The sequence below is a fragment of the Podarcis melisellensis genome (genome assembly GCF_964234715.1).
Source record: "Podarcis melisellensis genome assembly, chromosome: 9".
Classification (NCBI taxonomy): Eukaryota; Metazoa; Chordata; class Lepidosauria; order Squamata; family Lacertidae; genus Podarcis; species Podarcis melisellensis.
Genome location: NC_138541.1, coordinates 71,509,948 through 71,582,036, shown reverse-complemented (window position 1 = coordinate 71,582,036; position 72,089 = coordinate 71,509,948). Strand labels below are relative to the sequence as shown.

General features: G+C 43.5%; 1 protein-coding gene across 1 annotated transcript; it reads right to left on the bottom strand.

Moving 5' to 3' along the window:
• Positions 1 to 58,404: 58,404 nt before the first annotated feature.
• Positions 58,405 to 70,281, bottom strand: QDPR (quinoid dihydropteridine reductase). Its single transcript, XM_081925796.1, has 7 exons — positions 70,114 to 70,281; positions 69,105 to 69,197; positions 67,985 to 68,081; positions 65,066 to 65,206; positions 62,880 to 62,988; positions 61,504 to 61,587; positions 58,405 to 59,596 (listed from the first exon to the last, which is right to left on the bottom strand). The coding sequence occupies exons 1-7, from the start codon at positions 70,204 to 70,206 to the stop codon at positions 59,491 to 59,493; spliced, it is 723 nt and encodes a 240-aa protein (XP_081781922.1). The 5' UTR covers positions 70,207 to 70,281; the 3' UTR covers positions 58,405 to 59,490.
• Between the last annotated feature and the right edge of the window lie 1,808 nt (positions 70,282 to 72,089).

Sequence of the window (72,089 nt, the reverse complement as noted above, 5' to 3'; positions counted from 1 at the left end):
CACTTGCTCCTCCTTTGGCTGCCTCTATCCAATCAGCCTAGTTGAAATTCCTATTGGCTGTTTGCTAGAACCAATCATAAAAGATACACCCATTTCCTATTACCTTTTATGGGAGACAAAGAGCTATATTTCCTTCTGTCCATAAATGGCAGACAAGTATTTTTTTTTTTATAAAATTTTTATTGGGTTTTCACATTTTATATAGACATACACACACATAGAAAGACAAAGACAAAACATGTATAATTTCATACCCTTACTTTCTTTACCTTCTTTCCTTGACTTCCCCCCACCCCCCCTTCCTACATCCCAATTTCATTAATTAACTCAGCAAGTTCTTTTCCCTCATCCTTAAAATATTGTTATAATTTTTAAGCTTAACTCTTTTTACTAGGCCAAATTTTACTTATCCAGTTTTCTTATACACATTAAATCCTTTTTCTAAGGTCGACCTAAGTTCTCTTCCACGAATTTCTCCCTTTTTATATTAAACCAAAAATCATAATAACCAAATACAAAAGTCATAAATTTTTACAATTCTGCTCTCCCCCTCCCTCTCTACCCCGGTTTCTGTCCCTTCCCAAACCAATGTCCTCAAAAAACAATTCCTAGCCCGGATTCCTCACATCCGAGGCCCTCAAGTCTCTGTTAGCCTCTCTCCGTCGGTTTTGTTGGTAATCCTTTTTGTTGGCCCTCAAGTTTCAAAGAAGTTCTATCACAAGCACCTCATATTTTCTTCCCTCCAAATCAGTTAGAAACAGTTGCTGCCAAGGATCAGCTGGTCTCCCATGCTCAAACTTGAAGAAGAAGTCCCAGTCATATTTATTTGTTCCTTTAAATTCCAGTATTCCAGATACTCCAGGGGCTTCTTCCTTTATCTTTCTCTCCTTTCGCAGATTTGTAATCCAATGATCTTCTTCTTTGTTTCCTGACAATATAGGCTTCTGATTGATGTTTTCCACCTGAACTTCCTCTCCTCCTTCTTCTTTTTCCCCCCATTCCAAAGTTGTCTCTTCTGATTCAGCTGCAGATTTTTTTTCCGTCCAGTCCTTTGTGCCTTCAGCAGAGTTGCTTATTTTAGAGTTCAAGGTCGTAAGTTGTTTGTTCATAGCCATGCTCTGCTCTTGTAGAATTCCCACGAGAAAAAACATTCTTTCTATCTCTGCCAGTAATTTTCCTTCTGCAGCCATTGTAATGTCTCTAGTTCCCTCCAGGGGGATTCAAACTCCAATAGTTCTTTTCCAACAATCCGTTACTTTGTTATTCACAATCACTTTGTTTCCAACCAATTCAGTTCAAATGTAACACCTTTAATCCAGAGAGATATTAAATAGCACAGTTCTAAACTTTAACCGCCCGTTTGACAGCTCCTTTGACAGCTGTCAAACTCTTTATTCTTTTTCCTCGGGCTCACACACAGGACGCTCCCGGGTCCAGGGGGGGGGGGAGTTACACAAAAGCTTCTAAAATTCCTCTCTTTTCCTCTCTAGCACAAAAGCTCCACACTGCCCAAACGGTCTGCCCGCTGCCTCCCCCCCAGCTGTAGGGCAGCTGAGTGGGAGGAGGCAGGCAGACTCCAGAGGCCCTGTGGTGCACCCCACCCCTATGGGCGGCTCATCCCACCGTCGCCCTGCCCCTATGGGCAGTTCACCCTGACCCTGGGCACGCCACCCCAGGCACCCAAGCGGCTTCCTCTGCGGCTGCTTCCTGCCCATGTGCACCCAGGTGCATTGCTCTGCAGGGTCATGCAGTTTTTGTAGTCTTTGCACACGTAATCAGACACATACGAACCAAGAGAGTGCAAGGCGCGCATACACACACATGCACATACATGGAGGCTGGAGACACCAGTTAAGCAGGTGCATGGAAGCATCCACCCCCCAAGCACTGGTTTACCAGGGCTGTCTTACCCATAGGCACTAGGGGTTTGGGGCACGCAGGTGCCAGGCTCTCAAGATCTTTGCACCCCAGCACCGCATATGCTTAAGACAGCCCTGTGCCTGACCAAGCTTAAAATACCACCCCCCCCCGAACTCGGCTTGCTGCAATGCCCCCTTATTATAGACTGGCACAGTCATTTTCCTCCTCCACACTTCTCAGTGAGTTTCTGCATTTTTTCCCTAGGAGTAAAAAAAGTACCGAGTAAAAGGGGGGGGAACTATTCTGTTGCTGGAGAAAGGAAGGTATATGTTCAAGACATCCAAAGGGCAGACACAGCTTGGGAAGAACACTTTTATGTTCACGCTAAATTTGTGAGAACAAGTAGTGGGGATCTAGCAGGATATTATGAAAACCTTGTTGTGCTTGAGAGAATATTTTTATTTCATTTTGTTGTTTAAATTTAAGAACATTGCTACTAGCAATATATCACAGCCGGCCGGCTCTTTTTAAGCAGCAGTTGTTGGTTAGTGTTTGCAAAAAGGACTGGAAGATACCCAGGACCCCAGTTGGCAGGAAGAAACATTTTTAAGGGGAACACATCAAGTAGGATAGTGATGAATAGTTTGGCTACGTATTTAGGCTACATGTTTAGGGAAGCTTTTAATGTTTGATGTATTACTGTATTTTAATATTTGGTTGGAAGCCGCCCAGAGTGGCTGGGGAAGCCCAGCCAGATGGGCAGGGCAATAATAATAATAATAATAATAATAATAATAATAATAATAATAACAACCTCCACCCACATGACTAATATTCATGTACCATGAAATAACAGACTGTTATTTCACAGTGGGGGGGGGGTCTGCGAATGTCCTCTTTTTTGCTCTTTGAAATATGGCAGCCCAACTTTGTGTCACTCGGGGGATTGTACACACATAAATTTGATGGATGGCTGGTGAAGGACCCTGAGTGAGAGGCAAGGAAGGGAAGATCTCCCAGGGCTGGAGGGTGGGAGAAGAAGGAAGATCCCAGGTAAGAGCTGGGAGAGTTCATGCCTTTCTGTGTGAGACAGCCATTAAGGGAGGGGTTTGTTGTAGTTGTTTTTGCACTATTTCTCTCTTCTTCTTCTTCTTCTTCTTCTTCTTCTTCTTCTTCTTCTTCTTCTTCTTCTTCTTCGCTTTTATTGTAAAAGGTAAAGGATCCCTGGATGGTTAAGTCCAGTCAAAGGCGACTATGGGGTTGCGGTGCTCATCTTCCTTTTAGGCTGAGGGAGCCGGCGTTTGTCCACAGACAGCTTTCCAGGTCATGTGGCCAGCATGACCAAACCGCTTCTGGTGCAACAGGACACCGTGACGGAAACCAGAGCGCACAGAAATGCCATTTACCTTCCCACTGCAGCAGTTCCTATTTATCTGCTGGCACTTGCATGCTTCCAAACTGCTAGGTTGGCATGAGAGGGAACAGAGCAATGGGAGCTCACCCCGTTGCAGGGATTCGAACTGCAGACCTTCTGATCAGCAAGCCCAAGAGCTCAGTGGTTTAGACCACAGCGCCACCCACGTTTTATTGCATTCTGTGATGAAAAAGCTTCAATAAAAATGTATTGGGAGGGGCAGGAATGCTTATGTAAGAAATCTACCATGCAATTCAGAAGTCTACTCAGAAGCTCCACTGAGTTCAGTGGAACTTACTCCCCTGCTAAGAGTATGTAGGACTGCACTCCTAATTGTCATGCTATGAGCTAGAATCGTTTTCATATACCGTATTGGCCAGAATATAAGCCGCACCCGAATATAAGCCGCACCTTTAAAATTCAAAGGGGAGAGGTGGAGGGGAAAAGCCAATACCTGAATATATGCTGCTCTCTTAAAATTCCACAGGCACTCACACCCATTCCGTTTTGCCGTATGTCTGTTTCAGCAGGGATATCGTAAAAGCCAATTGCGTAAGGTTGCGAATTTAAGCCGCACTAACTTTTCACGGTCAGAATTTGGGGGGGGGGGAGTGAGGCTTGTATTCAGGCCAATACAGTAATTTACCCACACTCACACAAACTCACTAGTTTGTCAGGACCGTAGGCAGGGGTTTTAGAAATTAATGTTTCAGTAAAGAGCCAGTTGGAATGAATCTCCAGGAGTGAGCTGCGTACCCGGAAACACAAAGATTTGATAGCCATTTACAAGAAGAGAGAATCCTCTGGAAAAGAGAGGCAGAAGAACGACACAGCTGGGGGAGACTGAGAAACTATTTGGGTGACCAGTGGTTGCATTGCTATGGTACAAATCACACACAGAGAGAGATGTGTGTACGGTAGTACCTTGGTTCTCAAACTTAATCCGTTCCAGAAGTCTTTTTTCTTACCTGCACTGATTATAGTCATTGTTTGGATGGGAGGCTTTTATCCATTTCCGCAGTCAATCAATCAATCAATCAATCAATCAGTAGCTGAACTGCGATCCATCCAGTAACAAAAGCAAATTAACTGAAAAAGCCTCAAAACAAAAACCGCAAAATAAATAGCAAAAACAAAAGCACCGAATATAAGCTCCAAATATCGCCTCAGAACACTGCAATGGGAAACGGAAGGCTTGAATTACAATGGGGGGAATGACGCAAATTAGCAGTGCAACAGAAAACACAGGGGGACTCAAAACAGAGCATGTTCGGCTTCTGAAAGAGTTCGAAAAACGGTTTTGTAGTGTTCGGGTTCCGAGTTATTCGTGAAACATTTTTAAACCAAGGTACCACTGTATTATGGGACGCAGGTGGCGCTGTGGGTTAAACCACAGAGCCTAGGACTTGCTGATCAGAAGGTCGGCGACGGGGTGAGCTCCCGTTGCTCGGTCCCAGCTCCTGCCAACCTAGCAGTTCAAAAGCACAAAGTGCAAGTAGATAAATAGGTACCGCTCCAGCGGGAAGGTAAACAGCGTTTCCATGTGCTGCTCCGTTCGCCAGAAGTGGCTTAGTCATGCTGGCCACATGACCCGGAAGCTGTCTGCGGACAAATGCCAGCTCCCTCAGCCAATAAAGCGAGATGAGCGCCGCAACCCCAGAGTCGGTCACAACTGGACCTAATGGTCAGGGATCCCTTTACCTTTACCTTTACCACTGTACTATGAATCAAAGCCCCGGCTGTGTGTGAACCAAGTCTCTGAGTCTGACAGCAAACGTAGCATAATGGAGGGGCTGAGACTGCAGTTTCTTTGCACACTAACCTGCTCACAAACCCCGGTGAACGCAATGGGAGGCATCTGGGAGTAAACATTGTTAGGGTTGTGCTGAATGAACCAGGGCCAAAAACGAAGCCATTTCAACGAGACCCCTCTGTTTTATGCAGGCAGGATGGGAGGAGCTTTTATTGAATGAGTCGATCTGATCTCTACCACCCATTAGAATTCTTGTCAGCAGCAGAACAATGCATGCCAAGGCTGGTTAAATAATAATTCAGTTGCATATGTTCACTCTTGTCCCAGCCTCTTTGCTAGGCAAATGGAAATTTCGTTTTTGAAACCTCTTCTAGGAACCGTCATGACAGAAAAATCATTACCATTACTAGGAGATGATTCACACATGCAAATAACATCATTTACCGACCATGGAGTACTAGTAGCTGCATGTGTGAAAAGAGTCCAATGAAAAGCTTGCTTTTTTTAGTTCCTCGGAAATACTTTAAATTATTGTTGTTGTTACTGTTCACCTGTCGGAGAAATTCAAGGAGTCGGTCTCTAAGTGAAAAGATAGGCCTTTATTGAAATACAAATGCATTTAGGGATAACCTCAAAAATAAGGAGGCTGAGAAAAGCCACACCCAAAGCCATGCTTCTTATACACTTCCAGATTATGCACTTGATTGCATTTCACCAGTCAAATTATCACAGCAATCTTAGCCATTGCAACTCAATGTCACCACCCTGAACCTATCAAAATCATTTAGCTCTCCAAATCAGACCTTAACGTCTTTCTTTATTAAGACTTTGACTAATTTTCCTATTCATTAAATGTCTACCAATGGCCTCTTACATTATTATTATTATTATTATTATTATTATATTATTATTATTATTATTTTCAGTTTTAGCCATTTCAATCATTTTACAATCATTTTAACATTTGAAAACTCAACATCCTCCCCCCTCTTTCTGTGGTTCCTTAATTTTGTTTTTAATATTTTCTGCATATTCCAAATTAACTTAATTTACTCATTTATTCCTCTTCTTTAAATATACTCTTATAGAACTGCAGGTTGTTACAATAATCCTGCCAATGTTCTTATCTGTTTGCAGTTTATTTGTAAATATTCACTAAACCATTTCCATTCCTTTATAAAAAGTTTGTTATCTTGATTTCTTATTTTTCTGGTAAGTTTCATCCATTTCTGTGCAGTCCATAAGTTTTGGTATCCATTCTTCTTTCACTGCAACTTCTTCTTCCTTCCATTTTTGGGCAAGTAACATTCTTGCCGCTGTAATCGCTTACATGAATAAATTTCTATACAGTTTGGGTAGTTCTGTCCCTATAATTTCCAAAAGGAAGGCTTCTGGGGTGTTTTTTTTTACAAACGTTATTTTAAACACCTTTTTCAATTCATTATATATCATTTCCCAGTAAGCTTTAACCTTACTGCAAGACCAATTCTTACATCTACCTACAAACCAATTCAAGGTTAATCAGAATTGCCAGACCTAGCTGATTCTTTTCTGATGCATATAATTGCAGATCCCTATTTTCCAGGGACATCCCTGATTTAGAGAAGCTGTCCTGGTTTCTGATTTGATTCCAGAATGTCCCACTTTTCCTTTAGATGTCCCTATTTTCAATGGAGAAATATTGGTGAGTATGGAGTTATCTGACCCCTGAGCCATCTGAAGGCAATCCTGTATAGGAAAGTGTTGTGACGTGGGGTTTGTGATTTCAGCTCTCTTGACATAATATGCTGGAGATAGTTCTCTAGTAACACTTCTTTATTAAAGCAAACAAGACTGAGACTTGAGGAGGGGAGAGCTACATTTATAGGGACAGGGAACAAGCTAGAAAGGATACATTTTGGAGGGAACAATCTCAGGCAATCACAGTCCTGCCTTTTGGAGGAAACCAATAAGAGAGAGGATCCAAATACAGCAGCTTAAATGAACCAATAGTAGCTGTACCCTCTGGAACCAAAAGGCAGTTACTTTACCCTAATGCAATACAGACAATAATAATACAGATATAAAATCCTTTGACTCAATACACAACACCCCTCCCCCCCTAGTGAGCACAGCAGACGTAATCTCTCAGGTACTGTGGGGTCCTACAACTTCTACTTGATCTCCTGACAACAGGTGTTGCCGGTTCTGGATTGGGTGGCTGCTATAGGGGTTTCGTCAGGAACAGATGGAGTCCCAGACATCTCAGGGTCCCCTACCTGTACCTCGTCATCATGAGGACCAGCAGACCCTGGTTCATTTGCTGAGGCCCCTGGTGACTACACCTCTGAGCCATTTTCACCCTGGTCTTGCAGCTCTGCGTCGTTAGCCAGAGATGAATTATCAGACTCCTCTCTGCTGAGCGCCCGGCGCCTCAGCTGATCTATATGTCTCTTCCAAACTTGCCCATTTTCCAAGGTCACATAATAGGACACAGGTCCACTAGCCCGGGTGACCACACCAGCCACCCACCGCGAACCTCGTGAATAGTTCCTCACCCAGACCAGATCTTCAGGGGCGAGATACCTTGTTGTGTCAGTCTCAGCTTGGGGGGTTGCTCTTGAATTACGATTTGGCATTTTATCCGGGTGGACATAATCCAGCACCGTTACCAGTCTTCTACCCAAGAGCAGCTCAGCTGGCGACTTGCCCGTTGCAGTACATGCTGCAAAAATAACATTCGCGCGATGCGAGCTGACCAGTTACCCTCCATTAAGCGTGCAATGGATTCTTTGGCTGTTCTTACCATGCGCTCCGCCTGCCCATTGGAGGATGGGTGAAAGGGCGCGGATGTGACCCCTCTTATGAAGTTATCAGCCAAGAATGCCCTGAATTCTTGGGATACAAAAGCTGCCCCATTATCTGATACAATGGTCTCAGGTAACCCGTGGGTTGCAAACAGCTGCCTCAACACCTTGATTACGGCAGCTGATGCCATGCTAGGGACCATCACCACTTCTAACCATTTGGAATATGCATCGACGATAACAAAAAATACCTTCCCCTGGAATGGCCCAGCAAAATCTAAGTGCAGCCGGCTCCAGGGAGCTCTGGACTGCTCCCACCAGTGAACTGGTGCTCTGGCCACTTCTGGCCGCACCTCTTGGCATGCCTTGCATGTCTGTACCCATTGTTCTATGTTCTGGTCCATTCCAGGCCACCACACATAACATCGGGCTAGCGACTTCATCCTGACCATTCCCGGGTGTCCCATGTGAAGCGTCTCAAGAACCCTGTTTCTCAGTGGTGCTGGGATGATCACCCTATCTCCCCACAGGAGACAACCCTTATGCATGGACAACTTGTGCTGCCTTGTCGCATAAGGCCTCAATTTGTCTTCATGCGGACCACCTGGCCACCCCCTCCCCACCCAAGTGAGCACACAAGAGAGAACAGCATCTTTCCTTGTTTTCTCAGCTATATCAGTAGCCGTTACAGGAGCCCCCAGAAGTGTTTCCAGCATCATTATGTGCTCCGCTGGAGCAGGATCCTCATTGCTCCCGCCAGGAAGGGGCAATCGACTCAGCGCATCAGCGTGGCACAACCACTTCCCCGGCACATGGGTCAAGGTATACTGGAACCCGTTCAGGAATATAGACCAACGCAACATTCTGGGGGAGAGAATTTGTGGCGTTTGTTTGTTTGGGTTGAACAACCCTAACAGTGGTTTGTGGTCCGTTTCAATGGAGAAATGGCGACCGTACACATAATCATGGAACTTTTTGATTCCTGCCACAATTGCAAGCGCCTCTTTGTCAATTTGAGCATAGTTGCGCTCCGTGGCCGACAACGTACGGGAATAGAAAGAGATGGGCTTTTCCGACCCATCCGGTTCCCTATGACTCAGCACCGCCCCCAGACCGTATTGAGAGGCATCACATGCCAGGACCAGCGGCTTCGACTCATCATAATGAGCAAGGACGCTCCTGCTACTCAGCATTCCTCACAAGGAGTCAAAAGCCTTCTGCTGCTCCTGCCCCCATCGCCACACATTCTTTTTCTGCAACAGTCTATGTAATGGTTCAGCTACCGAAGCTTTCTGGGGTAAGAACGAATGATAAAAGTTAATAAGTCCCAGGAATGACTTTAACTCCGTCTTGTTCTGTGGTCGTGGTGCCTCGATGATGGCCTTAACCTTAGCATCTGTGGGGTGGATGCCTGATGCATCAATTTTAAACCCCAAGAAATCCACAGTTGGCACCCCAAAACTGCATTTTTCCTTTTTTAGTTGCAACCCCACCTCCTTGAACTTGAGCAACACTGCACGGACACGCGCAACCAGTTCCTGTGGGTCTTTTCCAGCAATCAAAACGTCATCAAAAAATGGCAAGACCACCGGCAGACCTCTTAACAGGCGTTCCATGAGCCCTTGAAAAATCCCTGTGGCCACACAAACTCCAAATTGTAATCTGTTAACTCTGAACGCCCCTTTATGTGTGACAATAGTGTGTGCTTCCGCTGATTGTGGGGTTACTGGCAGCTGTTGGCAAGCTTGTGCCAGGTCAATTTTGGCGAACACCTTGCCCCCAGCCAGTTTAGCCAACAGATGTGATACGACTGGAATGGGGTATGAGTTTCCCCTGAGTGCCTTATTGATAGTACATTTGTAATCAGCACAGATCCTGACTTCCCCATTTGCTTTAAGGGGCGTGACGATTGGAGTCTCCCACTTAGCGGAGTCCACGGGTGAGAGAACTCCCTGCTTGACCAATTTATCCAGCTCTGCTTCGATCTTGGGTTGCAGTGCAAATGGCACTCGCCTTGGTTTGAGTCGGATTGGGGCCACCCCAGGGTCCAATTCGAAGTCAACTGGGGACCCTTTATAACAACCCAGTTTTCCGTTAAAGAGACCAGCAAATTCTTTGCATAATGCCTCGCTCATCTCAGGGCAGGTTTGGATTGAATTAAGCCCTGATATACTCAGTCCCAGGGCGGGGAACCAGTCAGTGCCCAGGAGACTGGGGCGACTGCCCTTCGCAATCACCAGTTTGAGTACCGCCTGTTTGTCCCGGAACTATACTCTCACGGCACACATTCCCATGACATGGATGCGGCCCGCTGAGTATGACTGCAAAGTTGCTGGGAAGGGCTCCAGAGGGGGCAACTTACCCCTGGGGAAGAATGTCCTCGCGGTCTGGTCCAAAACGATAGTGAATCCAGATCCGGAGTCCACCTCCATGTCGCACAGCTGACCCTCAATCTTCACCTTGACGTGTGCCTTGCCTTGCGCTGGAAACTGCACGACCCTCCCGTTGATCTCCGTTACGTAGTGGCAGTCCTGTAGAATGTGGGTTGCTGTGGGCGGTCTGCGATGCTCCAGTCTAGGTGCTCCTGTCACTCCCAACGCCGCCGATCTACAGACCCTGGCAATGTGACCTGTCTTCCCGCACGTCCGGCACATAGCATCCCGGAAACGACAACTCTTCCGCTCATGGTTTCCGCCACAACCAGGGCACCTGCCTCGGTGATCTTTGTGCACTGTGCAGGCCTGACGCACTGACTCGACCCCACGGACTGGGCTCTGGCTCGAAGTAGCCTCTAGCTCGTCCATGGCATGCACAACTTCTATCTGTGGCTTAGGGGCCCTGCGACTGGCATCAAGCTCCTCTCTTTCATAATTCTCCGTGGCGGTGGCCTCCTTCAAAGCTGAAGCAAGGGTAACCTCTTCTTTAGCCACAATGCGTCTTCTGGCTTTCTTGCTGCTCAGACCACCGATAAAACGATCCAGGAGAGTCTCTTCCAGATCTTGGAAGTCGCAGTGCTGAGCGAGCTTCCGCAGTTCAGCTAGAAATGCAGATACAGACTCCCCAGCACGCTGCTGCCTCTTATGAAACTCCATCCGCCAGGCCATCTTGGTCTCAGTAGGCGCCAAATGGCTTGTTAGGCAGGCAAGAATATCTTTGAGAGATGTCTCACTTATCTTCGCTGGAGCAAGCAATGCCTTGGCCAGCGTGAAGATCTCAGGCCCACAGTAGCTCAGGAATGTGGCCCTTCTTTTGCTGGCATCGGTGATCCCTTGAGCCACCGCGAAGAACTCGAAGCGTTCGACGTAGTCTTCCCACGTGTGGGGCTCTGATGGCTGGAAGGGCTCCAATACCCTTGGACTCTCCATTGTCCTGTGGGCAGGGTCGTCTTCTCAGCTGGCCAGTGAGTCTTGTTTTAGCTACAATCCGGACTCTGAGGCAGGGCTGCGTTAACCGCTCCTCAGCATTCCGAATCCCATCCTCGTCGCCAGTTGTGGTGACGTGGGGTTTGTGATTTCAGCTCTCTTGACATAATATGCTGGAGATAGTTCTCTAGTAACACTTCTTTATTAAAACAAACAAGACTAAGACTTGAGGAGGGGAGAGCTACATTTATAGGGACAGGGAACAAGCTAGAAAGGATACATTTTGGAGGGAACAATCTTAGGCAATCACAGTCCTGCCTTTTGGAGGAAACCAATAAGACAGAGGATCCAAATACAGCAGCTTAAATGAACCAATAGTAGCTGTACCCTCTGGAACCAAAAGGCAGTTACTTTACCCTAATGCAATACAGACAATAATAATACAGATATAAAATCCTTTGACTCAATACACAACAGAAAGTGTGGTTCTTTCAAAGTTTAATGTTTTATTATGTTTTTATATACAGTCATACCTCAGGCTACAGACAATTCAGGTTGCGTTTTTTTGGGTTACAGACCTGCCAGAACCCAGAAGTACCGGAACGGGTTACTTCCGGGTTTTGTGGGTTGCACATGCGCAGAAGCACTGAATTGCAACCCGCGCATGCACAGATGCGCCACTGCAGGTTGCAAACACTTCAGGTTGCAAACATGCATCCCGCAGAGATCACGTTTGCAACCTGAGCATCCACTGTATGCTGGAAACTGCCCAGAGTGGTTGGGGCAACCCAGTAAGATATGTGGGGGTATACACAGTAACATTACAGTGGTACCTCAGGTTACAGACGCTTCCGGTTACAGATGCTTCAGGTTACAGACTTCGCTAACCCAGAAATAGTACCTCGGGTTAAGAACTTTGCTTCAGGATGAGAACAGAAATCGTGTGGCAGCGGTGCAGCGGGAGGCCCCATTAGCTAAAGTGGTGCTTCAGGTTAAGAACAGTTTCAGGTTAAGAACGGACCTCCAGAACAAATTAAGTTATTAACCTAAGGTAAGGCAAAGGTAAAGAGAGCCCTGACCATTAGGTCCAGTCGTGACTGACTCTGGGGTTGCGGCGCTCATCTTGCTTTATTGTCCGAGGGAGCCGACGTACAGCTTCCGGGTCATGTGGCCAGCATGACTAAGCGGCTTCTGGCGAACCAGAGCAGCACATGGAAACGCCGTTTACCTTCTCGCCGGAGCGGTACCTATTTATCTACTTGCACTTTGATGTGCTTTCGAACTGCTAGGTTGGCAGGAGCAGAGACTGAGCAACGGGAGCTCACCCTGTCGTGGGGATTTGAACCGCAGACCTTCTGATCAGCAAGTCCTAGGCTCTGTGGTTTAACCCACAGCGCCACCCAAGGTACCACTGTATTATTATGAAAATGTTGGAGGGTGTATATGCAATGGCCACCATAGAGACTAACAGTTTTGGGTTTTTTCAGCCTATCTACAACAAAAGCAGATTCTCCTGTCATTGCAGCACTTCCATGGGGAAAAATGTGCATCTTCCAAAATTCTCCCTTCTTCAACCTCAGTTCCCATCTCCCAAGAGTGCCAAAAAAATAAGCACAGCAAAATTATCTTAATAAATAATAAATACGTTCAGCTCATATTCCCTCATGTATGTGATAAAAAAAGGGAAAAAATCAAGGCAGTTCAGAATTTTCCATATTTGAAAGTTTAAAAAGTAGATAGGACTGACATTATTTTTATTGTGATCTCTACATTGCAATAGTTGGTAATGCGTATCTTGGTTGTGCTAATTAATGCATGTTAATTAACCTGCTGAGGAACGGGGCTTTGATCTACCAGTTGAGCCCTTGCAAATCATATCTTACTTAACCTAAATGTCAACAACATTGTTTAGAAAAGCCTCCGTTTAAAAATAATTACCTTTAAAGCACTAATCAGTATAAATTCAGACTACAAAGAAGTAAATGTGAGATTCAAATAAAGAAGGGGATAGAAAGAAGTTTTTGTCAAGATGGTTTGCAACATTTGGAGGTGGTGGCAGCAATTCAACAGGTGCAGCTTTTGCCGGTGCATAAATGAGATCTAATGCTCAGCAATGCTGGAGACTAAAAAGAAAAGATTTTAGTTTTGAAAGAATTTGACATTTGATATTTCAGCAAAGCATCAAAGTAGTCGTAATGGATAAAATCAGTACTTTGGTAGATTTCCTTCCCACACACACACACCTTTTTTCTGTTCTTGTTTTTTTTTACTTTTCTGCATCTAAACCTGGGAGCATTCTATAAAGATAGATTGAAATAACGTGGGGAAATCAGACCCTGTTGTGTGCCCTGGTAAATCTGAGTTCTTGAGTCATTTTTTATTTCATATACACAAAAGAGTAATGTAGTCATGTTGTTCTTTAAACCACATATTGGGGCACTATAATCTTTTCAGTGCTTAGACCTCGAAAGTTCTTAAGCCAACTCTGATGATCAGGGAAAGCTGTGGCCTGTCAGTTTCTGGTTGTCATAAGCTGTTAAATGCTTACAGGTTCTGCTGGGGAAAAGGTGTCAATGGTAGCAGGTTGGTTTATTCACTTCAAATCTTCTAGACTGGATATCCATCGTTATTTAATCCAGGGCCGTCTTTAGCATATGCGCCGTCTGTGTGCAAAAATCCGCCCAGCGCCCCCCAATTTTTTGGGAGGGGGCAGGTCAAAGTTGTTGAGCTTTTAAGGACAGGAATAGCGGGGACCACTGACATGGAAGAAGAAGAAGAAGAAGAAGAAGAAGAAGAAGAAGAAGAAGAAGAAGAAGAAGAAGAAGAAGAAGAATAGTAGTAGTAGTAGTAGTAGTAGTAGTAGTAGTAGTTTGGATTTGATATCCCACTTTATCAAAGCAGCTAACATTCTCCTTTCCCTTCCTCCCCCACAACAAACACTCTGTGAGGTGAGTGGGACTGAGAGACTTCAGAGAAGTGTGACTGGCCCAAGGTCACCCAGCAGCTGCATGTGGAGGAGCGGAGACGCGAACCCAGTTCACCAGATTACGAGTCCACTGCTCTTAACCACTACACCACACTGGGGGGGGGGGGAGGCTGCAGCGATAACTCCATCTTCCGTTTTTGCGATCATGCGAAAATGAAAGACAATACTAGGGGGCACCGCTGGATTCATTGATTCTGCAGCTCTTCCGCAAAAGAGAACGGAAATGACCCATTTGCAATCGACCGGTTGGGCAGACCTGAGGGTAGATAGTTAAGAGCTTAGGCAGCTTCAGCACCCAGCACCCCCCGGAATTCAGCATGGTAAAAATGGCCCTGGCAAGACAGGAAGCCCTTTTAATACACCTAAGAACAGATTTGTAAGATTTAACTCGGGTTTCCGTTGGCGAGGCTCAACTAAGTCTCATGAAATCAATGGACTTTGGTTACTAGGACTGCTGTTGGACATCTGCCCATGTCTTTATAACTTGAACTGATACGAAAAAGTGAAATCTGCTAGATTTCACCCACTGCCTGCATTTATCCATGCTAAGCTGCTGTTAAATGCACATGAAAGGAACCATTGAAAGAAGTTGGAACCTTATTTAGAATGACTTCAATGTATGCAATGAAAGTGAAGTGAAATGTGGCTATTAAAAATATGTATTTCTTTTAAAATTCCTGCTTTTATAAAAGATTTGGTGGAGTTTCTATCGATAGAGCAGTTGTAACTAGACACACTTCAGTTATTTTTTAAAATGTACTATTCTGTATTTTTTTAAATGTACTATTTTTAAACTTACTGTTCTGATCAATAGACTGAGCTTTGTTATTCAAAAGCAATAATAAGTGCTAAGATGGAAGCCAACTCCATGCCAATTGTTTTCACTCCTTTAAAAGCAGTGGTTCTCAAACATTTTCCTCTGGGCCACAGTTTCTGAATAAAAATTTGCTTGTGCCACACTGATTTTATAAAAAAAATAAGAAATACATTGGGAAACATTGGGGAAAGAATCAACTTCTCGCAGTGCTTGACTTATAACACAAAACACAACTACTTTATAATATGATCATGGGACACCCAGAAAGATGATAACGATGATGATTTTTAAACTTACTATTCTTTTTTAATTTTTAAACTTGCACCCATCAGGCTTACAACATATCTAAAAATATAATAAAAACATCAGTCCTTAAAAAACTTTCCGATACAGGTCTGCCTTCAGATGTCTTCTAAAAGTTGTGCATCTGATGGGAGGGTGTTCCACAGGGATGGAGCCACTACCGAAAAGGCCCTCTGTCTGGTTCCCTGTAACGTCGTTTCTCACAATGAGGGGACCAGAAGAAGAACCTGGGAGGAGGACCTCAGTGTCCAGGTTGAACAATGGGGGTGGAGACACCCCTTCAGGTACACTGGGCCAAGGCTTTAAATTTAGGGCTTTAAAGGTCAGCACCAACACTTTGAATTGTGCTCGGAAACTTCGCAACGTTGCCGTTAAAAATGCAAACATGCAAAAAGAATGAAGAGCAAAAGGATTTGCCTTAAAATTGTCCAAATATATTCTGGCAGAAAACATTTATAAACCCACACTATAAAACTTGTGTGTGTGTGTGTGTGTGTGTGTGTGTGTACATACACACACACTTCTTAAGTTTCCATTTCAATATATATCCAGACACAGAAGGACAAAGTCTTTGATAGATTCCTATTTCACCAAGAGAGTGAGGACTTACTTTCTAAAGCTTAAAAGCATGTTCTGAAGTAAAGCCAGCCAACATCTACCCGTATTTTTTTTTTTTTTTTGCTGCTACGCGGCTAGGCCTCCGTCAGCTCAGAATCCCAGAAAAAAACAGCTTGACCTTTGATTTCCTGCCATAAAGGAGAGAATGAAATGAAAGGCCCCTTCCGTGCTGTCTCACCTGGTTGTGTCTTTAATTATCAACTCTCTGCACCTGCGGTGAGCAAGAGAAGAGAACTTCTAACAGAACCTTCTGTAGTGTTTCAGCAACCCCATATCAAACGACTGAGTACTTTTCTCTGTTGGTTTGAAACACAAAGGATGATCTGTAGGTGCACAGATTTGGGTTGGCACCGTTTCCCCCATGTTTATAGCTTTATGTCTGTCTTGTTCCAGGGTATGACCCATCATAAAATCATAGAATCAAAGAAATGTTGAGTTGGAAGGGATCTCCAAGGTTCATCTAGTCCAACCCTCTGCAATGCAGGAATCATTTGTCCCATGTGGGACTCGAACCCACAACAGAAGCCTTAAAACCAGCACTCTATACTGGCGCAGCATAGCCTCCAACATTTCTCCGATGAAAATAGGGGTGTCCCAAGAATAATAATAAAAATTTTGTATGCCACAACGGCCGCCCGAATATTACTTGCTAAAAATTGGAAAACACAAGAACTACCAACAGTGCAAGATTGGCAGATGAAGATGACGGACTTTTCGGAGCTAGCTGACCTGACTGGAAGAATCCGTGACCAGAAAGAAGAGGAGTTTCAAGAGGACTGGAGGAAATTTAAGGACTATTTGAATAAATATTGTAATATTAAAAATTAGAAATTACTTGAAAGAAACAAATAGGCCTAGGATTAAACTAGGTTATAATTAAATAAATGGGATTTGGAATATTAAGAAATGTGAATAAGATGGACTATAATTGGAAATTGTTTTAGTTTAATAATGATATTGGAAAGCTGTTACTTTCAACTACAAGGAAACTCAGAAGGGAGGGACTAGAGGAAGTCAACCAAGATGTTTAAAAGGTTGGATTTGTAAAGAATTAAGTTTGTTGTTATTGTTTATCTGTTTATTGTTCCTTTTTTCTTCTTTTGTTCATTGATGTATTTTTCTTTTTTTCTGTTTTTGTGTGTCATTCTGCTTTGTGGTTTTTGTTATTATTGTGGAAAATCTAATAATTTTTTTTATATATATAAAAGAATAATAATAAAAAGGGACGCGTTGGCGCTGTGGTCTAAACCACAGAGCCTAGGGCTTGCTGATCAGAATGTCGGCGGTTCAAATCCACGCGACAGGGTGAGCTCCTGTTGCTCTGTCCCAGCTCCTGCCAACCTAACAGTTTGAAAGCACATCAAAGTGCAAGTAGATAAATAGGTACCGCTCCGGCGGGAAGGTAAACATCATTTCCGTGCACTGCTCTGGTTCGCCAGAAGTAGCTTAGTCATGCTGGCTACATGACCTGGAAAAACTGTCTGCGGACAAACGCCGGCTCCCTTGGCCAGTAAAGCGAGATGAGCGCCACAACCCCAGAGTCGTCTGCGACTGAACCTAACAGTCAGGGGTCCCTTTACCAAGAAGAAGAGGAGGAGGAGGAGGAGGAGGAAGAAGAAGAAGAAGAAGAAGAAGAAGAAGAAGAAGAAGAAGAAGAAGACGACTTTTAATAATAATAATTTTATTATTTATAACCCGCTCATCTGACTGGGTTGCCTAGCCACCCTGGGCAGCTTTCAACCTATATAAAAATATAGTAAACATTAAACATTAAAAACTTCCCCATACAGGGCTGCCTTCAGCTGTCTTCTAAAAGTTGTATAGTTAGTTATTTCCTTGGTTTGGTGGTTGCCTAACTCCACACCCCGCAACAGTTCTCCAATGAAAATAAGGACAACCTAAGGAAATAGAGATGTCCTATTTTAGGATAAAATAGGGACGTCCTAAGGAAAAGTAGGACATTCTGGGATTAAATCAGAAACCGGTAAATCCAGGACTGTCCCTGGAAAATAGGGACACTTGGAGGGTCTGGTGTAGCCCCAGTCTGGTCTCTGCTGATAATTCCAACTGCCTAATTAACAGACAGCAGGGGCATTAGATAACTAAACCCAGCTTCTGCACTTTCTCTTCTTGAACAGATTGTTGAAGCTATTGCCACCGGTTTCATCAGGTCAATTGCAATTCCAGTTTGTTTTTTTCATTGAGCTGAGAAAACATGCCTACTTCTATGATGTACATCCTAGCTGAGGTTAGGGTCAGGTATCTGTAGTGTTCCAGTTGTTGCTGGACTCCAGTTCCCATCAGCTGGACTCCAGTTCCCATCAGCCCCAGCTAGGATGGCCAATAGTAAGACATGACAGGAGGTTCCAGTTCCATAACACATGGAGGATAAAAGATTCATCACTCAGGGGTAACCAACATGGTGTCCCCAAGATGGGAACCTTTGGCCCTCCAAATGTTGCTGGACTGCTGGGATAGCTAAGCTAGGAGAGCTCAGTCGTTCATGGGTTCAAACCCCACATTGGGCAAAAGAGCCCTCCATTGCAGGAATGACCTCTGAGGTCCCTTCTAACTCTACAGTTCTATGATTCTCTTCTATGCTACTTCCATCATGTTGCCAACCCAAATCCGTACACAACTCAGGACCTCAATACCTTGAGGACCGCCTCTCCCCATACAATGACCCTGCGCTTGTCGTCTGAAGCCCTTCTCTGTGTCCTCCTTCCCTGAGAGGTTTGGAGAATGACAACATGAGAATGGGCCTTTTCTGTGTTGGCTCCCCATTTGTGGAATGCTCTCCCCAGAGAGGCTCGCCTGACACCATCATTGCATGCCTTTAGGCACCAGGCGTAAAACAATCTATGGCCTTTTAAAAGTGGGGGGGGGGACTTATTATGATTTTTCTTTTGATTGTTTTATTTTTATTTTGCTATGTACAGTGGACGCTCAGTTTGCGAACATGATCCATGCCGGAAGCACATTCGCAACCCACAGCATTCGCAACCCGCAGCACTGCATGTGCACATGTGTGGGTCGCAATTTGGCGCTTCTGCACATGCGCAAGGTGCAATTTAGTGCTTCTGTGCATGTGCAAGCGTTGAAACCTGGAAGTAACCTGTTCCGGTACTTCCAGGTTCGGCACGGTTCGCAACCCAAAATCATGTAACCTGAAGCGTCTGTAACCCGAGGTATTACTTTTTATATTATATTATTATTATTTTTAATGTTGCACACCACCCTGAGATCTTTGGTTAAAGAGTGATATATAAAATAATAACAACAATAAAATAATAATAATAACAATAATACTGTAACAATAAATGCTTTACTATTGATCTCCCTGTTTGGGTCCGATGGGGGCACACCCTTGACCTCTCTGCTGTACTCCTGTTTGGACATGACCTTCGTTCAGAAACATGGAACATTGTGTGGACAGGCGGAGTCCCCAGATCCCGCGCGGTCCTCCCGTCATGTGGAATATCGACTCAAGACAACGTGCTATGGGATTAAATTGGCCACAACTTTATTAAATTTCAAATGTGGGTAGACCTTGGCTCAGGCATTGGGCGTTCTCCCTCCCTAGTCCCCAGCCGGGGACCTAGGGAGCATCAGGGTTATCCAGTGTGGGGGGGGGGATGGGCCTGCTCTGGAGAACATATGTTCAAGCAGAGATAGCCGCCCCCGTAACGCCGCCGCCGCAGGGGAGAGCAATGACGACCTTCCGGCGTGCGGTCAAAGCCTCCCTTCAGAAACCCCTTTAACGGGGAACCCTGGTATCGCCGCCGCAAAGAGGAAGATGGACTATAGGATTCCGCCCAAGGCCTGATACCGCCAAAGTTGTGACGTTTTGCTACAGGAAAGGCGAAACCTGCCAATGCAGGGAAATTCCTTTCCGGCCCTTTAACAGCGATCTTAACGTAGCAGCGCCCGCATACCTGTGAAGTTAACCTGCAAAACCTGTGAAGAAAAGTTAACCTGCAAAATAAGACATTCACTGAGGGTGGGTAGGGTGGGAGAAGCTCTGGAGCCAAGTGAGGATTCCCAGGTAAGATCCTCCCTCTATTGTGTGGGCAGGTAATCCCTCCCCTACCGGGCCTGGTCTCCTTGGCAACGCTTCCCCCAGGTGGGATTGGACAACTGACTGAGGTAGGCGGAGACCTCCAGGTATCCCACCTGAGGGAAGGCAAAACAAGCCTATGCTGATGGAGCCGCTCCAGATCTAGGGGCTGCACGCGTCCACGCAAAGGGCGCCCCCCGTTTTAAGCGGGGAGCAGTCATTCCTGCATTGCAGGGGGTTGGACTAGATGACCGTCACGGTACCTTCCAACTCTCCAATTCTATGATTCTGTGCCTCAGCTGCCATTGCATATAGTGCTGCAACATAGCAATAGGCAGGCAAAACCTGCCCAGGAGGGATTCCTGTACCAAACAATGGCTTACCTTTGTGTTTCCAGGTGCACAGGAATATTGGGGTGCGAATGGGTGTTTCATTCCTTTCCTGCCTCCAGCAACAATTTCTGGAAGTTCTATACTAGCAAAAGTGAGCTGCTGGATTGTGCATTCATGTGGGTGTGTTAACACAGCAGCTCAGCTCTCTGAAGCAGGCAACAGCGAAATAATTTAGGACTGAAGCATAAGTTTGCCATGGCTATTCCATCCCAAATAGCTCACCTCTGATGACTGATCCTTCTTCCCACGGTAACGTTTGAAATTATGTACCCAGTAGATCCGGGTGACTATCCTACGACTTGGCTACCTCATCCATGCAATCAGTTCTTCCGAACTGAACAGCAGGGAAGGGGTGATTAGTCACCGCAGAGAAGCTAGAAATTTAAACCAGTTTCAACCTGTTTTGACTCATGAACCCTGGGAATTTTAGTTCCATGAAAGGGCTGGAGATCGCAAAGAAGGAGGTGCCTGAATTTCCTCAAATAAGGTTCTTTGGGGAAAGCTGTGACGTATCAGACAAATTTGAAGTTGGTATCAGGGCTGGATACAAACATATTGGTCCCTGAAACCCAACTCAAATGACACCACCACCATTGCTATGCTAGGTCAACACTTTAGCATCTCTTAACGTTGCTGTTCAGATAACGCTTTCTGCCTTCATTGGCAAACACCCCCCCCCTTTTTATGGTGTTGTCTGAAGCAAGTCACTGCACTCTGCCCAGTGGCAGGGCCTGTCCGTTATGGTTTAGATTTGTTGTGATAAAAAGGAACATGTACTAATTGATTATAAATGTGATTATACATTTTATTGCTGTAAGCCACCTTACAAAAAGGCTTTGGTCTTTCAGTCTTGAAGGATGGCGCAGAACTGTCCGAAACAAAAATATTAATTATATGGCATTGCAAATCCCGACGATCTCTTTAGTGGGTTGTTTTCCTTTGTTCCTCTATCTTTGGGCTTTGATCAATTTCTGCCAAGATTACTTCATTCATTTTCAGGCTTGAGATAGCCCAGTTTATTGTCTCATTCATCATGCTGCCAGCACTTTAGGGTTTCCCTTTGAAATTTTGCTAAAGCAGATTCATTCAATCTACCCTGAGTAATGGGGCCATTGGCAGCTCTTACAGTGATTGGCTTGTGCCATATATTGGTTTGGACTTCAGTCGTTTTGTTCCCTCCGTTCCATTTGTTGAATTGTGGGCGCCTTTCTTTGCTTAAAGGACTTTGCTGCACAAGGGATGGACCAGAAGAGCAATTCAGATTTGTTTTGTAACAGTTTTGGTTTCCCTTTGATATTTAGTTTCAACAATCTAACTGCCCAGTTTATATACTATACAGGGGGATGCGGGTGGCGCTGTGGTCTAAACCACTGAGCCTCTTGGGTTTGCTGATCACAAAGTCAGTGGTTCGAATCCCCGCGGCGGGGTGAGCTCCCGTTGCTCTGTCCCAGCTCCTGCCAACCTAGCAATTCAAAAGCACGCCAGTGCAAGTAGATGATGATGATGATGATGATGATGATAATAATAATAATAATAATAATAATAATAATAATAATAATAATTTTATTTATATCCCGCCCTCCCCAGCCGAAGAGCAGTTAACAACAATAAAAGTAACACAGCATTCTAAAATCAATTCATTCTAAAATTAATTCAGAAACAAATTAATGGCAACCATTGGGCTGGAGTTCTATGAGGATTACCGAAGGAGGGGGTCAGACTGTGCCTTGGCCAAAGACCTGGTGGAACAGCTCCGTCTTGCAGGCCCTGTGGAAAGATGTCAAGTCCCGCAGGGCCCTAGTTTCTTGTGACAGAGCATTCCACCAGATCGGGGCTACAGCTGAAAAAGCCCTGGTTCTGGTTGAGGCCAGCCTAACCTCCCCGTGGCCCAGGACCTCCAAGATGTTTTTGTTTGAAGACTGTAAGGTCCTCCGTGGAACTTACCAGGAGACGCGGTCCCATAGGTAAATAGGTACCTCCTCAAATTGTGGGATGCTCCTCAAACGACAACAAAAACCAACCTCTTTGCGTGTAATAAAGAATTCTGCATGTAAGAAAGAATTGGACTACACAGAAACATTCTTCCTGATGTGCTAGTTTACTACATACAAAGAGTTTTTTAGGGGCGGAATAAGCAGGGACAGTGTCCACAATTCTACTCCAGCCCCCAGTCTTCCAGTTAATTCTCCTTGACTAGGGATAATTATGAAGGCAGACAGAGACACCTGAAGGGGATTGTTATCACTGCAAATATTATTTCTTCTTAGTAGCTAATCACTCCTTTCCTCCTCCTAATTCCTTCAAAATAAAATATCCACTAAAGGAAAGTGTAGCAGCAATAAACAAAAGATGGTCTAGGAATTCTCTCCAGCTAGAATTCTCTGCTTGTCTTCTGGGGACTTCAAAATTCAAAGCATGGCTTGGACAGGACTGCAGAATGAGTGTAGCACAGAGCCTAGCATCTAGATGCTTTGCCTCTTTGTCAAGCAACTTGCACTGTCCAGTTACTCAATCTCATCCTCCCATTACTTAATTACTCAACCCTCTCTTTCATCGTTTACAGCACAATATATTCTCAAACTAACGTTGGGTAAATAAATCGCAAAGCAATGAAGGAGCTTTGCATGACTGGTGCCCAACACAATGTCACTTCATGGCAAACTGAAAAGTTAGAGTCATAGTGACCAGATGGATTTGTTTTTAAATGAAATTATTCTACTGCATTTTGACGCAAATTGGCCACAATCTGAAAACTAAATACGTAAAATTGGCCATTAATCTTGCCATTAATTTTAGACAGGTCTTCTTGTTCTCCTGTAATCAGTTGCCGGGCACAGTAAATGTAGGTACTACACATTAAGCAGCAGAAATATCCTTCCCTCTTTTTATAACGAAAAACAGAATCGGCTTCCCGAGTCGAATTTCCAAAAAGAATTAATGGCTCCACAATATAGAACATTTCTTCTACTGCCTTGAAAACACATCCATTTGTTTAACAACATGTCCTTCATTTCTTAAAAAAACAGAAAACTTCAAGGCATCTTACAATAAGTTAAAACAAAAATAAATTACTAAAAGTAATTTAAAGCAGCTATTTTAAATATGGGCATTTTCTAGTGGTCAGAAACAAGTACAGGAGCTTAAAAACCATTTGTAGCACAAAAGCCCACCCCACTCAAAAAGAAGGGTCCAGCCATTTAGCAGAAATTTGGAAGGGGTAAGATGTGTCTCCTCTGTGAGTTCCAGAGCCTGGCCACAACCATTGAACAGGCTTTCTCCCTGGTCCAAACTCAGTGTACTTCTGGGGAATCTGGGACACCCAATAGGGTCTTTGATGAGGATCTTAGCAAATAGAAACAAAAATATTCGATAATTTTTAACCCTACAATCCTGTGCCCATTTACCTGAGTGGAAGACCAATGTGTGGGCTTGCAACCTTACTTTTTTATTATTACTTTTTTATTACTATTACTTGGCTGTGATTATGGTAGACCAGGGTAACGTAAATGGGTTTCTTCCCGTTTTATCCTCACACAACTGTGCAGTAACTTAGTCTCAAAGATGCCTGTGGCGTTTGCCCTCCTAGGTGTGTGACATCATACTGGGTCATAAGGAAAGGGTTAACTAAGTGTAAAATGACTAACCAATGGGAACCCAAGGGGAGGAGTTAGAGTTGTTAAGAAGTCTGTCTGGAGTTAAAGAAGGGAAGGAGAGAGGATAAGTCTGTGGGTTGGGCTGGTCTGATGTGAGAGAGTGAGAGAATCTGTTAAGAGGAGTCAGTCAAACAGTTGAGATAATCAGTCAGAAGGTATTAGGAAGGTATAGGCCGGTAAAGAAATTAAAGTTAAGATACTGACAGGAATATTATCTGAGAAACCATAAACTTGTTAATACTTATAAAATAAACTTGTTTATTTGGTTCAATTTAAACAACTATCTGGACTCAGTGTGTGCCCGAGAGTAATGGGTTGGTGGCAGCAGGGAAGCGAGCACAGTGGTGGCACAGGGATCAATAGACCGTTAAACATCCGGAGACCCTGTGTGATCGCCACAACACCCAATAAGTTTCAAGGCTCTGTGGGGAGTGAAGCTCCAGTTCGTATAGTTAAAGCTATGGTTTTCCCAGTAGAGATGTATGGAAGTGAGAGCTGGACCATAAAGAAGGCTGATCGCCGAAGAATTGATGCTTTTGAATTATGGTGCTGGAGGAGACTCTTGAGAGTCCCATGGACTGCAAGAAGATCAAACCTCTCCATTCTGAAGGAAATCAGCCCTGAGTGCTGACTGGAAGGACAGATTGTGAAGCTGAGGCTCCAATACTTTGGCCACCTCATTAAAAGAGAAGACTCCCTGGAAAAGACCCTGATGTTGGGAAAGATGGAGGGCACAAGGAGAAGGGGACAACAGAGGATGAGATGGTTGGACAGTGTTCTCGAAGCTACCAACATGAGTTTGACCAAACTGTGGGAGGCAGTGGAAGACAGGAGTGCCTGATGTGCTCTGGTCCATGGGGTCACGAAGAGTCGGACACAACTAAACAACAACAAAAAGTAGCTGCCTGCGACAATAGCTGGCATTTAATTTTTCCAGGTGGCGGCTGGTTACATGTGCAATGGTGGAAAATGCAAATGTGGAAATGCAAGAAGGCATCATTTTGTAATTTCATATGCTTTCATTTCCAGACTGTCTTCAAATGTATTCCCACAAAGAGCACATTCATTTTTTTCATTAAGGTAGAGCTGAAAAGGTGCTGAGACAAAATCCAAAACCTCATGTGTAAGGCTGAGTGAATAAGCACAATAAAACCCCAACTTCCACAAATAATCCTTTAAGGCAGGAAAGACAGCTATGTTTCTGTACTGAAAATCACATACAAGGGCACAGTTCTACATAACAACCACAAAAACATGCCGAAAGGCACATTGCTGGAAAAGCCGTGTATTGACAATACAAAGAAATAGACCAAATAGTGATACAATAAGCAAAGTTAAAAATTCCAGCAAGATTTTCAAAAAACCACGATTCGGTGATTCTGTATAGCACAAAGAATATATTGAATAATATATTGAATAATGCTCTCAGCAACTGAGAACAGACCGGCTTTCGGATAAATTCCTGTTCAAAGATCTTCCTCAGATGGTTCTTCCTCAAAATCCTTCAAGGGTTTGCAAATGATTGCAGCGTTTACAAATGGGAGGACTTCTCTTAAGAGGCTACTTAGATTCCAAAAGTTCTGCAAGTTTCCAGATATATAGGCAGGTGGGCAGAGGAGTACCAAGAGTCCCTTTCGCCCTTGGCAGGAGTATCGGCACCTGCAAAAAAAAAAAATCACTTTACCACAATAGCCGCATGGGAAATTACTACATTTTATGTGACCCAAGTACTTGAAGCATCTGAAAATGATGTATAAATGGTATATCACACCAGTGAAAATGGCAAAGATGTTTAGGAAAGAAAATAACAGATGTTGGAGACGTAAGGAAAAGGAAGGAACATTTTATCATATGTGGTGGGAATACAAATGTATTAAAAAATATTGGGAAATGATATACAATGAATTGGGGGGGGGGGAATGCTTAAAATGAATTTTGTTAAACACCCTGAAGCCTTTTTGTTCAGTATCTCAACTCAAAACCTACCAAAAGAAAAATGGACATTATTTATATATGCTACAACAGCAGCAAGAATCTTGATTGCACAATATTGGAAGACGGAAGAAATACCATCAAAGGAACAATGGCAAGAAAAGCTGATGATCTATGTAGAATTGACTAAGCTAACAGATAAACTACGAGAGAAGGACAAAAAGAATTCCAAAAGAGTCTGGGAGCCATTTACAGTTTATTTGCAGAAACAGCAGAATGGACTGGATTCACTGGCAGGGTTTGAATAAACTTTCACAATTTCATTTGAGTAACAGATATTTCGGATAAATGATAAGGGATTTTACTTTTGTGTAGGAAAAACAGGATACGATAAATAAAACTAAATAACTCAGCAGAGGGGGAGTTGTGGGAAGCCCAGAGGAGGGGAGGGAGAATAATTGTAAATAACATGATGAATGCGATTTGTATCATTATTTGTTATAAAATTCAAGAAATATTCAAAAAACAACAAGTACTTGAAGCATCTGGAGTGAGGGTGAGGTGAGGAGGAAGGGGAGAAAAAATGCACACTTTTAGCAAGAATACTCATTGCAAAGTATTGGAAGTCACAAGATCTACCCACTCTGGAAGAATGGCAGATGAAGGTGATGGACTATATGGGACTGGCAGAAATGACCGGCAGAATCCGAGACCAGGGAAAAGAGTCGGCGGAAGAAGATTGGAAGAAATTTAAAGACTACTTACAAAAATATTGTAAAATTAATGAATGTTAGAATGATGTTGGACGGAAATTAAGTGGTTTCCAGCTGTAATGCTTAAAAAATATGAAAAAAGGTTCATAAATAAGTAAAAATTAATGGTGAAGATTTGCTGAACTAATAATCTGAATTGGAATACAAAAAAGGGAGGTATGAGGAGGTCTGGGAAATAAGTGGGAAATAAGTTAAAGGAAAACAAGTAATTGAAACTTTATGTGTTTTTAATCATTTTTATTTTTTGCATTTTTGTTATTTTTTCTTTTTTTATTGTATTATTATTGAAAATCTTAATAAATATTATAATAAAAAAAAGAAAAAATGCACACTTTTGTGCCACTGTGCAAGAAGGACAGGAAGACTGATCTCGCCGCAACAGTGGTTCCGTATCACCACACACCTACTTGGCTAGAGAAGTGCATTGCAAAATTCAGAGAAGGGCAAATTCCGAAAGATGGCCATTTTCCCGATTCACATAATTTTGGGAAGTGTGACTGATGTAGGTTCATCTCTAAATGTGAAGCAAATCAGATTTATCCCACATGAGGAAGGAATTCTCTGCCTATTCTCCACCGCATCCTAAGTTGTGGCATATTCACTTTGTCCCACAAAATTCAGTGGGGGTCACTGTGAACCAAGCCAGTTCTGCATATTCTGCAGTTCTGTTTACATATAAACAGGATCCCTGTGTTTCAACCATTCCTATATGAATGAATGAATGAATGAACAAATGGAAATATATGCTTAAAAGCTCTGTGAGCCCTTCAGTATATCATCAGAATAAAATCTGCAAAGCATTTAAACTATTTCTGCTTTACAACTAACGATGGAGCTATAACCCAGATTTTCTCTGGTTATTGCATTAGGCAGAAAGAGTTATGAAACTTCACGCCTTTCTACATTCTGTCGAGCTTGCAATCTCGGTTGAAGGGGAGAGCAAATTCTCAGGTGCTAAACGTCAAATTGCTGATTGGAACAGATGTTGGAGCAAGCTGAGTAAGCAAGACTTTTGAGGGTGGCGTTCCCACCCACCCAGCCAGCTCCATCAGAGCTGGTCAAGAGCTAGATGCTTTTAAAAAGTATTATTGTTGAATGGACTTCTCTGGAGTCATGGTATGGTTGCTTCAACATATGTAGACGGACAGAAACCAGCAGCATGGTCTAACTAGCTCTGACCAGCATAGATGAGTAATTTCTTATCACATTCCAGGGTACCACAGGGTTCTTAGATAAGGTGACCATATACTCAGAAAGAACAGTCAAAAATTCTATACAGAATGGGAATGCATAGGTGAATACATGAAGAAATATGGTGTTAAAGCAGAGCTCTTAATAGGCAATTGTTAAGCGTGTAAGGACAAAAGGAGTAATTATAATTTATCAGTTTTCATGTTATTTTGTTTTGTTACAGCAACTAGAAAAAAATATTGTGTTGGGGAGATCTCACACAGGTGAAGGGAAGCAGTGGGGAAGAGGGGAGGGTTAGGTTGAATTTGGGGAATAAAATAATATATGGGACAGCAAAGGATATAATAGATTCTTATAGAATAGTAATATATTGTAACCAGAATAGAAGTTTAAAAGGGGAAGTAAATGTATTTTTAGTATTTTCATTATTGTAATAATTATTATTATTTCCTATCGGTAGAAGGCAATGTTAACTTAGACTTCTTCGTTTTGCTGTCTGTATAATTTTCTTAAGTCAATAAAAAAAACTCAGAAAGAACAGCATCTCTTGCTGTGCATGGATATTTGTGAAAAAGTCTTATTATTTTGAGAGAGGCAAAATGGATGGTGATGGCCCTACTGGAATAGAGCTCCACTGTCAGCTATGTACTACATGTTGTTTACCGTTTATTGATTGATTTATTTTTTTAAAGGATAGAAATGGTTGAACAACCTTCAGGGGAAAACAGTTTGCTCAGCATTTTGAACCTTCTGGTTCCAATGTAATGAAAAGCTATAGTTAATGTACGGGTGTGTTCTGGATCTCACTCTTCGTTCTAATGGCACAACATTGTGGTCCAACTAGCTGGGCCCTTGCTCCACATGAATTGAATGTGTGCTGTAAACTGTCCTAGAATCCTCTGCAATGATCTGGGATTCTGGGGCAGAGGTACAGGTGTTCCTCTTCAGATGAGTCCCTGTGGAAAAGGCTCCCTGGAAAGTTAGGCATTCTGAAAATCACTGGCATAGTTAGTTCTTCCAAGATGGAATTCAATCAATGTCACCTTGTGTCAGGGACTGGGAAGAGGAAGAATGGTGGAGACCGCCTCCCCCATCCTGACCCTTCCAGGGAGGAGGAAGAGGAAGACAGTATAGATTTACAACAGGGGTTTGCAGGAGGTCGTAGCTCAGAGGCAGATGAGGGGAAAAGTTGGAAGATCATGGGAGAGCCAGAGCAACACCCGGCTGACACGTTGTCATTAGAAAGCATCCCAGACCCTTCATCTCCCAGAACCCGGCGAGCCTTAAAAGTAGGAGAGCAAAGAGCTCAAAGACAGAGGGCACTTAGAAGCACCCATGTTGTTGTTGTTTAGTTATTTAGTCGTGTCCGACTCTTCATGCCCCATGGACCAGAGCACGCCAGGCACTCCTGTCTTTCACTGCCTCCCACAGTTTGGTCAAACTCATGCTGGTAGCTTCGAGAACACTACCCAACCATCCTGTTCTCTGTCGTCCCCTTCTCTTTGTGCCCTCCATCTTTCCCAACATCAGGGTCTTTTCCAGGGAGTCTTCTCTTCTCATGAGGTGGCCAAAGTATTGGAGCCTCAGCTTCAAGATCTGTCCTTCCAGTGAGCACTCAGGGCTGATTTCCTTAAGAATGGATAGGTTTGACCTTCTTGCAGTCCATGGGACTCTCAAGAGTCTCATCCCATCCATAGAGGAGATGATAAGAATGACGAATGAAGAAGTGAGAGAGACTGGGGGATGGAGAGTCGCTCAGGACAACACCATTATCCAAGAGGCTGTGTTCTATAGCCTCTCTCTGTAAAGATTGAAATAAAAAAGGGCGGTAAGAAACGTTTCCTTGTCTTTATACTTTCCTCGGCAACCAGCTGGGAGCTGCTGACAGCATCCTCACACCTTAGCTCCAGACAGTAGGCCATTGTATACAATTGTCATTGTATAATATTCAGAATGATGGCTTGACAACATTCAACACTGGTATGCCATTACAACAAAGCAAGCCTCGATTGCCTGCATAGGTGTCTCTGTGGGAGCTGCATGTAAGCCAATTCAGCCTTCCCTAAGGAAGAGTTTATATATAATGCTTAGAATAAGCAAATCAAAAACAGGCCATCTTAGTATACTTATTTGTTTGAGTATGCATTCTATGCAATCTAATGAATTCACGGTTTCTGAAACCATTTGCTAACCATAGCTAACCTTTGAAAGTCACACTCATTTGATTTTGCAATGCAGTTCTCCAAACAATGTTTCAAAAAATGCATGTATGGGTGAGAATAATACACAAAAATGCATTACATTAGGGGAAATCCCTTACAAAATGTGTATATTAGCCCAAACTGTGTTTATTGGGGGAAATTGCGCTGAAATCCAGAAGAATTTTCATGGTTATTTTTCTTAATCGCAAATCACTGCAAAATGTGGAGAGCTAAATTTAAGACTGGAAAAATGAGAAAACCAAAATTGGCAGGTCCTTCCATCCCTAGTTTTGACAAAGGAAAGTGAGTGTGTATTTCCCTTTTCAGCACAGGTTCTTGTTGCATTCATGTCCATAAATCCCAAACAGAAGGTAAAATATTTATTTGCCTTCTCAGGATAATGGACCACGTGATCCTATTTTCTTCCTTTGTATGTGAACCTCAATATAAAAGAAACTGAAGCAGCATGAAATCAAAACTTTATTACAGAAAATCTGTATAAAAGGTTGATTTATATAAAACTACCCTATGCGTTTGAGGTATACATGTTGACTCCAACTAAGGGGGAAAGTAGGCTTTGAACCCATGGCCCTTATGACACAATCTGAGGACATAATTGTGATTACACTACCAGAATTGGCACTTTTAAATTCCTGTATGGCCCGTGTGCCATTTTGTTTGTTTTCATCAATGCCAAAGGCAAACATTTCCAGAAGGTCTGCCACAGTCCCTGTTGAATTTGTTTGCGTCAGTGATGTGTTGGCCCATTAGCACTTTTCTTCACCTTTAACGTAATCTGTCAAAGAACGTGGCAAAATGCACTGTTGATCAGTCTCTCTGGTTTAATTTAGCAAGACAGGTCGTAATGACTGTGTTCCTTGGCCAGCAAAGTCAAAATGCTGTTTCCCCATATTTAATGTGACACAACTTGGATGGCTGTAATTTCTATGACAAGATAAAGAGAATTAGTTAAGACTTAATTAAAACCACATGACTTGCAACTCTGACACTGTACATATTTAGTAACTTCAATACTTTGTTTCTGGTTTACCGAGAGGGGAAAGGGTCCGTGTGAATTTTTCTTGGCATTAGTAGTGGATCAATTAAGGGAGAAAATTAAAACACTGATTCTGAATAACCAGATAAGAAGCAAAATTAAAATTAGGTATATGCTTTGGCTTATGGAGCAGTAATGAGCTTCCACAGGGATACTTGTTTGCTAAAGTAATGGTAAAGGTGGTCAAATATTTCATGTTATTTATTGCTTATCGCCCATTTTTTCTTCCTGAGGGAAGCCCATCACGACAAAACCATAGTCGTGCTACAACCCCTTTTTGTGGGATTTTTGGTATCAAGTGAAGCCTTTTTTGAGTCAGCTCAGACCTTTTATACTTATCTTTTGAAACAAGTTCCAGAGCCCTCACATTTTTAACGTGGCTTCAGATAAATCTTATGCTTTCATTCTTTTAGGGCCTGCCCCTATTGAATATTCTTTTGCTGTTAATCCACTCTCCCACCAAGGGCCGTCTTAAGCATATCTGGCGCCATGGTGCAAAGATCCCTCTGGTGCCCCCTCCCCCTTTTCCAGAGTTGTCGACCTTTTCTTAGGGCTGGAGAAGGTGGGCAGTGGCTGGAGGGTGGCTCCTCCAGTGGGGAAGAGGCAGAGGCTGGCATGGCGCCTCCCAGCTCAGCTGGCCGCTTCATGCCACGTGGCCACGGCAGGCAGCACACCAAGCTAGCGGGCCTACGCCAAGCTCAGCTCGGTTTTCCCCCTTTTAGCCTTCTGGCACCCCACAGAATTCGGTGCCTGCAGGCTAAAAGGGAAAAAACCGAGCCGGTGCTCAGCAGGAGAGGCGCATGCACCCTGGCTCACTCAGCGCTCTCGTTCGGTGTTCCCCGGACTCTAGCCAGGTGCCCTTCAGAACTTGGTGCCCTGGCGTCCCGCGCCACTAGCCTCTATGGGTAAGACGGGCCTGCTCCCACCATACAAATCACAATGGTACCTCGGGTTACAGATGCTTCAGGTTACAGATGCTTCAGGTTACAGACTCCGCTAAGCCAGAAATAGTACCTCGGGTTAAGAACTTTGCTTCAGGATGAGAACAGAAATTGTGTGGCGGCAGTGCGGCTGCAGTGGGAGGCCCCATTAGCTAAAGTGGTACCTCAGGTTAAGAACAGTTTCAGGTTAAGAATGGACCTCCAGAACGAATTAAGTTCTTAACCTGAGGTACCACTGTACACCAGAATAGTCTATGAGGAGCAACTTGGGTCTTTCCCTTTCATACCCATAGGCGGGAAACCTATAACAGATTGGAAAACTGGGCCCAAAATAACAAAATGAATTTCAGTCAGGACAAATGTAAGGTTCTGCACTTAGGCAGGAAATACTAGTTGGGGGACACCCGGCTTGCAAGCAGTACATGTGAAAAGGAGCTAGGGTTCTTTGTAGACCAGAAGCTAATCATGAGTCAATAGCAGCAAGTGGGGGGGGGGAGCTAATGCTGTTCTAAGCTGCATCAACAGAGGTCTAGTGTCCAGGGCAATGGAAATAAAAGTACCTTGGTCTATTCTGCCTTGGTCAGACCACACCTGGAGTACTGTGTTCAGCTCTGGGTGCCAGAATTTAAGAAGGCTATTGATAAACTGGAACGTGTACAGAGAAGGGCATCCAAGATGATCAAGGGTCTGGAAACCAAACCTTATGAGGAATGCTTAAAGCAGCTGGGTAAGTTTAGCCTGGTAAAGGGGAGACTGAGAAGAGATATGATTGCCATCTTCAAATATCTCAAGGGCTGTCATATGGAAGATGGAGCAAGCTTGTTTTCTCCTGCTCTGGAGGGTGGGATTCAAACCAATGGCTTCAAGTTACAAGAAAGGAGATTCTGACCAAACATCAGGAAGAACTTCTAACAGTAAGAGCTGTTCGACAGTGGAACCAACTCCTTCAGGAGACTGTGGACTCTCCATCCTTGGAGGTTTGTAAGCAGAGGTTGGGTGGCCATCTATCATAGATCAGGCATAGGCAAACTCGGCCCTTCAGATGTTTTGGGACTACAACTCCCATCATCCCTGACCACTGGTCCTGTTAGCTATGGATGATGGGAGTTGTAGTCCCAAAACATCTGAAGGGCCAAGTTTGTCTATGCCTGGTCATAGATGCTTTAGCTGAGCTTCCTGCATGGCAGGGAGTTGGGCCAGATGACCCTCAGGGTCTTTTCCAACTCTACAATTCTGTGTTTATGTTGTCGTTTTCCCCGTCCTTCTAATCGGTTGATTCTATTGTGCAGGTTAAGTACTGACGGAGCCTTCTCAGCAGAAGTTAAAATGCTTTAAATAAAAAAATTGAATGACTGAGTTCCCTATGGTTCACATATGTTTTAAGAACGTGTATTGTGTGTGTGTTTGTGTATGTGTGTATTCAGTGCCGTACTGTAATTCAAGAGATCTTGAAGCTCTTCTTGGTTCCTTCAAGTGCAAACAGCTCAGAGTTGCTATTGATTTTGATTTTTTCCAGAATGAATATGTGAATCACATTCCACTCCATTAGTGCCCTGAAATAAAGCTAGCTTTGCTTGTGGGTCACCCTTCCTTTAAGGCTATCTGAAGGGGAACCAGGGAGTCAGACCGCAGCATCTGCTGTGCAAAGGCTCTTCTGAAAGCATTGGCTGAGCTGGCATACATAGATACCTTCCCCTTCCCCTGCCCGGCTTGCTGAGCCTTCTGGTGCCCCTTGAGATTTCCCTTCAACAGAGAGATCCTTCAGCAAATCCGCAACCTCTTCCTCTGCCAAACATCCCACCCCTGGGACATGTGCTGGGATTTATGCCAGAGAAAGCTGGCAGCGATCCACGGAGAAGGCAGCTCAGTGTTTTCATGTGTCTCTGTTCCAGCTGAGAGAATGTGTTTTCCAGAAGCCTCTGTTTAACACATTGAGGCTGCCATCCTATGCACCCTCCCCTGCGGGGAAAAGTCCCGCCCGTTGAATTCAGTGGGTAGATATGCATGGGATTGCATTGCGTGGACAGGCGGAGTCCCCCCCTGTCATGTGGAATAACGACTCGACAACGTGCTATGGGATTAAATTGGCCACAACGTTATTATATTTCAGATGTGGATAGACCTTGGCTCAGGCATTGGGCATCATCCCTCCCCAGTCCCCAGCCAGGGATCTGGGGAACATCAGGGTTATCCAGTGGGGGGGGGATGGGCCGGCTCTGCAGAACATATTTTCGAGCAGAGATAGCCACCCCCGTTATGCCGCCGTCACAGGGGAGAGCAATGACGACCTGTCAGCATACGGACAAAGCCTCCCCTCAGAAACACCTTTAATGGGGAACCCTGGTATCGCCGCTGCAAAGAGGAAGGGGGCATGGGTCACCACTGCACACACACACACCCATTCAGGAAGATAGACTAAAGGATTCCGCCCAAGGCCTGATACCGCCAAAGTTGTGACGTTTTGCTACAGGAAAGGCAAAACCTGCCAATGCAGGGGAATTCCTTTCCGGCCCTTCAACAGCGACCTTGACGTAGCAGCGCCCGCATACCTGTGAAGAAAAGGTTAACCTGCAAAATAAGACTTAACTGAGGGTGGGTAGGGTGGGAGAGGTTCTGGAGCCAACTGAGGATTCCCAGGTAAGATCCTCCCTCTATTGTTTGGGCAGGTAGTCCCTCCCCTACCTGGCCTGGTCTCCTTGGCAACGCTTCCCCCAGGCGGGATTGGACAACTGACTGAGGTAGGCGGAGACCTCCAGGTATCCCACCTGGGGGAAGGCGAAGCCAAGCCTGTGCTGATGGAACCGCTCCATCCAGGGGCTCCATCCAGGGGCTGCGGGCGTCCACGCAGGGGAGTGGTCATTCTCAAAAGTAACATTTTGGAGCTAGAAAGCAACTTCTGAGGCCACCACCCTTTAAAACGGGAATCATGTCAGAGTGAGAAGTTACCTCCATTACTATTTTTTCAGCTGCTCTTTTACTCACGGATGACCAACGTGAACTGCAAGAGCTGACTGTACCACATTTAATTACCTGAAAAGACTGTCCTCCAGGCCATGCGAGTGCTTGCCAGCCCTGTGCTATGCAGAATTGGAAAACAGTCGATGGTGGAACTCTAACATCCGTCATTACTTGAACTCTGATTATTTCCACAAGCTAGAGGAGATTATGTCCACAAACACCAATTAAGGGATTGGTGTCAGACCTGCCAAAGAAATTTAAAAATATTTTTATGTATGCGACAACGGCGGCAAGAGTCTTAATAGTACAAGGATGGAGGAATGAGGAAATCCTGACGAAAGAACTGTGGCGAGGAAACCTGATGGACTATGTGGAATTGGCAAAATTGGCACACAAACTACGTGACAAGGATAACTGTGATTTCAAAGATGAATGGGAACCTTTTACAAAATATTTGAAGAAGCAACAAAATGCTCCTCTAAATGCTCTCTCTGTTTTTCCCTTCTAAAAACGGTCCATTTTAGACCCAGTTACCTGTCGAATCGGCAGCCAGCCTCACTTATATTTGCCTCTACTGAGCTGCTTTTTCAAGCTATGCCCTCTACCTTCCTAGACGGACCATATAACAGGATACCATACAAAAACAAACTCTGTATATGTGGGCAACCGCAAATGGAAGACATCTTGTATTATTTGCTATATTGCCCACTATACATTGGACCCAGGAGGCGGTTTCTCACATTACCGTCCGTAAAGGAAAGATGTCTCTCCCTGGCAAAGAAGGTCCTATGGCTTCTTAGTGATGTAAACACTTCAGTGACTCATAAAGTTGCTGTTTTTTGCTTTGGTGGCCAAAAAGATCAGAAAGACGGCCGTGGACAATATAGCAGTGAACTTTAAGGAAGATGCAGAGATCTCAATAGAGACTATTATTTGTGGCTCGGCATCCCTTTCGCTTGTATTTATTTATTTTATTCAGATTTGTCCTGGCCAATAGCTAGCACAATAAAGTTATCTGGATTGGATATTTTTTTCAATGCTTATCACACTTTTCTCCAGCTTGAGATGGACCCAAGGCAGGTTATAACCAGAACAAAGAGAATTGCTATAGAATGAGAAGATGCATGTGGAGCAATATAAAGACCAGCAGCTTAAAATATTTTCTCATACGATTAAAAAAATTATTATCTCACCTTTCATCTTAGAATCTCAGGGCGCGATACAAATTGATTAAATTAAAAGCAAGCTAAGAAACAGAGCAGATAAAACATACCTAAAATTAACTGAAGCGACTAACCAAACCTTACAACGAGGGGGGGAAAACAAAGACAGCGATCAGAGAGTGAGGGGACCCCTGGACAAACAGGTTTAACCTGGCGCCAGAATGTCAGGAAAGAGCACATATTGAACACAAATAGACAGTCAAGTGAATACAAATAGTCCAAAGGGAAGATTTTCTGCTGCTGCTGCAATGCAAACAAGAGAAGACAACCGCAGAAAAAGAGCCAGATGCAAGAAAGGACATCAGCTCAAGGTTCCCAACACATTTCTTTATCAAGGGAATCTATAAAATATATATTAAAAAACTGTATACTTGAAAAAGCATCTTAAAAAGCAGAGACATCACCTTGCCAACAAAGGTCCGTATAGTTAAAGCTATGGTTTTCCCAGTAGTGATGGATGGAAGTGAGAGCTGGACCATAAAGAAGGCTGATTGCCGAAGAATTGATGCTTTTGAATTATGGTGCTGGAGAAGACTCTTGAGAGTCCCATGGACTGCAAGAAGATCAAACCTCTCCATTCTGAAGGAAATCAGCCCTGAGTGCTCACTGGAAGGACAGATCCTGAAGCTGAGGCTCCAAGACTTTGGCCACCTCATGAGAAGAGAAGACTCCTTGGAAAAGACCCAGGTGTTGGGAAAGATGAAGGGCACAAGGAGAAGGGGATGACAGAGGACGAGATGGTTGGACAGTGTTCTTGAAGCTACCAACATGAGTTTTACCAAACTGCGGGAGGCAGTGGAAGACAGGAGTGCCTGGCATGCTCTGGTCCATGGGGTCACGAAGAGTCGGACACGACTGAACAACAACAACATACTTGAAACATGTTCAACATCTAAGAATTTTCTGCAGCAGAGCTTTCTGAACAGCTCTTGTAGCAACCAGAGGTGCCATTCTGAGGACCAAACCTTAAGCCAAGAATGCAGCTTAAGACAATTGGACTAACTGAAATGCTACTCTTGGGGCATAGTGTTGATTTACAGTGGTCTGGCTTCACATTAATGTAGAGGCAGCTGAATGAAATTCTCCCCATCCCATCCCAGTGTTGTTCCACCATTTAAATGCAGGTTTTTTCAATCCTAGAAAAGTCTGGAGCAACCAGGATTTATTTTATTTTAATTTTAAAAGCAACAACTTTTAAAGAGGGAAAGATCTGGGAAAATACTGGGATGGAAAATTTTTGTTTTGGTGGAGACAAGCCCTGGCTGAGAAGCAAATGGGGTAGGGAGAGATATAAAACATATGTTCAAAAATACAGTAAAGGTTTGCTATCTGTGTTACCATTTGATTGACGTTGGAGTGAGAATGAATTGAGAAATAAGACTAAGAGCACATATTGATATAGGAATGTATTAGATAAAATGTAAAGAAATATACAATAATAAGAGTACATTCCTTTGTAAAAAAGGAATATACAACGGGATAGACAGGAAGTCTAGTGTGTTGGTATGTATATGATTTGGGGGGGTTGTTTTTGTTTTTTCTCTTTGTTCTTTCTTTTTTGTTGTTTCATTTTCTTTCTAGGTATATAAAATTTGTATATAATTTTTGTATACATGTTGGAAATTATATTATAGTAAGTCCTGTAATGTAATATGACAACGTTTACTGGTGTAATATAAGAATGTTAACAAATAAATAAAATGCAAAATCGAGAGAGAGAGAGAGAGAGAGAGAGAGAGAGAGAGAGAGAGAGAGAGAGAGAGAGAGAGAGAGAAGCAAATGGGGTCAAGATGGAGAAAGCTGAAATGGTAAATTCCTGGAAAGAAACAGTATTTCCTTATTTACAGCCATGTTCTCCTAATCAATTCCATCTCAGACACCTATATGGTTCTGTGGGTGTGTACATCAAGACAGCTCCTCTACATAGCTGTCAAGCGTCCCTTATTTGGCGGGACAGTCCCATATCACAGCACCATGTCCCACTGCTGTCCCTTATTGATGAGGCTTCGTTTGGCTGCTGGCTGGGCTTTCTGCCTTTGGCTCGGAGGGGCTCAGAAGTTGAATATACCTGTGCCCGGAAAATCCCTTATTTTGGCTGCTGATCCCTTATTTTCGAGGCTGCTAGTCCCTTATTTTCAAATCTGTAAGTTGACAGCTATGCTTCTCTATGTCACAATGTTATCTACCCATTTGTGTTTCATGATGTTTAGAATGCTAGGCTGAATTCCACACCTGAGGAGCAAGCCAGCCAGTTGCCTTCCAAACATGCCCATCTGCTTCGATGGCAATCTGCCCACTTGAAATGTACATTTCATTTCCATTGAAACCTTTTATTATACCCAAGGTACTAATGCAGCACACATTTAGACAGATGATCTGTATGTTGTCACGGGTGGAATTTCCTTCCAGAGAAGCCCTAAGTTTTAGACAATGGAGAAGGAACAATCTTCAAGATCTCCCTCATCATTTCATCGCATTGACTGAGGATTCGTCACTTAAAAGGAAAGGGAATACAGAGGTTGACCCCAGGTTTCCAGAGCCAGTTCAAATGTTCCAGCTGCACAATATGAAACATGCCTTGCTAAGAGATGCTGAGGCGAATCCATGACACATAATGTTACATGGGCATAAACTAAATCAAGGCTAAATCATTTGCAAGGAGAAAGATTTCATAGGAAATCTGCAGTGTTATAAAACAGTCCTTTTCCCAATAAAGTCTTACAGGACTCCAGAGATTCATAATAGCTTTCCCATAAATTTCTGCTTTAAAAAGGGGGGGGGGGGAGAAGTAAGTATTCTTCTCAGCCTGAGAAATCAGTATTATTTGCCTGTGTTTCTGTAAAAAAAAACAAAGTTAAAGAATAAGCGTACTGCTTATTTTGAAATGAACTTGACAAAATGTCAGAGGTTCTTTTCTAGAGTGGCATGGAAGCCTTGCTGAGTTAGTTATGACAATGACCACTTCCTTTCCCAAATAGGTATTTTAGGGAAACAACAAATGTGTTTGTTGGATGAGCAAATCAGATCAAAGAGATCACCTGTTAAGAAAAGTTTGTTGAACAAGCTGCTGAAGTCCAACAACTGCCAGATGTGATGCCGTATCTCAGAGACAGTCAACATGTTATGCAAAATACAGTGGAAGAACTCTGGACTGGACAAATCCAACTCAATGGTGTAACATTGGAAAATGTCAATCACTTCTCCTACCTGGACAGTTATATTTCCACAAGACAGACATTGATGCCGAAATTCAGCATCGCCTAAGCTCTATGAGTGCGGCTTTCTCCCAATTGAAATGCAGAGTGTTTGAGGGCTGGGGCATTCGCAGGGAAACCAAAATGCTTGTTTACAAAACTATTGTACTACCAACCTTACTGTATGCTTATGAAACATGGACCACTTATAAACGCCACCTCCAACTCCTCGAAAGATTCCATCAACGCATCAACGGTGTCTCTGAAAAAAATTTACACATCACTTGGGAAGACAGGTGAACTAATACCAGTGAACTGGAAGAAGCAAAGATCACCAGTGTCGAAGTGATGATTCTTCAATATCAACTTTGTTGGGCTGGTCATGTTGTGTGGATGCCTGATGATCATCTTCCAAAGCAACTACGTACTCTATTTTGAACTTAAAAATGGAAAGCGTAATGCTGGTGGTCAACAAAAGAGGTTTAAAGACCGCCTCAAGGCAAATCTAAAAAAAATGTAGTATAAGCATTAACAATTGGGAAACACTTGCCTGTAAACACTCCAATTGGAGAACAGCCTTTACCAAAGGTGTCATGGGCTTTGAAGACACTCAAACTCAGGATACAAGGAAGAAACGTGCTAAGAGGAAGGCACACTTGGCAAATCCACACCGTGATCGACTCCCGCCCTGAAACCCATGTTCCCACTGTGGAAGGACATGTGGATCCAGAATTGGCCTCCACAGTCACTTACAGACTCATTGTTAAAACTGTGTTTATGGAAGACAATCTTACTCAGCTATGAGGGATCACAGAAGAAGAAGAAGAAGAAGAAGAAGAAGAAGAAGAAGAAGAAGAAGAAGAAGAAGAAGAAGAAGAAGAGGAGGAGGAGGAGGAGTTTGGATTTGATATTCCGCCTTTCACTCCCTTTTAAGGAGTCTCAAAGCGGCTAACATTCTCCTTTCCCTTCCTTGCCCACAACACTCTGTGAGGTGAGTGGGGCTGAGAGACTTCAGAGCAGTGTGACTGGCCCAAGGTCACCCAGCAGCTGCATGTGGAGGAGCGGAGACACAAACCCGGTTCCCCAGATTACGAGACTACTAAGAAGAAGAACAGATATGAGGATAGGGTTTTGTTTTTTTAATGTTAGTTCATATTTTATTGTTTTGGGTGTTGGTATGTGATGCCAATAAAAGGTTTGATGATGATGATTTTTTAAATGCTTTCCTTATAAGCAATAAACCAGCAGAGAGTAAGGTTAAGCCTGGATTGCTAAATTCCTCCCTTGGTTGCTAGTTTTCTACACACAAGTGATTTTTCTACGCAATGAAAGCATTCAAAAGTATGACACGTCAACTGCAAAATCTTATTGTAGTGTAGAAAATGAGAGGGTCTTACAAAAACTGTTCTGCTAACTGACTTGATTTTGAGGTTAAGCTTCTGAAAGAATGCATCAGCTATGAGCATAGCTGTCAACTATTCCCTTTTCTTGTGAGGAATCCTATTTGGAGTAAGGGAATTTCCCTTTGAAAAAGCGAAACGTTGACAGCTATGGCTATGAGAAACAGGTACATCTCATTCATAAATGGTGTGTGTCATGGGGCAGGGCAGGAAGTGGGGTGGAGAAGGCTGTCAACTGAGAAATATTGAAAGTTCTCCGCAGGCAACCACTGAGACAGGCCTGCCTGACTTAAGACTACACTAAGCCCAGCTCACCAGCCATGTAGGAATGGCTGCTAGAGATCTAACACAGAGTTCCTCAGCAAAGGCTTCTGGGTAGATGTAGCAGTCAAAGGATAAGTGGTCAAGGGTTTTGTTGTGGATCAGTAACTGCTTAAAGAACAGGAAACAGAGAGTAGAATTAAATAAATGGACAGTTCTCATGATGGAAGGATATATTAAGTGGTGCTTTCCCCCCTTCCCCAGAACCTGATTTCAGACTATTGCATAGGGGCGTTTGTCAGCCACAAGATTTGACTTATATCGGTATCTGTAGCTTGACATCCCATCCCATTAGGTCTGGGGAGGCCACCTGCCTGCACTTGCTCCACACAAGCACTTTGGTGCTTTTGAGAAATTAAAGCAAAAGGAAGAAGCCTAAATAAAAGTAGTAGGTGGTTAAGAGCGAATGAGAAATTTGCATTTCAGTAGTTTTTTGAAAAGTCAAGGCACAACAAGGACTGATTGTAAGTCAAGGCTAAACTGAATGATTCTGTGCACTAGACAGGATAACTCTCAACAATCCTTGTAAGTATATACATTTTTTAATTATTATTTAGTTTTTTCAGATTTTGAAATTTACTAACAATTATCAAACAACCAACATAGAATGAGAATTCCAAAGAATCTCCTAGACTTTCCTCTTCGCCTTTGTGGGTCCTTAGATTAACCTTTTCCTTCTGCATCTTGTCTATGAGTCCAAATCTATTAAATCTCCATTATAACCAAAATTCAGCCTTAGACTACAAGTGTTATTCCAATCCCACTAATACTTTTAATTGTTTGCAATATGTATATACATCTATTCAGATGGTAAAGGTAAAAGTAATGGACCCCTGGACGAATTCAACTATGGGGTGTGGCTGAAGGAACCAGCATTTTGTCCACATACAGCTTTTCCGGGTCATGTGGCCAGCAGGACTAAACCGCTTCTGGTGCAACAGGACACCGTGACGAGTGTCAGAGCCCACGGAAACGCCATTTACCTTCCCGCCACAGTGGTACCTATTTATCTACTTGCGCTGGTGTGCTTTCAAACTGCCAGGTTGACAGGAGCTGGGACAGAGCAATGGGAGCTCACCCTGTTGTGGGGATTCAAACCTTGCGATCAGCAAGCCCAAGAGGCTCAGTGGTCTAGATGGAGGACAGCCTAACAGGGCCTTCGTATGGCTGCATCAGGAAAATAACACATTATCAGTGTAGGCTATGCCGCTTAATTTGTACTTTTTAATATTATTACTATTATTATTTTTATTATTTGTTGAGCCAGATAGGAATGTAAAAAACAGAATGTATTTAAAAGCAACGAAGCATTTTTAATCGAAGAAAGATGGGGATTTCTTTTGTGAGACTCCAGTCTTGCATCCTCTCCTAGAAGCATCCCATATTCTTAGATGTGACGTTGCCTTGGCAACCACACTTGGTGACCTCGTTATTTCAACCTAATCCTGCTTTGAAATTATAGTTGCTCCACCCTTTTGCCTGGCTAGGCTGATAACATAATCATTGTAAATGAGGATAGGGGGGGTTCGCCAGCAAGATACCATTTCCCTTGTGACATAGGACTAGTCTCACGTTATCAAGAAAATATACCAACAATTAAAGTGCATAAATCTCAATGCCCCAGAAAAGGTAGCATTTGGAGATTATTATATTTTGTGTGTGTGAAGTTTTGCCATTCTGCTTTGCAAAATGCTACTGCAGTGTTGTGTTGCTTTAATTGGAAACTAAGATTCTTTTTCGTTTTGTTTCGTGTTTCCATTCCTAGAACCGCAAATCTAAAAGAATTAAAGTGTAGGCGTCCATTATGCATCTGATTTGACTACAGATAAATACACAACGCATGATTAAAAATATACTTTTGTGGTGAGGGTTGCTCTCCTTTATTTAAAAAATATTTTTTAAGAAACTCAATGGCTACTTAGCTCTTTGGCCATGGTGGGAAAGAAATATATGTGCTCATCTTATGTCCATGTTACATGATGTTGCAGTAGACTGATTTGACCAAAGAACATATTTCATTGTTGTCTCTTTTTCATTTCTGTAATTTTTAGCTTGATCCCAACAAGTTAAAGACTTCTTTTTTTGGTAATTGTAAGTTTTTACAAACTGTTTTTAATGTTGTATTTTAAATTCTGTTAACACACCCTGGGAGCTTAGGGTGAAGGGCAGGTAACAAATTGAAGTGAAAACATCATCACCATTCCAGGCAAAAATAAAATATTTACAATCTGATCCTATGATGAATTCAGTGAAACCAAGGGCCCTCATGTTAATATGAATTGTGAAACCCTTGTGGCACATGAAGCACAGTGAACCAACACCAGCTGATGACATGGCTCCCCAAATCAACACCGACTGTGGAAACTTCACACTGGACTTCAAGCATCTGGCATTGTGTGCCTCCCCATTCTTCCTCCAGATTCTGGGACCTTGGTTTCCAAATGAGATGCAAGCACTTCATGCTTCCTTCCACTTCATGCTTCCTTCCACAGACGAGCTTTATGGGGATGCTGACTTCATTTTCCAGCAGGACTTTGGCACCTGCCCACACTGCCAAAAGTACCAAAACCTGGTTCAGTGCCCATGGGATTACTGTGCTTGATTGGCCAGCAAACTCGCCTGACCTGAACCCCATAGAGAATCTATGGGGCATTGCCAAGAGAAAGATGAGATACATGAGACCGAGCAATGCAGAAGAGCTGAAGGCTGCTATTGAAGCTTCCTGGTCTTCCATAACACCTCAGCAGTGCCACAGGCTGATAGCATCCATGCCACGCCGCCTCGAGGCAGTAATTGATGCAAAAGGGGCCCAAACCAAGTACTGAGTACATATGCATGCTTCTACTTCTCAAAGGTCCAATATTGCTCTATTTGCAGTCCTTGTTTTGCTGGTTTCATTTAATATTCTAATTTTCTGAGATTGTTAATTTGGGGTTTTCATCAGCTGTACGCCATGATCATCACAATTATAACAAATAAAGGCTTGACATATTTTGCTTTGCATGTCATGAGTCTATCTCATATATTAGTTTCACCTTTTAAGTTGAATTACTGAAATAAATGAACTTTTCCACGATATTCTAATTTTCCGAGTTTTACCTGTAGGATTGCATTGCCAACCAGTTGTATCCATCTGGTCTGAAGTCTGCCATTTTGTTTCTTTACTTGTTTTGCTTTATTAATTGTGTCGTTACCATCATCATCATTGGCAGGCCATTGGCATGGACTGCAAGGGTTATAAAGCAATTCAACCAAATCAAGTTCAGTTTCACTTGCCTGTTAGAACATGGGTCCTAATCTTGAAAAGTTTTATGTCCTGTTTTGTCTTACAGTAGACCAGCAGAAATTATTATTATCTCCATTCAGTAAGGCTATGGTGGATTCTTAGGTGGGTTCTTAGGTGGGTTCTTACTCAAGCAAAAATCATGTTAGTAATTCATGGTCAAACTGGATAATTTTGCTGGAGTATCTGCAGTTTTGAAGGAAAGTGGTGGCTGCCTAGTAAGTAAGATAGAGGTATTAAACTTGGAGGAGCATCACCAAGCATGTTGTTGTTGTTGTTGTTTAGTCGTTTAGTTGTGTCCAACTCTTCGTGATCCCATGGACCAGAGCACGCCAGGCACTCCTGTCTTCCACTGCCTCCTGCAGTTTGATCAAACTCATACTGGTAGCTTCGAGAACACTATCCAACCATCTCGTCCTCTGTCGTCCTCTTCTCCTTGTGCCCTCCATGTTTCTCAACATCAGGATCTTTTCCAGGGGGTCTTCTCTTCTCATGAGGTGGCCAAAGTATTGGAGCCTCACCTTCACGATCTGTCCTTCCAGTGAGCACTCAGGGCTGATTTTCTTAAGAATGGATATCATCAAGCATACACACAAGTAATTCATATTCTACTGGGACTACCACGGTTTTTTAAAATTCCCGGTTTTGCAAGTCTCCTGCTGCATGGATTGCCTAGCTGTGGAAGACTATGATTCTGGTATCACAGAGAGGCTGACAAGATATTGCAGAAGATGCTGCCATCTTAATAAAGCATCTCTGTCCTTTCTAGGATTCTAATGTCATTGGAGCTATCCCAAGAAAAGCAGCAAAAGTGAAGTGAAGTCTGGGAAGAAAAGGTCATGGGGTAAAAAGCTTTTATTGCAAATATATTGACTTAAAAAAAAGGTAAAATGTTTTAAAATGTGCCTGCAAAAAGCATGTCACCTAACTTAGGGAATGCCTCTTCTAAGATGGCTATCTCATACCCTGATTTGTCCCAGTCTCTGTCGTTGCGTGTTTGCTTGAGAGCTGGCACAATTGTTCAACTGCTGTTGCTAACACGCTGCTAAGTAATGGATCCGCAGAGCAGATTTAAGGAATTGCTTAGAATTTTTGAGTCACAAATTGTGGAGAGGAGTCAAAGATGGGGAGGAAAATGGAGGAGGTAAGAACATCTTCTTTAAAAAAAAGTCCCGGTGTCTGTGGCAAGAGTGTACAGCACAAATGGGAAATGTGTGTGTGTGTGTGTGTGGGAGAGAGAGAGAGAGAGAGAGAGAGAGAGAGAGAGAGAGAGAGAGAGAGAGAGGGAGGGAGAGGGGGAGAGAGAGAGAGAGAGAGACAGAGAGATGACAATATAAAAAGAAGCAAAGGTAAGGAAATTGTTGATGGGTGAAGAGCCAGCAGCACAAAGTACTTCATATAAATTGGTACGCCAAGTGCAGCTGCTCATAGCAAGAGGCTAACCACAGTAATGGATATTCTCAGGACCAGAGCTGGATGCTGGGACCCCTTTATCTTACCGGCACCCCTTTGCACTGAGTTAATCCAGGAGTCCAGAATTCTCTGATGTTGCTGCCCACCCAGTAAGCTTGGCATCAGCCTTTCATGTTTCCTGCATCATGTGAAGTGCTGCTCTTAGAAAGTCCAGAAACTGCAGCTGTTCAGAATGTGGCTGCTGAACATTTTAACTGAGAACGTATACTTGATCAGTTCTGAAAGGGCTTCAGCGGTTGCCAGTTCCTGAGTTCAGTTACAGGTACCGGTGCTTATCCGTAAATAGTTCAGCCCTGAATAGTTTGGGATCCAGGAATGCCTGCTCACATATTGATCTACTTGCCATCTACCAATGCTTCTGCCATTGGAAGACGACAAGAGAACCTATTTGAATGTGTTGCCTTAATTATGGAATTCCTCACCCAAAGAAACTTGCCTGATCCCTACTTTGCTTTCCATTTTTGCCACTAAGCAACTCTTGGGTCGTGTGTGTGTGTGTGTGCGCGCGTGCGCGCGTGCTGATACACACACACAAAAATATATATTTGTGTGTGTGTGTGTGTGTGTGTGTATATGTTTAATAACCCAGCCTGCTGTTTTTAATTGCTATGCTGTTTTGTAGCTGCTGCTGTTTCAAGGAGTACTCACGGTTACGCAATACCGGCACCTCTTTTTGTAGCACGTACTGTAACAACTTAATGGTGTGTGCTGGCACCTGTTTTTCTAGGGAAAGAAAGCTCTACTGTTATCTTTGGTCTGTATTGTATCTTTTAATTTGTTGCAAACTTCCCTGGGATCACTCAGATCAAGAGTGGTATACAGTACAAGCCTTTTTAAATAAAGCAAAATAAGTTGTAAGAGAAGTTTTGAGTAAGATGGGAAATGTTTGTATCGTGTCAAAAATGTCAGCGCACCATGGCACAAACAATTGCGGTTCTGTATTTCAGCAAAGAGAAAGAGAGGCTATGGATTAATTCATAGATTTTGGCTAATTTTCTCACCTTCAGTGTTTCCCTTTTTGCAAAAGGGCACAAACACCTTAGATGATGTCTTTCACGTTCTTAATTCCACAACAAAAAATGTATATATGTGTAATCTGACAAATCATTTGTGGCTGAGCAACACATGCTTGAACGATTTATTCTGTGCGACTTATCACTTTCTGCTTTATATTTTTATATCCTGCAAAAAAAAAAACTGAATTGGAAAAACATTTGTGAGTGTTTGGCGCCGCTTTGGAGTAAATCGGACGATGTTGGGTTTGGGGTGAAATCTTGATCCTATGGTTTAGGGCATCAAGGGCTCATTTGGGGAGGAGGCACCATGAAACGTAGCGTTTTGACCGCCAAACGTTGCAGGGGCCTTTTCCCACCATTCGGCACCGCTTTGGATTGAAGCGGATGTTGGATTTTGGGTGAAATCTTGACCCCGCAGGTAAGGGTGCCGAGGGCTCGTTTTGTGGGGCACCGTGAAACGTCGTGCTTTCACCGCCAAATGTTGCAGGGGGCCTTTGACCGACGTTTGGTGCCGCTTGGCAATGAATTAGATGACATCAGGTTTTCCATGAAACCGTGACCCTGCGGGTTAGGGGGCCGAGGGCTCGTTTTGTTGGGTGCCTTGAAACGTGGGGTCTGTACATACTTGTAGGAGCTCCAGTATCGGAGACAGTGTGCTTCTGAATTCCAAGTGCTGGGCAGCACAAATTTGCAAGCCTGTTCTGTTTCTGGGCTTTGCATAGGGCTCTGGTTGGCCACTGTGAAAATAGGATGCTGAGCCTTTGGTCTGATCCAGACAGGCTCTTTAATGTTCTTCTAAGACCAGCCTATAAACAGTTATGTACCTGGACACTTTTGATGAGTAAGAATGCTGGCATCTGTCCATCTTGAGAGTCAATGGAGAAGTGCAGCTTTGGAAATGAGGTCAAGCTGTTGGAAGGTTGCAGTACCTTTAGAGACCAATGCAGGAGAGACATGTTTTGTTGCAGCTGGGAGAGCTGAAGGCGTCCAGTTGTGTTGCTGCAGCGCACTTGAGGTTGCAGACAATTTTGTCTACCTGGGTTCCACCATAACCAGAAGGTGCTCCACAAAGCTAAGCTGGACAAGTGTATTGGCAAGGCGGCTACACAATGGATTACCTCTCCGAAAGGGTATGGGAGAATGTAATTCAATTAAGCAGACAATTTGGTTGATTTTTATTTATTTGTTCATCTGCTTTCCCTTGGAACAAATTGGACCGCTACATCACCCCCAATGACATTTGGTTTCTTCTCTCGTTTTGTCCGGGTTCCCAATCCTCCATTATTATTATTATTATTATTATTATTATTATTATTATTATTATTATTATTATTAATTTAATCATACCCTGCCTTTTTCCAAGGCAGACTCAAGGCAACTTAAGGATAAGATAACAACAGCTAAAACACATAGGGGGAAAATAGTTTAAAAGTTTAAAAAGCTAAAGTTTAAAACTAAAAAGTTTTAAATATAACGTAATTGACATAAAAACAGCACAGCACCAGCCCTTTCCAAAAGCCTGTTGGAATGAGAAAGTCGCCTGCTGGCAGAAGGACAACAAGGAAGGAGCCAGTCTAGTTCCTCTAGGGAGGGAATTCTGAAATCTGGGAGCAGCCACCACCAAGAAGGCCCTCTTCTTCATCCCTACCAAGCATGCCAGTGGATGTGGTGGGACCAAGAATAGCCCCCCTCCCCCGATCTCAGAACCCAGGCAAGCTTGTATTGCATGTTTGATCAGAATTAGGTGGCTGTGGATCCGCAATGCTTGTCTGTTATAATTATGTATTTCTTCACATACATTTTCTGTTGACTTAATGATGACTAAGGGCCATACTAGACATGCACTTAAATGAGTAACAGGTAGCAACATATCTTTATTTATCCTAAACAAAATTCATGCCCGGGGGTATAGGAGCCAACTCCTAGGGGCCAAGGTCCCTTCGACTCCCCCCTTTGGGGGGCCGGGCTCCCCCAAAGTTGATGGGCATTCCCATTCAATTTTGTGTGCACCTTGTGATCTATTATGCAAAGTGGGGCTTACCTGCCCCCACTCCATTTTTAATTCAAGTTGGCACCCTTGCCGCCCCCCCCGATTCACCCTGTGAAGGCATTCCCTCAACAAGACTGGAGGACCTCCGTTCTTAACTCAGTGCAGGAGTGAACAGATGAGCTTCCGCTTTGCAGTGAAAAATGAAACTCCCTTGTGCTTGAAACCAGTTAAGACACACCACAATTGCCTCACTACGTAAATCATGTTCAGAATACCACAACTCACACATAACTGGCTGTAAAGTAACATAACATTATATATAATAAAACTGTAATCATCATATCAAAAAATTGCAAAGCACAGTTCCTGATGGCAATAACATATCATATTACTTTTAACCATCTATATGTTTTTATTGTCGTGAAGTCCAAGGATAGTCAAGTCCAAAGATTGTCAAGTCCAACAATTACAATGTACAGTTCCTGTTGGCAATGCCATTTCATACTGATATGTTCCTTCTGCATCGTCCTTTGTCTTAAAAGTGTAACAAATGAACTTGCCTTCTGCATAGTCTCATGTCTTGAGACTTTAACAAACAGGTAAAGGGACCCCTGACCATTAGGTCCAGTCGTGACCGACTCTGGGGTTGTTGAGCTCATCTCGCTTTACTAGCCGAGCTTCCAGGTCATGTGGCCAGCATGACTAAGCCACTTCTGGCAAACCAGAGCAGCGCACGGAAACACCATTTACCTTCCCGCCAGAGCAGTGCCTATTTATCTACTTGCACTTTGATGTACTTTTGAACTGCTAGGTTAGCAGGAGCTGGGACTGAACAACGGGAGCTCACCCCATCACGGGGATTCGAACCGCTGACCTTCTGATCAGCAAGTCCTAGGCTCTGTGGTTTAACCCACAGCGCCACCCGCGTCCAACAAACAGAACTACTTAGTAACAATAAGGCAGCTGATGATAGATCAGTTCTCAGGATACACCCTTGTTTCGCCCATTGGGCTTCTTCAGCAACAAGGTTTCCAGGAGATATTTCAGCAGGTTTTTTCAGCCAAAATAGTGCACAGGAACGCAGAAGTTGCCAGTCAGAGATGCTCCGTATCAATGATAATTGAAACTAAGCTATACAGTGAATGAATGAATTTATTAATACGGTCACAGACCAGCATCAACACACACAATATCACAGATCATAAAAAAAATATCAGAAATACAAGGGACAATATGAATATAACAAGGCTTTAAATATAAAAATTAAAATTAATTGTTAGTGTGTCCCCTGTAATTAACATTTAGGGGTTTGAACATTATGGGATACCACTTGCTTCTTGCGATTGATTGCAGACGCACAGAATTTAGCTACATTTAATGTAGTCTTGGGATTCTTGTCCTCTAGCAGTAGTTTTAAACTATGGTATTCCGATTCTTTCCTGGACTTTTGCAAAACAGGTGTGATAAAAGTCAAACGTATATCCTCATAAAGACGACAACGTAATAGTACATGTGAAGCAGTTTCAACTTTCAACGAGCCACAAGGACAGACCCGTGCTGTGTGTGGTTTACCCTCAAATCTGCCCAAGCTATACAGTGGTACCTCGGGATGCGAACGGGATCCATATCGGAGCCCCGTTCGCATCCTGAACAGAACGTAAGACGTGACAGCGCGTCTGCGCGTGCTGCGTTTCGCCACTTCTGCGCATGTGTGACGTCATTTTGAGCGTCTGTGCATGCGCGAGTGGCGAAACCCAGAAGTAACGCGCTCCATTACTTCCGAGTCACCGTGGAGCACAATCCGAAAATATTTATCCTGAAGCGTATTTATCCTGAGGTATGACTGTATAGGAGCAATCCCTGGGCAGGGCAGGTGCAGGCAATTAGAATTAAATATTCTTAAAGAGACCTAATTGCAATGATACCCCAACCGATGGAAATCTAATATGTTAAGTATTCCACATCTTCATTTCTATACGCTATTACAAATTTATCAAACTTATGCAGTGAGGCTTAATCATCAATGCATCCCATCTGGCAAATCGTCATTGCAGTCTCCACAATGGCAAACAAGATACATAGCCCACCACGCCAAGCCCACCAGTTTATGCTGTGGCTGCCAGGTCAGACAGACAGACAGACAGACAGACAGACAGACAGACAGACACACACACACACACACACACATTAGTCCTGACCAATGCCTTTGACAGAGTGTTTGCCTTTGTTGACTGATGTTATTTCAGAGGGCACTAGCATATGGTATAGAAGGGTATCTGCCCAGTTTGCACGTCTAAGGATTATTATTTTAAAGGTGTGTAGGCGGGGTTTGGATTCATAAACATTAAATACCAGATCGGGTTAGCTTTTGTGAACACATTGCTAACATTTTAAAGTACATTTCTGCTTTAATAAATAATCAGATTTGCAAAAATCATCCAGCGAGTCGTTTTCCTTATTGACATTCTGGGGCTGTAGGACTAGAATAGCAAATAATTAAAAGAAATAATGATATTAATTTTTTTTAAAAAAAACCACCTTGCTTAGTACAGGACATTTTTACAACAGTGAGGATCGTAAGGCGGTTGGAGAAATTGTTATCTATTTGCTAATCATACAATGGGTACTTGAAGGGGGGAAAGGGGAAGAGGAGAGATTTAGAACAACAGAATGTCTCTGCTGTGTTTTGGTAAGATGGAATATATATATATATATATATATATATATATATATATATATCCTTCTTTTAGATCACTAGTGACTCCCAGTGGTGAAATTTAACAGCTGCACAGAAACCTATGAAAAAGAAATAGCTGTTATCACAACTGAACATTTGATCAGTGGGGAACCCAGCCTCTCCATAAACTTTTAGTGAAATAAGTGCCAAAGATATGTTTCAGAAGATAAATTAAATCATCTATTGAAATATACTCAGAGTCGAGAGTGGATTTCATGCTCTTTATTCAACTCATAGTGAGGAGAAGGAATGGAAGTTCCCCCAGAATGTCTGCTTTATATACATTATTACACAATGGGCCCCACGTGATTGGCTAATTCCGGGATTCACCTGTATGCCAATCAGGTTGCGGATTCACTTCCACCTGGAGCTGGATTGGGTGGCTCCTGTGGACCAATCAGACTGCTACATTCTGAATCCGATTGTTCTAGGACCAATCAGACTGCTGCATTCTGAATCCGATTGTTCTAGGACCAATCAGACTGCTGCCTTTTGGATCCTATTCAACTCAGTACATAACATCTATGTTTCTCTTGTTGTGATGGTGGTGGTTAGCAACAGCATTTTATTTAGTAGTATGCAAGCTGCAATTTTCCTAGCATTGCCTGAAGACCCCAAGACACTGGGTCAATACCTACCAACTTGCAGTGTACAGTATGTCCCCTGTCCTACTAATGCTGAACTGTCAGAGGGGGGCAGAGACCCGGGGACAGGGCTGTGCTGACATCAGCAGGAAGGCCAGCAGGTATAGTCCATCTCATCCTTTCAATTTGGATTTGGCATACGTGTTGTGGCAAAGATCTGTAATGGCCTTTTAAATGAGGCAATATCTCTTTAAAAAAAATAATTTTTATTACTTTTCCATTTAAACATATATAATCACATGGTTATTAAATAATAATAATAATAATAATAATAATAATAATAATAATAATAATGATGATGATTTGGCTGGGCTTCCCCAGCCACTCTGAGCAGCTTCCAAAAAATATTAAAATACTGTAAGACATCAAACATTAAAATCTTCCCTAAACAGGGCTGCCTTCAGATGTCTTCTAAAAGACTGGTAGTTGTTGTTCTCTTTGACATCTGATGGGAGGGCGTTCCACAGGGCGGTTGCCACTACCAAGAAGGCCCTCTGCCTGGTTCCCTATAAATTGGCTTCTCGCAGCGAGGGAACTGCCAGAAGGCCCTCGGCGCTGGACCTCAGTGTCCGGGCAGAACGATGGGGGTGGAGATGCTCCTTCAGGTATACTGGACCAAGGCCGTTTAGGGCTTTAAAGGTCAACACCAACACTTTGAATTGTGCTCGGAAACGTACTGGGAGCCAGTGTCGCTCTTTCAAGACCGGAGTTATATGGTCTCGGCGGCCGCTCCCAGTCACCAGTCTAGCTGCCACATTCTGGATTAGTTGTAGTTTCTGGGTCACCTTCAAAGGTAGCCCCACATAGAGCGCATTGCAGTAGTCCAAGCGAGAGATAACTAGAGCATGCACCACTCTGGCAAGACAGTCCGCAGGCAGATAGGGTCTCAGACTGCGTACCAAATGGAACTGGTAAACTTCTTTGGCTCTTTAGAGCCTGTCGACTTCCGTTCCTCCCACCCCTTGACTTTCAAAACTAACCATTATATCACAGCCTTTTATATATTTTCCAACTCTAAAATAACTGCAAAAACGCAAAACAAATAGCAAAAAAACGACAGACCTCGGCGTAACACTCAAAGCGGAGCACGTTCTGCTTCCGAAAAAAGTTTGCAAACTGGACACTTACTTCCGGGTTTGCAGTGTTTGGGTTCCAAGTTGTTTGAGAACCAAGGCGTTTGAGAACTAAGGTACCACTGTACCCGCCCCCCCCCGCCCCGTATGACTGGGGTAGCAGATTTTGTTAAAGACTTGAGCTTCTTTCAAACATTTCACTAATTAACATATTATTTGTGTAATAGTCTGCAATCCGTTTTAAAAATCTGAAGTGGCTTTTGTTGTGCATCTATAATTGCTGCAAACCGAACTGCAAAAAATGCTAAAGATTTCTTTCAATAAAAAACCAGAGGCCTGCCTCCTGGGAATAACAGATTCAGATATTCCGCAAAAGAGGAAGGGTATCTTTTTATATGTGACCATGGCAGCAAGAGTTCTGATCGCGGCAAAATGGAAGAGTAATGAAATCCCCTCTATACAAGATTGGATCCAAAAGCTGACAGAATATGCCGAATTAGATGGTCTATCAGAAAAAAATTAAGAATAAATCAAAACAGGAATTTGTTTCAAAATGGGAGGTTTTCAAAGAATATCTGAAAAATAAATATAGTAGTTTAAATTCTGTTGCAGTCAAGGAACTTCAGTAATAGTTGCAAGGTAGATATAAGAAATAAGATTTATTAAGAATAAGTTTAATTATGATAAAAGTGTGTATTGGCAATAAGTAATATGAAATTGAAATATGGACTAGACGGGAGGTCGGGTCTTTAGTGTTAAGACCAATATATGTTTTTTTGTTTGCTAAGAAAATTATGTGTCTATAGTTATTCCTGTGTGTAATTTGGTATTTGTGTTTTTTTTCTTTTTTCTTGCTGTATCAATAACAATCTTTTAAATATATATATATGTAAATGCTGCAAACCACTTTGTGTGTATGCACGTGTGTATTTGTGGTATACAAGTATTTTTAAAGTAAATAAATAAATACTTCTAAACCACGCTTCATCAGAACATAAAAGGAGATCCTTTGCAGTTTGTTCTCTCGGTGGCTAACCAGAAGAGTATGGAGGCCCACAAACAAGACCCGAGTACCACTGAGTCTTCCTAGCAACTAATATTCAGAGGCATACTGTCTCCAATAGTGGAGCCAGAACATAACCACCATATCTAGTAGACATCAATAGCCTTAGCTCTTCCAACAAGTCTTTTAAGTTGAGGTCTCGAGTCTGCATCTGTTTTGGAATTGTTTAAGAAGTTTTTAATTGTTTTATCACTTGCGTGCCGAGGTCCCCAAGCCACCCCTCAAAATAATTCACAAATCACACATTTTTTTTTTTATTTTGGCCACAACTTTATTAAAATACATAATCTGTGAGTGGTTGTTTAGACATTGGTTAAGACTTTCTGTCCCCCCACCTGGGACAGAACTGACTACCGAACTCCCTCGGAAGCCAGTGAAGGGAAAACAATATTGGAGAGCAATGGAGCTGAGTCACAGGCCCTCACTGCTCACCCAACCAGCTCCCCAGGGCTTGCTGGCCCTGGTCCCATTTTAGGGAATGGACGAAATTGTGGCAAGCCCCTGGATTCCTTTAACAGAATTCTCTTCCGCACCACCATTGGAGGGGCAGGCCCAGCCTATCCTTACCCCTCCTCCAACCAATTTTTTATAAGCAATGCCTAACCGCAACCTTACATGTTGTGACGATTTGCTAGGCAAAAACCAAATGGCACCAGCCAATCAGCCAAATGGACAAAATTCCTATTAGGCCCCTGCCCCAACGGCAGACGACCCCATGACAGGCATAGCAAGGTCAACCGGAACTCAGGGCGGGCGGGTGGGTGATCTGATGCACTCAGAGAAAGAGAAAGCAAAAGCTGAGGGCCCCAATATTTAAAGCCTTTGGTCCCACCCACCACATTGCAACATGCAATTTGCCCCAGCGACCCGGCCATCCGATCGTTGCCCCAGGCCAGCTCACTTTTAACATGCCTGGCAACAGAGGGTTGGCTTGGCAGACCCTACCGCAACACGTGCTCTCATTTCAGGGAGAACACACTTTGTTACATAACATCCTGGGCTCCTATGGATGGGCAGAATATAGATGTAATAAATTAAATTAAATTAAATTCGCCAGAGTTAAGAGCAATTAATTAAATGCTGTCGTTTTCCTTAATGAACGCAAGGGCAGGAAAGGGGGTATTTGACAAGGAAGGTAAAAAAGAGGAGAGAACGAATGTTTCCTATCTGTTCTGTTGCACAGAAGTTGTTTGAGTTGTACTGTCAGTTTTCTGTTAGGGCAAATATCGAGTTTGGTTACCACTGCGCAGTTCTGACATCACTAGTGTCAGCTATTGCTTGTGCCATCACTAAAAAGCACAAACGTTTTGCCATTTGAGGCTCCAACATACATGCAGCACAATCTTAGGAATGTCTCCTCAAAAAGCCAGTCAAATCCAACTTGTTCAATGGGACTTAGCCCCAGGTGTGTTCAGAGCCTTAGGCTACTCAAATCCCATTGACTTCAGCCCATGTTTGCACATAATCCACATTCTGTTAGAACTGCTTTTGTTTTTATTTAAAATGCATTTTTGACCACAAGGTGTCACTGTGCGGTTTAACAGAATTCCTTAAAATGACATGGAAGGATCTGTAGTCAGAGAGAAAGAGAGAATTGTAGAGCTGGAATGCATCTTCAGAGTCATCTAGTCCAACCCCTGAAGTGCAGAAATCTCAACTAGATCCTACATGATCCTATGACCATTGGCTCAGCCCACCAAAGTCTGCACAGAGGGTCATTCGAAGGCTATGCATGCTTGCTTGGAAGGCTAGATTTAATCTACCAAATACCTACAATGTACCGTATTTTTTGCTCTGTAAGATGCACTTTTCCCCTCCTAAAAAGTAAGGGGAAATGTGTGTGCGTCTTATGGAGCGAATGCAGTCTCCATGGCTTCAGCGAAAGCAACGTGAAGCCTCCGGAGCGGCTATCCCTCTAAAATTGCCCCTCTAAAACTAGGTGCGTCTTATAGAGCGAAAAATACGGTAATTATGGAACTTCCACTGCTCTGTGTGTGTGTGTGTGTGTGTGTGTGTGTGTGAATGCACATTGCCCTTCTCCTCTTCCATTTTAAAATTTGCTCCGCCCATCTCCCTTCCCTTACTTCAGTGGTATCCAGTGGTATTCAGAAGGCCAGATTTGATGAAGTGAAGGGCCATGAGGCCCATCAGGATTTTACCCCAGGAAATAAACTGCCACAGGGGCTGGATTAAACCAACCAGCGGGCCGGATTAGGCCCTCGAAATTGACTTTGCACATGCCTGCCTTACTTGGATAACAGGAGTGAAACAAACGCTCTCTTTCATGCTAGGGCAATTTCTGGCAGTGAGGCCCAAAATCTAGAGGCAATCTGTATGCAACAGGCTGGTCTCCAGTTCTCGATTACCATTGCCACCACTTGATTCGCTAGATGTGTTTTTTTAAGCTGGGGTGGGGAGATTATCTCAGTAAACCCTACAACAGTCGTGTAAGACAGGCCGTTATTAAACCCATATTACGTGGGAGGGTGATGTGACGAGTTGTTTAGTACAAAAATTATCTGTTGATTTCCCAGTTTACAGTCTTCACTGCTCCACACCACAGCTATAGTGACAGAGGTTGAATGCCCAGTAAAAACTAAATGTTGCCACTGGCTATTATTCTCTATGAGGACCACTCCCCTCACCCCCATTGCTTCCTATACTTTGCAATGGAATTATAGAAAAGCAACTGTTCAATTTTAAGACCTCAATTGCCATAAAATCTGCCGTGGCATGTAACTCTAATCCCTCTATCAGATCTCATATTCTGGATATAAAGGATTCACTAAAATGCCACCATGTGTGTATTTGCTCTTACAGAAAAGTTCAATCATAAAATACAAATGGCGTAACTACCAGAAGGGAAGTTTTTAGTAGATGACACGTGAATGTGTTATCAGAGACTGAACAAACACAGGGACAAATTCACTGAAAACCCATGTTTCAGTCTGTGTAGGACAACATGGCAGTCCATTTTAGAAGGCCCAAAAAATCTCCGGAAAATGATATGAGGTGGACTCTAACCAAGGCATGTAGTTTGAATACGGGCTTCAGGAAGCCATTCCCTTTCTTCTGTGGGTGGGGGAATCATAATGCCCTAATTTGCACACACAAATCTAGTTTATTATAACAACATTCTTGTAGTTTGCTTCTGAAAGGATCATAGACATTCACCTCAAATACCATGCTTTTCAGCAGAACTGGTTCATACATTAAGCCGCAAGTAATCGAGGGATGTGGGATGCGGGTGGCGCTGTGGGTTAAACCACACAGCCTAGGATTTGCCGATCAGAAGGTCAGCGGTTCGAATCCCCGCAACAGGGTGAGCTCCCATTGTTTGGTCCCTGCTCCTGCCAACCTAGCAGTTCGAAAGCACACCAGTGCAAGTAGATAAATAGGTACCGCTCCGACGGGAAGGTAAACGGCGTTTCCATGCTCTGCTCTGGTTCGCCAGAAGTGGCTTAGTCATGCTGGCCACATGACCCAGAAGCTGTACGCCGGCTCCCTCAGCCAATAAAGTGAGATGAGTGCCGCAACCCCAGAGTCGGTCACGACTGGACCTAATGGCCAGGGGTCCCTTTACATTTAAATCAAGGGATGTACAAGCCAACAGGCAGCCTTGGAAAAAAACAACACCCTGGAAAATTGGAGTAAACAAATTCAGATGTCAAGGAAAACAGCAGAAGAGGCTGAGCAAATCTAGTGTTCAGAAGCAGACACAGTTCCTTAAGTGAAAATGAAGTTTTGCTGGCGAAAATGCCCTTTGCTTCAGTTATCTAAATCTTGAGGTCTAGCACCTTTGTTGCAGATTCCTGTACTAGACTGTCCTTCTATTAAAAGGAGGGGTCAGTGAAGTCCCACGACTTGCTTTGGAGACAAAAACTGACAGCATTTGATGTAAGAGTACATAAGAGACCACATAAAATGTACAACTTGCGGGCTTCTAAACAAGTTTATTGAAGACAAAATTCAATATATGGCAACATCCGCAACTGGGGCTATTTTAGAGCACTTTTAAAAATCACCGTATGAAATTACAAGAGGCATGATGTGCATGACAAGTAATGAAGCGGTTTGCTGGTTGGTGCACACAGCTGATTGAAGGTGATGTTCCTGTACATACCATAAGCAAACATCCAGCTACATCTCTTTGTACAATAAGGCTTTGGACGACAACCTATGCCCCACCCCACCCCACCAAATCTTTCCCATAGCTTTGGTGAACTGGCTCCCTTTCGGAAAAGGTCTGAACTGTGCTGAATAGCTTTTAAGGCAAAATAATGTTTCCTCGTTCAACCTCGTCACTTACAAACAGCTCCCTAGGCAGTTGAGAGTAGGGGATAAATGGCTGGATCTTTTCTCGAGGGAAAAGCTCTGCACACATGTGTGTTGTAGGTGTATTGTTTAGCGAGAAGTCTGTCCAGGTAGAGGAGCATTTCAACACAGCCGCCTCCCGCAACACCGACAACAGCTTGCTGTGGTACAGTTTACAACCAATACTGTCATTTGTATGTTTTGTCCCACAGATTTCAATGGATCTTCTTGATTTATCACACAACATCCAGAAGGAAAGACAGTAAGACTGCATGTTTGGTCTGTGTTGATGTGACGGTTCATAATTACACCTGACGTAATTGACTATCTAGGCAGCATTCAAGTGTGGGGCAGAAACCCCAAGGCAGCAAAACTTCCGCAACAGTGAAATATATGCATTTCATATAATTAAAACACAGTTTTACTGCTCACTGTTTGCTTTTCTTAAGACTCGGCATAATTCTGTAGAAAATGCTGCAGCGAGGCCATCAGTGAATCTTCAAATTCACAGCCCTGATTCACAAGACGCTTTGTACCTTTGGATAATTAAGTGCACCTGGTTAACAACAAGCAACACAAATATGACCTCAGGTTTTGCTTGACAAATAAGAGCATTTTACTGGCAGAAAGAGAAGACTGCACAAACTACACACACACACACACTCTTTGCATCTCCACTTCACTGCTGTTTGCACGTGTGACCGCTCAGAGATGAGAAGGAGACAGCTCCGTCTTTCCTCCTGTGGTTACTACTTGGATCAGACTCCCAGAACATGGACGGTTTTTTCCAGTGATCCAGTCATAAAAGGTTCTGTTAAAAACAGAGATCAACATTTTGTGAATTAATCCAATTCCTAAAGCAGGCTTCCTCAACCTCGGCCTTCCCGATGTTTTGAGACTACAATTCCCATCATCCCTGACCACTGGTCCTGCTAGCTAGGGATGATGGGAGTTGTAGGCCAAAAACATCTGGAGGGCTGAGGTTGAGGAAGCCTGTCCTAAAGCTTCACGTTATAAATCAGCCTTTCTCAACCTGTGGGTCCCCAGATGTTGTTGAACTACAACTCCCATCACCCCTAGCTAGCAAGGCCAAAGCTCAGGGATGATAGGAGTTGTAGTCCAACAACATCTGGGGACCAACAGGTTGAGAACCACTGTATTTGAACTGCTTAAAAAAAAGTGTAGAAGCTTCTCAGTTCAGAGATTTTGTGTCCAACACTCCTCCTAAATACATTTCATACTGCAGTTCTATGCATGTTACCCAGAAGTAAATCCAGTGTTCAAAGGAGCTGGCTCCCTAGCAAGTGCTTAGGACTGCAGTCCTAACCTTGTCATTTTAGAATATTCAACATCTATCCATTCTTTCTTCTCTCTTATACATTTATATCCCACCTTTCTTCTGCCACGGAACCCACCTGAGGCCCTGACCAAGCCCATGACCGGCCTGATAAACTGAGTAACTTATATTTATTTTAATTTATTATTGTTATTTCTGCCGCAAGGAAGCAAGCCGTTATTATTCCCCTTCGACAGGAAATGAGTTTGAGAGACTGCAGCTTGCTTTGGGATGTTTCAGTTGGGTACTGAGTCCACCCTAAGCACTGCTACTGTCACCTGGAGGCACAAATGGCCTCGAAGGCTCAGAGTGCCTTCCACTAACTTCAGTTGGGCCCTAACTGGACAGGGACAGCCTAGCTACTGTTGTCTACAGTCTGGTAACCTCTAGGTTAGATTACTGCAATGCGTTCTATATGGGGCCACCTCTGAAGGCAGCCAAACAGGACTAGGCAGTGTTCTTGATTTGTACTGCCCAGGGTGGATTTTATTTAAATCAAATTGATTTAAATCACGATTTAAAATCATTATTTAAATCACAAGTCAGTAAGACTTGATTTATTTTTATTTTTATTTTTACAGGAAGACTCATTCTTGCTGGTATAATCTTAATATTTACAACCAGATGAAGGTTTCATTTTTGGAATAATAAATTTTCAGAGTAGTTTTTACAGTTATATCAAAAATTACTGATTTGATTATACTATTAGAAATACATAAGACAGATAATTATGAAACTATTGTGAGGTTTAATAAGTTAACTGTTTATGTTTGGACAACTTTTCTGCTGTACTTTATTGGAAGGAGAAAAATAACCATTTCTTTAATAACAATTTAAACAATTTATTTAACTAAAGCAATACAGTAACATTATATCATATGTATCCATGTTTGTTAACTGATGTGGTTAAACTTTTTTTTAAAAAAACACACCTTAGACTGAGTTTTAGCACACATGAAAAACTTAAAACAAATCCTTATTTCCTGATGAATAGCCTTTGGACTATAATATAACCTAAACAGAAAACTATCTTTAGAAAGATTTTTCCTCCAAAAGCATTTTATTTTAAAAAATCCAATTAAATTTTTTTTTAAATCCGATTTTGGGGGATTTTTTTTTTTAAAAAATCATTTATTTTTATCCACCCTGATGCTGCCTATGCACAGGCCATCAAGGCAATTTTGAACTGATCTGGCATCCATCAATTCCCACAACCGATGCTTTCAGAATCACTCTCCCAAGCCATGTTCAGCCACTTCCACTTCACAGAAGGGCATTTAACTTCCAGTGACTTAGGATCTGCACTCCAGAATTTGAAGGCACAGGCGACCTGGACGCTCTAAAGCAGCAGCTGTTGAGCAAGGAAGCCTCTGTTTACTCACTCGGCAATGAAATCTAACGGTGTCCAGGAGCTGACATCCGCATCAGGCATAGATTTCCTGTTCATTGGTGTATCCAAGGTAACCCTGGGGCAAAGAAAGATAAGCTCTTCAGTTGTACACTGCTGCATCTGATAAATGCTGCCTGCGTTTCTTCTCCGTCACAACGCACGCAGAACGTTGAGGACAGTGGAAGGTGGAGATTGCTCTTTTTATTAAGATTTTGCCTTCTCGGTGACTATGCTGAAACTGACTGCGCACCTTTGAGCAACAGGTATTTCTCACTTGCGTGCAAGCATCTTTTATCTAGAGGCAAAATGAAGTCTCACACAAATGGTGGCTGGGAAAAGATTAGGCACCTCTTCCAACTGCTCCTGTGAATAACATTATCTACCGTGGTACCTCGGGTTATGTTACCTTTGGGTAACGTAATTTCGAGTTATGAACGCGGCAAACCCAGAAGTCTGTACTTCTGCGTTTCGCCGCGCGCGCATGTGCAGAAGTGCTCTATTGCACCATGCGCATGCACAGAAGCGGCACCTCCAGATACAGACTTTTTGGGGTAAGTACGGACCCCTGTGATGAATTAAGTTTGTATCCGGAGGGTCCACTGTATTTCCAAAGCTGCTTTGCAGCATCTCACCTAGGACTGTCTCTCACATGCATGCTTGCTACATGCAGTTTGACCATCAGATGGTCAGTATCATGTCACTGCCACATAAATACACCATGGCTGCAGTCCTCAAACTGGTGCCCAGGAATAGCTGCCACTGATTTCAGGCGCTAATTAAATCCCGTTTTCAAAGGAAAGCATCAGACTGAAACTTCAACCTTATTCTGATAGCAGCAACAGACATACTCTAAAAAGTGCATTTTGAATAATGACCACCCGGGTATGAACAGAATTAACACATGCATTCATGGCCCCATAAACAGGACACAAGAATTAGGGCTGCAATCTGACCCATGCTTACATGGTTGCCTAAAGTCCCATTAAGAGTTCAAGATTCAAAGCAGGACTTCCCAATCTGTAGTTTGGTCCCTTAGCAACTATACCACTCAAATTATAAATTAATGCAAAACAAGAAAAGAGAAAGAGAGGGAGAGATACAGAGAGAGAAATCCAACACGTTCAAATTAAAAGTATTTGCTTTCAGCAGAGGGAAATTTAATGTTAATGAAATGTAAAAGTTAAATGGCGTGAATCCATCCCCTGTCCATGATTCTCAAGCAATTGCAATTTCGAGTTGACAGGCCAAGAGTTCACGTAGACCACAAACCACTGATTTCAAAGGTTGCTTCTTCAACATGGCACAAACTGGGCATATGAAAAAACCTAAAGCAGAGGGTGCTGTAGGGATGAAAATGCCACCACTTACGGGAGAATGGCAACCGCGGCAGACCCCGGTGGCAGCCCACTGTTTGTACCCGAGAGGCTCTGGCAAAGCTGGTGGACTGCTCCTTTGGCCATGCCATAACCTATCATTCCTAAAACAAAAGGAAGAAAACATCAGCTTTGTGCAATAAAAGGGAAGCAGAACTGTTTGAACGAGACACCAAAATATTGTCACCGTTTCACAGTACATCAGGAGAATAAACCCAAACTTTTCTGGCTTCTGGAAGGGAGCCGTCTAATGTGGTACAATTGTGAGGCTCCATCCCAGCAGCCCACTGTGTGCATACATCCACATGGGCACCTCTATGCGCAGTGGGACACTAGTGGCTGGCTCAGCTGTAATTTTGCAACAAGGAAGTCAGCCAAGAAATGGTGGGAGCAAAACCTAGTTGCCGCTGAAGGCCCAAAAGTCTCTGTCCCAGGACTGTACCACTTCAGACTGCTAAGGAGGGAGGGGACTGTCAGGGATTGTTGGTAGGGGAAAGAGGCTCCTGACTCAAACTTTCCAGGGTTCAAGCTTCAGGAAAACAGTGACACAAACAAGCAGCAAGTCTACAATCAGAACTATGTGTCTGAAAATGACCACCCAGTTTATTAAAGCCAATACCCTCTGATAAGGGATGCGGGTGGCGCTGTGGGTTAAACCACAGAGCCTAGGACTTGCTGATCAGGTCGGCGGTTCGAATCCCCGCGATGGGGTGAGCTCCCGTTGCTCAGTCCCTGATCCTGCCAACCTAGCAGTTCGAAAGCATGTGCAAGTAGATAAACAGGTACCGCTCCGGCGGCAAGGTAAACAACGTTTCCGTGCGCTGCTCTGGTTCGCCAGAAGTGGCTTGGTCATGCTGGCCACATGACCCAGAAGCTGTACGCCGGCTGCCTCGGCCAATAAAGCGATATGAGCGCCACAACCTCAGAGTCAGCCACGACTGGACCTAATGGTCAGGGGTCCCTTTACCTTTACCCTCTGATAAAGGAACTGAAGGGAACAAATTACATAACATCCCAACAAATAGAGATGCAATAATATAGTTCCAAACTATCTGTATCTGTATATCAGCAGAGAGCCACTGCTCTTCACAACTTTCGTCAAAGCATTTATCGTGACGGTCTATTGAAAAGGTTCGTCACTGGAAACTCTCAGCAGTTTTGGTCTCCGACAGCCACTTGCCTTCAGATATGCCAACTATTCTACACAGTGGCAACTTGAGTCATGCCGGTAGATTATAGGGTTTCCTTAATTATTTTAATTCCCAACCCATAAACATCCAGCATGCCAGGGAAAGACCCCTTTGCGGGATAGATTTTTTTATCTGCAAGGTTTTCTTGGAGGTGTGGGCTTGGTATGAAGGAACATCCCATAATGCTGGCCCCATGCACCCAAACACAAGTTTACTATCTCAAAGAGAGGTTCCCATTGAAGTCCACCTGTTTACCTTCTTTCCCTTTTCATTATATGTACAACAAAGTGTCAATCCCAGTGGCAGATGAACCCTACACTCTGCCACTTGTGACGATTGCCAATAGCAGAATAAATTAAGCAAACCTGTTCAGCTTACATAATCTATTCAGGTCACAGAATTCATCGTTTCCAATGCGGAATTTGGATTCCATGGTTAGAAGTTTGATTTTTAATGCAGAGTACACAGATGTCCTGTGACTGACATTCAGCATACTCAGAACCGACTGATTTATATCTATAGACTAAAGTTCATTGATTTCAGTGGGTCTGCTCAGATTATAGCTAGCAGTGAATATCGTTCAGTTTCCACACTCTTTTCTGTGTTAATAGTTACGAAATGGACCAGGAACATTCGTAACTATTGACAGAGGGTTGAAGGTCATTGGTCTTAGAAGAAGGCAGGTTAAAGGTAGGATCCATTGTAAACAAGCAGAGCTGCCACTCATTTTGAAGAAATAAAACAGCAGCCTAGCTTTACTGTGTCTCACAACTTAGAAATAACAGTGTGCTTATGAGCCTTCTGCTTTTTCACCCGCAAAATTTCTCTAGATTGTGGCTCTCAAGCATGGATCCCTTTACTGGAGTCAAAATGTCCTCTGAAAAGACCTTAACAGCTAGTCAACAGACACATTGCAGGACAAGAGAATTTGAAAGACTGGTTTATAATTGACACCACAAAGAATACTGGCAAAACACACCACGATATTTACCTGGAGTTCCAGCTAATGCTGCTTTGGCCCCTGTCAGGGTCAACAACCCCCCTTCCTTCAGGTGCTTGGTGGCCAAATGGCTAGAGATTGTTGACGTCCAAACACTTTGTTTCCACATCAGGTCAGTATTTTTGTATAAAGCTGGTGAGCAGAGAAAACCCAGGACACATTAGGCATCAAGACAGAACCAGCATGTACTGTTCCTTGCTCAAAACTGCAAATCTCCCTTAGTTTGTCATATTTCAGATCCTTGTTTTGAATTCCTTGTTTTGCAGCAGAAACTAAAAAAACAACAACCCAACCTACCCACTTCAAAGTTATCTTCTGAGGGCAGTATCTTCACTGGTCATCTTTTGTATTCTTTTCACTATATGCTTAAAACCTTAAAATCTTGGTAATAATAATAAGTAATAAATATAAATAAATAAATAAATAAATAAATAAATAAATAAATAAATAAATAAATCATATCCCGCCCATCTGGTTGGGTTTCCCCAGCCACTCTGAGTGGCTCCCAACAGAATATTACAGCACGATAAAACATCAAACATTAAAAACTTCCTTAAACAGGGCTGCCTTCAGATGTCTTCTAAAAGTTGTTTATTTCCTAGACATCTGATAGGAGGGCATTCCACAGGGTGGGTGCCACTACCGAGAAGGCCCTCTGCTTGGTTCCCTGCAACCTCACTTCTCACAGTGAGGGAACCACTAGAAGGCCCTCAGAGCTGGACCTCAGGGTCTGAACGATGGCGGTGGAGATGCTCCTTCAGGTATACCAGTTGGTTTCTTGTTCTCTTTAATGTTTTACTGTATGTTTGTTTCACTATATTCTTGCATTGGTTTATATTGTAACAATATGGTGAAAGGAGTACGATAATGTTTTAAGGTGAGCTTCCCAGATAAAAGACTCCAAATTATCCAGAAGACTCTGATTTGAGCTCTCCTGAATCTAAAAAAAGCCCAACACTAGCTCCCCGCTTCCCAAAAAGAATGGGAATATGTAGCAATGTTGTGTTCTATACTTGCCCAGCTCGAACTACATGTTTCTGGTCCAGCAAACCATGGTTTGCTGAAGAAGTGAACAATGAGCTTAAGTGCTTCCTGCTTTCTTAATCTACTCCTCTTGCACAGCTGGCTTCAGGGGAGATTTCCTGGTTTGCTAGATGAATGGCATCCAAACTGTGGTTTAAGAATTCCCTACAAACAAGATCAGAATGTGTTTGGCAAATCCTATCTGAAATGGAGCACACAAACCACAGTTTCCTGGTTGGGACATCACAGGGAAGCTGTGGCTTATCAAACTGGGAGGTCTTCTCTGAAGCCAAGCTTACATGTGCTCCAAAAACCAATACTTTGTTGGAGCAGGAAAATCATGCTTTGAACGCTTTTAGACACAAACCATCTCAGAAATATTATGCTCATAATTGAGACTTATGGAGCTGTTTAGGATCAGTTAGTTCTCTGAGGAATAGTCTCCTATTCTAATATGTTTCTAATATGTAAGTGCAAATGCCTGTCCTGAAGTCTTTTATAATCACTGGAAAGTGCTTTGTAGTACCATGCAAAAACCTGGGTTTGATTTTAGAACCATTAACTCTTTTCCTGGAATTTAATGGAACCAACCACTAAACCACTATAAAACAGAGAATATTTTCCAATGGTCTCTCTAAATGCCAGGCATAACTGAATTGTAGAATGTGCAGAACTTATGTTGCGAAATTCTGAAGTGGTATTTCCAACCAAAGTTCCTTTTATTTTGCAAATATAGTACAGGCAACCCCCGTTTTGCACGGGTTCAAAGCATGAGTGGCTGTGCATGCGTGGGTTGTTTCTGGACCCAGAACAGGGCAGAACGGGACAGAACGGAGCTGGGTGGGCTTATGCATGCTCTGCCGAAATGTGCAATGATCAGGAATACAACCCCTGCACAAATCATTCTTAAGGACACGGCAAACAAGATCTTATTCACTTTAGGATCACTGGCAGGGTTAAGACCTGGTTCAACAGAAGCCTAGTTCTCCATGTGAAGCACCTCCAAGCCACAGCTGGTCTATTTGCTTTAAAGTGCACAATGCAGAATACATCCCCTTTGAATGGAGAAAACCAACCTCTGACCTAGTGCAACAACAGCGGACAAGGTAGAATCCAGTCAATTACTTCCTCCAGGTGGAGGATTTTAAAGCCTTTTAACTGGGCTTTAACAGCACAATCCTACCATTCCCCTAAAAAAGCTGGTGACTTGGTGTGGGTGGTGGTGGTTAGGACTCTGCCTGGATTTTTCTCTGCCAGGCTCTAGCAGCAGCAGGAGAACCAGGGGGCTGGCAGGGCCCCTCCATGCCAGAGGTCCCAAGGTACTGCCAAGTGGGTGGTAAGCTCCCCCTGGCAGTTCTTCCACTGGCAGTAATATGCAAAATAGGGCTCTTTGGCTGTGTTTCTCAAACTTAGGTCTGCAGCAGTTGTTGGACTACAACTCCCATCATCCCTAGCCAGCAGGACCAGTTGTGAGGGATGATGGGAGTTGTAGTCCAACAACTTCTGGAGACCCAAGTTTGAGAAACACTGGTAGGGTGTTGTGGTTTTGGGATCACTGGAGATGACGTGCTGGGAGAAAACCTCCTTCCACCACCTTCTGAAAAATCAACAGGGTTGTCAAGGGTCAGTTTCGCATCTGGATACAGCCACTTGGGCACCCCAGGCTTAAAACATCAAAAAAATGAATGCAGAAAAGTGACCCTTAGCAAGATATTTACTGCTTAACAATTTAACAAACTTCCATCAGGTTTCAATATTGGTTGGAGACAGCTACTATACTCGATTTTCTGATCACACACAAAAAGGAAAGAAGCCGTTCTGAAAACTCTCGTTATAAGACAAAGAAGAAATAATTTCTTCCCTGGCATTCAAGGGTTTGTCGCTTACATTTTGCTTTCGCGCTGCCTCCAGCCCATCCACCGGCAACACAAAGTATAGCATCGACTTTTTCTTCGCCCAGGAGTTTTCCAACATCTTCTGTCACCTTTAAATGTGTGAAGACAAAGAAGTAGGGGGGGTGTCAGTTCCAAGAGATCCTAATAGGATCCACCCGCATTAGGATTTGAGCAAGGCAGGCAAATCAACAGACAGACAACCACCTCTTGTCATGTCAAGTTTAACCTTCAGAACCAGGCTTTAGAAATCAGGGAAAGTATATATAATGGAATATAATGGAACTAGGCTTAATATAAGCCAGTGCTTGCTAGGACTAAATCCCGAATCCTGAAATATGTTTCCAATGCACAACCAATGCGTGTGTTTGACCGCAATACGTGAAGACGGTTTTGGGTCGATAAAACCTCCCACACCTCAAATTAGAAGGCAGGGCTTCTAGAACTGGTTCCAAGCAAATCGGAGGTAATAGACTCATCTTTTTAGAACGGAACCAATAAATATGGGGGAAGGAAGAACAAGCGACAGAAAAACAAGCATGGGAGTTGATGTAGGTGTGCCAAGGTCACCAGTTCATTTTATCTTAACATGCATTTAAAATTATATACCGCAAAATATATCAACGATATTTCTCTCTCTCTCTCTCTCTCTCTCTCACACACACAAACACACACACACACACACATATGCTACCCAGGCCGTTTTGACTTGAGTTTGTTATCACACAACTCAGGCAGACCTTTAAAAGGGATAGCCAGCATCTTGAGCCAAGATGTTCCCACCTAAATGTTCCCCAGAGTTATTACATCCCTGCCCTAATGTTGGCAGCTGAACCTTTAACAACTGCAGACAGTTAAGTCAGTATGGCCCCTCCTAGAGATGGGGCAAATGGAAGAAAATGCACCGACTGAATTTTCTGCCTTTCATAAAGCTGGTGAAGGTGAAGAAACTGTCAGAAAGTCTTTCCCAAGAGGACAGAACTTTTCCAACACAAACAGGATCTCATTTTAGGATCTCAACTGCTATTATTTTGCAACCCAGAAGCTGCCCGGACATCTTTCTGCTTTCATTTTAATTGCTTCCAAAATGGCACAAACAATACCATGCACATTACCTGATCTGCTTGTTCAACAAAGGAATCGCTCATTTTCACAACAACGTTGGCACTCGCTTCATCGTTTTCTCCCAAGTCAATGCTGGCCACCCACTGATTTAAAAAGAAAAAAGTTTTCTGTTTAAAAAGCGATTTACTGTACTTATTTTGTGTTTTTGTATTTTGCACCAGAAAACAAAAGTATTTCCTAAAATCGTTTCAAAGGGAATCGGGGAGGAGTGTCAATGCTTTCATCGCAGATTTATTTCAGGTATGTTGCCCTTACAGTGGTACCTCAGGTTAAGTACTTAATTCGTTCTGGAGGTCCGTTCTTAACCTGAAACTGTTCTTAACCTGAAGCACCGCTTTAGCTAATGGGGCCACCCGCTGCCGCCGCACCGCCGGAGCACAATTTCTGTTCTCATCCTGAAGCAAAGTTCTTAACCTGAAGGACTATTTCTGGGTTAGTGGAGTCTGTAACCTGAAGTGTATGTAACCCGAGGTACCACTGTACTTTGCGCACCTCCTCAGGCTCAGGCCCAAAAGCAGGACAGCTTCCCCCCTATTTCGAAAGAGCCCTTTGTTCCTTCCCATCTCCCCAACAAATATTGCAAGTGTCCCCTTGCGATTCCTTTAACGCGCCGCGTAAAATTGCTGTTTCGGGGATGCGCGGGGATAAGGAGCGCTGGCTGCGCCCGACAACCTGCAGCTTCGTCTACCGAGATCTAAAGAAAACCTTTAAGGGAAGGGACAGGACCAAGGGCCGCCGGGCAAATCCGTGGCAGAGCGAGCGGCTGCGGAGACACGCAACCCGCACGCCTCCTTTTGCAGCGAGGCGGATGGAGATCTTTGCGCACACGCGCGCGCGTTGCGCGTTGCGCCGGGAAGGCCCGGAGAATGCAAAGCCAGGGGTTAGGCTTGGGAAAGGCGCTCCGTGCAGACGCAGCCGATCTGTAGAAACGCCAAGAGCTCCTTGTTCCCCCCACCACCACCCCCCCTCGATTCGTCCCCACGGGGCTACTGCCCTTACCCAGTTCTTCCCTCGGAAGTAGCGCACGCATTGGGAGCCCAGGGCGCCCCGGCCGCCATACACGAGGACCCGGCGCGCTTCCGCCGCCGCCATGGCTCAGCCTCGCCTGCAGCCGCCTTTCGCCTCCGGCCCGGGATCGGCGAGCGGCCGCAAACGCTCCGCCTTCCCAAGAAGGAAGGATTTTGCGCGGAGGAAGAGAGAGAGAGCGAAGCGCCGCCCTCGTTGCTGCGCCGATGGCGCAAGCGCCCCCCTGCCCTGGAAGCTGGGAGCTGGGTTTTCCCGAGGGAAAGAGCTGCATTTGTTTGGAAAGGGGAAACAAACAAAAAAGTATAACCGCATAGGAACTCCGAGGATAATCATAAATGAGTTCAGAAGTGTAATAATGTACCAATATTTCCTTAAACTGATGCGACTCCTTTTTGTGTGTGTGACTGTGGAACCCAGTTCAGCTACTGATGGATTGATTGATTGATTGATTGTGTGTGTGTGTGTGTGTGTGTGTGTGTGTGACTGCAGTACATTGTTTATTGTCATGGCCGGATTTAGGTTTGATGAGTCCCCACTGAAGGTAATGAGGCCCTTTATATGTCCAGCTGTCCTTTGTCAACAACAAATTGTCAATGTTTCTTGTGTTGAATATATGCTATATGGTAATTTATGGACCTAATAGTTATCTGAAGCCATTTGCACATGCAGAATGTAAAGGTAAAGGGTAAAGGGACCCCTGACCATTAGGTCCAGTCGTGGCCGACTCTGGGGTTGCGGCGCTCATCTCGCTTTATTGGCCGAGGGAGCCGTCATGTCTAAGCCGCTTCTGGTGAACCAGAACAGCGCACGGAAACGCCGTTTACCTTCCTGCCAAAGTGGTACCTATTTATCTACTTGCACTTTGACGTGCTTTCGAACTGCTAGGTTGGCAGGAGCTGGGACCGAGCAACAGGAGCTCACCCCGTGGCAGGGATTCGAACCGCCAACCTTCTGATTGGCAAGTCCTAGGCTCTGGTTTAACCCACAGTGCCACCTGCAGAATGTAGGCACCCTATATATAGAAATGAGCAAACCAGTGATATTTTAGGGAGCAGGCGGGGCCCATTACTTACATCATAGGAGCCTACACAACACAAAACACACTTGCTGTATGTAGGTTTTATTTTATTTGTTTTTTATCTTATATTTTTTATATGTACATCCAGTTTTTTCCCTTTAAATTTTTTTGGGACCCCCAAGACAGTGGGGTCATAGCTTGTTTAGCTTATATGCCGAATAATTGATGCTTTTGAGTTATGGTGCCGGAGGAGACTCTTGAGAGTCCCATGGACTGCAAGAAAATCAAACCTCTCCATTCGGAAGGAAATCAGCCCTGAGTGCTCACTGGAAGGACAATCCTGAAGCTGAGGCTCCAATACTTTGGCCACCTCATGAGAAGAGAAGACTCCCTGGAAAAGACCCTGATGTTGGGAAAGATTGAGAGCACAAGGAGAAGGGAACGACAGATGACAAGATGGTTGGACAGTGTTCTCAAAGCTACCAGCATGAGTTTGACCAAACGGCGGGAGGCAGTGGAAGACAGGAGTGCCTGGCATGCTCTGGTCCATGGGGTCATGAAGAGTCGGACACAATTAAACGACTAAACAACAACAACATCCAGCACTGTTTATTGCTTTCATTTTATGGATTAGTGGTCTTGTTAGATAGTAAAAATCATACTGAATTGCTGTTTTGAGGGTTGTTTTTAAAAGTCTGGAACGGATTAATCCATTTTGCATTACTTTCTATGGGAAAGTGTGCCTTGGTTCTGGAACGCTTTGGTTTTGAACAGACTTCCGGAACGGATTAAGTTGAGAACCAAGGTACCACTGTACAGAAGTTGTATATGGTGAAGCAGACCATAACTCAGGCTGATGCTGTGCTAGCTAGTACAGCAGCACTGTTTTCCCAACAGCAACACTGCACACTTGCAGTCCCCAAAACAGCTT

Bases quoted from the DNA above. Each gene is read 5' to 3' on its own strand.
- QDPR (XM_081925796.1), bottom strand. From the start codon at position 70,206: ATGGCGGCGGCGGAAGCGCGCCGGGTCCTCGTGTATGGCGGCCGGGGC. The intron at 65,207-67,984 runs GTAAGCGACAAA...TCTGCTCACCAG, and splicing joins AGGCAGCGCGAAAGCAAAAT to CTTTATACAAAAATACTGAC. The intron at 59,597-61,503 runs GTGAGTAAACAG...TGTTTTTAACAG, and splicing joins CCGTTAGATTTCATTGCCGA to AACCTTTTATGACTGGATCA.